General features: G+C 46.8%; 2 protein-coding genes across 3 annotated transcripts; both read left to right on the forward strand.

Moving 5' to 3' along the window:
- The first annotated feature begins 14,909 nt into the window (after positions 1-14,909).
- CCDC116 (coiled-coil domain containing 116) lies at positions 14,910-32,615 on the forward strand. Of its 2 annotated transcripts, XM_075898276.2 has the most exons (6): positions 14,910-15,201; positions 15,553-15,668; positions 15,765-15,907; positions 20,910-21,509; positions 27,226-28,020; positions 31,623-32,615. In XM_075898276.2, the coding sequence occupies exons 3-6, from the start codon at positions 15,848-15,850 to the stop codon at positions 32,613-32,615; spliced, it is 2,448 nt and encodes an 815-aa protein (XP_075754391.2). In that variant the 5' UTR covers positions 14,910-15,201; positions 15,553-15,668; positions 15,765-15,847. The 2 variants fall into 2 exon arrangements, with proteins under 2 accessions (XP_075754391.2, XP_075754390.2); XM_075898275.2 differs by lacking the exon at positions 15,553-15,668 and having other exon boundaries at positions 14,913-15,201; positions 15,736-15,907.
- Positions 32,616-37,159: 4,544 nt separating this feature from the next.
- Positions 37,160-42,222, forward strand: SDF2L1 (stromal cell derived factor 2 like 1). Its single transcript, XM_075898277.2, has 3 exons — positions 37,160-37,402; positions 40,081-40,277; positions 41,532-42,222. Exons 1-3 carry the CDS (start codon positions 37,243-37,245, stop codon positions 41,808-41,810), a joined length of 636 nt encoding a protein of 211 aa, XP_075754392.1. The 5' UTR covers positions 37,160-37,242; the 3' UTR covers positions 41,811-42,222.
- The last annotated feature ends 28,857 nt before the right edge of the window (positions 42,223-71,079 follow it).

Raw genomic sequence — 71,079 nt, forward strand, 5'->3', positions numbered from 1 at the left:
TTCCTCTGCCCGGCAGCTCTGCGGGATCCCTGTCCCTGTGGCCAGCTGCTGCAGGCAGAGGCCAGTTGGAGCCGGCCGAAGAGGAGGAGAAGGTGGATTCTAGGACCCAGGTGAGCGAGCCCCGGGGACGCTGCTGCGCTCCGGGAGCCCGGCATGTATAGAGGGGAGGAGGGGCAGAGAGGCTGCTTTTGTCTGTTCGGCAGCCTGTTGCTCAGGGGAGGGGGCAGCCTGTTGCTGGCAGGGGGGTGGGAGGGGCAGCGGGCGTGGGGAGGCACATTTCCTCTGCCCGGCAGCTCTGCGGGACCCCAGTCGGAGCCGGCCCGAGGAGGATCCTAGGACCCAGGTGAGCGAGCCCCGGGAATGCTGCTGCGCATGTGCGGGAGTTGCCTCACCTCGTTCGTATCTAGGGATCCGACATAAGTCGGATCCATGTAAGTCGGGGACTGCCTGTATACTCATGACTGGTATAAAAAAAACCTGGAAATAGACAGATAGGTGAAAATCCCTTCTCTTCCAGACAGCATGCCCACATCACACATCATAGAAAGAGATGACTTCCTTTTTTTTTTTCAAATCTGCTGATGAAATTAAATTTGTAGCTGTAGATATTGGTCCAGTCACATAAGGTGATTTCTTTGGTTTTCCCAGTATAAAATAAATCACAATATTTTTTTACTACCAGATACCATTTGGTTCTTGGATGGCCTGGATAGCCACTGCCAAGTCCTGATTTCTACCTACCTTTGTCTGTTTGCAGCTCTGAGCTCCAGTGTTGATCTAGAGCTGAAATCCAATCAGATCTTGATCAGGAAGTACCTAAACTTCCTGTCCTGGGATGGGGAGGAACAGTGGGTGGAATAGATAAGTCATATGGAGGAAACTTAACTTAGACCACAAGCTGCTATTTAGTTTTTCATTAGACTTATCCCTTATTATGCTGTGTGTAAAACACTTTCTCTAGGCTTTTAACTGCTTTTTTCCCCCTTATTGCAGAGAAAAAAAGTTTAATAAAGTTGTGTAAACAGTAACAAAAATGCTGAGTAAGAAATATCAATGTTCTCGAGTTGGAATGGAGAGGACCAAGTTTCACCAATATTTAGCGATCCTCATCTCAGTTGTTAGGATTGTCCCTAAGGCTATGGCTACACTGTAGCTTTCTTCCGGAAAAGCTTATGCTTATGTGGAATATTGCCGTGCTTCATTTGCATAATTAATTAGCAGCTGCTTTTGCGCAAGAAGCTTTTGTGCAAAAGTGGCTGCTAATTAATTATAAAAATGAAGCACGGCGATATTCCATGCCGCGCTTTGTTTGCATAAGCTTTTCTGGAACAAGGCTACAGTGTAGCCGTAGCCTCAATGTTCACACTACCACTGTACTCTTCCTGAACAGGCCAGAAGAAAAGAAGTAGAAAAGCTAAATACAGTAGCTGGTGTTGGACTAGAGAGAGGCTAACCAAAGCACCCCCATTGTTGTATGAGGGATCCTGTAAAATTGCCTATATTTAGACAAATCAGTGGCTGGCGCTGGGGGGGAAGTGGAAAAGTGATATGGTAAAGATATAGAGGTAGATATTACCATATCCGAAGTAAAAGCCAAACTTGAACAGCTTAATGGGAGTAAATCGGGGGGCCCAGATAATCTTCATCCAAGAATATTAAAGGAACTGGCACATGAACTTGCAAGTCCATTACCAAAAATTTTTAATAAATCTCTAAACTCAGGGGTTGTACCATTTGACTGGAGAATTGCTAATATAGTTCCGATTTTTAAGAAAGGGAAAAAAAAGCGACCCGGGTAACTATAGGCCTGTTAGTTTGACATCTGTAGTATGTAAGATCCTGGAAAAAATTTTGAAGGAGAAAGTAGTTAGAGACATTGAGGCTAATGGCAATTGGGACAAATTACAACATGGTTTTACAAAAGGTAGATCATGCCAAACCAACCTGATCTCCTTTTTTGAGAAAGTAACAGATTTTTTATATAAAGGAAATGCAGTGGATCTAATCTACCTCGACTTTAGTAAGGCATTTGATACAGTACCACATGGGGAATTATTTGTTAAATTGGAAAAGATAGGGATTAATATGAAAGTGTAGGGATAACATATTAATGTATTGAAAATGATTCCTCCAAATGGAAGTGACTCCCCATAATTTGTTCCCCACAACTGAAAGTGTTTAGATTTATTATTAATTCTTCTTCTTATTATTATTATTATTATTTGTTAAGATTGTTAAATGTTTAGATTTATTATTATTATTGCCCCTTTAGAATATAATGTATTAGGTCATGTAACTTAGAACTGTTAAGAATATAATCAAGGGGCTGCTTGAAATTGACATTGCAGAAATACATTGTAACAATGCATTGGCAAGGCACTAACTCTGCTATGGGAGCCAAGCCCTGTAATTGACTAAGGGCATTGTTACATAATTGACGCCCATTCAGAGAATGTTTTAAGCAATACCACCCAGGAACTTTTGTAACTACAACTTTTATTATTATACAAAATACTGTATGGGAAACATTAATTAGGGAATGTATGTAAGAGAGAGAGAGAGTGCTTGGACGATGAATGAATGGTTCTGAGAGGTGCCAGCCTGAGAATACAGCAACAAAGGGCTGAAGAAGGCGTCAGGTGCCAGTGCAACCAAAAGGTGTCAAGTGGAGAAAACCAAGTACTGGAGGTCCACCCGATGAGATCACTGATGAGCACCTGGCAGCCACCCTGGAGACATCAGCATGATGCAGCAATTTCCATAGACTGGCTTAGGAAAAAATTCCTATAAGAACTGGACTAAAAAACTATGGAATCAGAGTCCAAGGTTCTGCTGCCAGCCTACCAGGAGCTTCAGATGCGCATCTGATCAGGACTTCGCTCCCCACTACCATCACTTGTGTACAGAATACCTGGCCAGTATTCTGTCACAAGCAACTTCCAGGCTGGTAACTATAACAAATACACAGAACCTGAATGAATGTATGAATGAATGTTTATATGTATATGGGTTAAGTAGTTAAACAATGTTGTTTGCTTCTATCTTTTCTTTATTTTTTTATTATCTTTACAATAAATGTGGCTTTTTGCCTTATCCCCCTCATAAGATCCTGCTTGCTTTTATTTGGTATAACAAAAGTTGAGAGGTGGATAAGCAATTGGTTAAAGAGGAGACTACAGCGGGTCATATTGAAAGGTGAACTGTCGGGTTGGAGGAAGGTTACTAGCAGAGTTCCTCAGGGATCAGTTTTGGGGCCAATTTTATTTAATCTTTTTATTGCTGATCTTGGCATCAAAAGTGGAAGTGTCCTAATAAAATTTGCGGATGACATAAAGTTGGGAGCTATTGCCAATTCAGAAAAGGATCGGGATATCATATAGGAAGATCTGGATGATCTTGTAAATTGGAGTGATAGCAATAGGATGAAATTTAATAGTGAGAAGTGTAAGGTTATGCATTTAGGGATTAATAACAAGAATTTTAGTTATAAGCTGGGGACACTTCAGTTGGAAGTAACGGAGGAGGAGAAGGACCTCGGAGTCCTGGTTGATTATAGAATGACTATGAGCCGCCATTGTGACATGGCCATGAAAAAGGCTAATACGATCTTGGGATGTATTAGGCGAGGTATTTCCAGTAGGGATAAGGAGGTGTTAGTGCCATTATACAAGGCATTGGTGAGACCCCATTTGGAATACTGTGTGCAGTTCTGGTCTCCCATGTTTAAGAAGGATGAATTCAAACTGGAACAGGTACAAAGAAGGGCCACTAGGATGATCCGAGGAATGGAAAACCTGTCTTATGAAAGGAGACTCGAGGAGCTTGGCTTGTTTACCTTAACCAAAAGAAGGCTGAGGCGGGACATGATTGCACTTTTTAAATATATTAGAGGGATAAATACCAGGGAGGGAGATGAATTATTTAAGCTTAATACCAATGTGGACACAAGAACAAATGGATATAAGCTGTCTAGTAGGAAGTTTAGACTTGAGATTAGACAAAGGTTTCTAACCATTAGAGGAGTGAGGTTCTGGAACGGCCTTCCAAGGGAAGTACTGGGGGCAAAAGATCTATCTGGTTTCAAGATTAAACTAGATGGGTTTATGAAGGGGATGGTTTGATGAGATAACATGATCTTGGTAACTAATTGACCATTCATTATCAGTGGGAAATAGGTCACTGGAGGGATGATAGAAGTTACTATAGAGAACTTTCTGGGTGTCTGGCTGATGAGTCTTGCCCACATGCTCAGGGTTTAGCTGATCGCCATATTTGGGGTCGGGAAGGAATTTTCCTCCAGGGTAGATTGGCAGAGGCCCTGGAAGTTTTTTGCCTTCCTCTGTAGCATGGGGTACAGATCACAGCTGGAGGATTCTCTGCATCTTGGGGTCTTCAAAGTATTTGAAGGCTTCGATATCTGAGATATAAGTGAGAGGATTATTCTGGGAGGGGTGGGTGAGATTCTGTGGCCTGCACTGTGCAGGGGGTCAGACTAGATGATCATAATGGTCCCTTCTGACCTTAAAGTCTATGAGTCTAAGTGGCAGAGCTCTAGGGATTAGGGCTGGCACCTGGGGGGAGGGGGGGCTCTTAGGGCTGGGACTTTTGTTGCACCAGTAATATATTATTTACATATCTGCATATTCATTATTTGCTGTGCTGATCAGAAGTTGCACCACACCACCTGGGAACAGCTGTCTTAGCAGCATGAGAGCATGTGTGTGGCTTACACGAATGCCACTGAGCACATCATTATCACCATGAAGGAGTCCAGCAGCTGTCCCCCATGCCCGCTTCTTCCCAAGTCCCCCCAGCACCCGTCCCTGTCCCGCCCCCCAGCTTCTACTCCTAGCCCCCCCAGGGCCACCAAGAGCCCCGCACACAAAGCAGATGCCACTCTCTGCTCCATCCCTGAGCCCCTCCTTCCCTCTCTTCCCCCTCCTCTCCTTCCTGGGTTCTTTCTCCCGTCCCTCCCCAGTTCTAGATTCCCCAATTAAAAATCAGAGAGTGTATTATTTCAAACAAAAAGTCTGGTTTATTTGGTCTTCAAGGAGAGTGGGAAAGGGAGGGCTGGGGGAGGAAAGGCACACAGAGGCAATGCAGAGGCTCCTTGTGGTGAGGCCCAGGGAAGAGACTCACAGTTGGTCTTGCCTTAAACTCTCCCTCAGGACCTCTGGATGCCCACAACCTTCTGATGGGCTTGCCATATGGCAGTGGAGCACAGCTGCCAGAAGCCCTTTGCAAGCTGCTTGGCCTCTGCCCTCCACCTTGGCAGGAAAGTCTCCCCTTTTTTCGCAAAGATTGTGGAGGACAGCAGAGGCCACCACCACCACCTGGGTGATGTTCTCATTGCCAAGGCCCAAATGGGTAAGGAGACACTGGAACTTCCCTCTGAGGCAGCCAGAGGCGCTCTCTACCATGATATGACATCTGCTCAGTCTGGCGTTGAACCATTTGTTGGTGGGTCTAGGTGTCCTTTGTAGAGCTTCATGAGCCAGGGGAGCAAAGGATAGGCTGTGTCATCCACAATGCACATAGCCATGTCCCTGTCCCCAACCTTGATGGTGCGGTTGGAGGGAAAAAGTACCGGCGTGCACTCTCTGGAAGAGGCTAAAGCTCCTAAAGATGTGGGCATTGTGTGCCTTCCCCAACCACCCAATGTTAATGTCCATGAAGCAGCCTCAATGATCCATGAGGGCCTGCAGGACCATAGAAATATACCCATCGGGAGCCCGGATGGGGATGTGGATGCCATCAATGCTCCCCCCCTCACACACACACACACAGTTGAGGAAGCCCAATGTTGGAGTCCATGTCACTCAGAATGGCATTGATGGCCCTCACCACCTATAGAATCACAGGGTTGCCAGAGTCCTTGGGAGTTCCCCGAGCCCAAGCCCCTTCCCACAACAGGAACAACCCCAACTACCCCATCCCTGGCAGGACTTTGTGAAGGCAGGACTGAAAAATCTTCTGAGAGGGAGAATCCACAACCCCCCTTCCCTAGGGAAGCCATTGCAGTGCTTCTCCACCCTTCTAGGACAACAATAAGAGAGTCATACCTGCATGATCACAGCACCAATGGTCTATCTCCCCATGCCAAACTGGTTCCTCACAGAGCAGTAGCTATCTGGTGTAGTGAGCTTCCAAAGTGTAATGGCGATGGGCTTCTGGAGGGGGATGGCAGGTCACATGCAGGTGTCCTATTGCTGGAAGGCAGGGTGAGCCACTCACAGAGATCCAGGAAGGTGGCCTTCTGCATGTGGAAGTTCTGGAACCATTGCTGGTCGTCCCACCACTCCATGACAGTCCAGTCCCACCAACCAATACTGGTCTGTCGTCGCCTGAAGCGACATTGCACAGTGTGTGTGGTGGGAGATGGGATGTGAGGGACTGTGGTGCATTACGAGCACTTGGGTTTGGGTAAGAAGGCTCCCCATGCCAGGCTGGTCATCATCCTCAAGCAGTGCCACAAGGGCAGCCTGCATAAACTGCACTAGGAACTGCAGCAGCAGGTCCTGCTCCATGGTAGAAGGACGGTGGTGATTGCCAGGGCAATCAGAACACGCGGTGTGGTGTTTGCTGTTCCTCAAGGAGGTAGGCAATGGAGAAGAGTCTGAGACATGACTGTAGTGAGGGGCCCCTTTAAGAACAAGCCTCAGATAGGCTCAGGCAACAGCTCCAGGAAGTGACTGCTGTCCTGGTGCCCTGCCCCGAGTGCTTCTCGGGAGTCTTAAATGCGATTCAGGCTCCAATCAGTGTGGATGCGTTATATCGAAATAGTTATTTCAGTGCTATTTTGATGGGCATTTGTAGTGTGGATGTGTTATTTCAAAATAGTTATTTTGGGAATTATAATTATGAAATCACTTATTTTGAAATACTGTAACGCTGTAGTGTAGATGTGATCTAAGGTGGTAACAGGAGTCTGTCTTTTCTTCCTCCTTCCCTCATAACCTGCCCTCTGTTTTTGCCCACAGGTATCCCTTGAAACTTCTCCCCTCCTCATGACCACTTGGCTTGGCTATTCTTTATTTCTCCATGCAGCTGATTCACCCAACAACATAATATTCCATTAGTACAGAAAGGGTTAGGCTCCCCAAGCTGAGAACAGTACTAGTAGCAATGGGAATACACAAGCTCTCTTTCCTGTAAGGATATAATCCTTCATGCAACCAGGGCCGGCTTTAGGAAGTGAGGGGCCCAATTTGAACAATTTCAACAGGGCCCCGCAGCAATTTTGGTTGATCAAAAAAAAGGCACACAAAAAATCCCCCGCCAACACACACACACTCCCTCCCGCGGTGCAGGAAAACCCTGCACTAAACTCACACCTCCTGCGGCGCAGGCAGCCAACGCACTCCTCCCCCGGGGCTGACATGCCCTCCCACAGCGCGCCTGCCCAGCACACTTCCGGGTTCAGGGCACGGGGCCCCTTTAGGCACAGAGCCCGATTCAGGGGAATCGGGCGAATTGGCCAAAGGCCGGCCCTGCATGCAACCAGAGCATGTAAGGACCTAATCCTACATACAACCAGAGCAATCATGTCTTTGAATACAATGGGCCCAAGTTGCCTTTGACTTATAAACTCATAGGCTACGTCTAGACTGGCATGATTTTCCAGAAATGCTTTTAACGGAAAAGTTTTCCGTTAAAAGCATTTGTGGAAAAGAGCATCTAGATTGGCACAGATGCTTTTCTGCAAAAGCACTTTTTGCGGAAAAGCGTCCATGGCCAATCTAGATGCGCTTTTGCACAAAAAAGCCCCGATTGCCATTTTTGTGATCGGGGCTTTTTTGCACAAAACAAATCTGAGCTGTCAACACTGGCCCTTTTGCACAAAAGTTTTGCGCAAAAGGGACTTTTGCCCAAACAGGAGCAGCATAGTATTTCCGCAAAAAGCACTGATTTCTTACAGTAGGAAGTCAGTGCTTTTGCAGAAATTCAAGCGGCCAGTGTAGACAGCTGGCAAGTTTTTCCGGAAAAGCGTCTGATTTTCTGGAAAAACTGGCCAGTCTAGACAAAGCCATTTATGTGTACCACCTTCACTTTTGGCCCAAAAGCAGAAGTGCTGTGTAAGATGGTATAATGTACAGACTCCCTTTCATTCCGTCAGGCTACCTTAGCCTAACATTCACACACTCTGCTAAGGTATAGAGGAGGCACCTTGTTGAACTTAGATGCTGAGGAGCTGGAAGAAAGTAAATTTTAGAACCTTCCACCTCACTTTAAACGATACTTTCTAGCTTCTTACAGATTCTCAGTATGTAAATTACAATGAATGTCCTCAAACATTTCGTAGAATGGGAGTAAGTAGATCTAGGGGAAGTGTAGCCTAACTTTCACCATCTTACACACTATATATGAATTTGACCGTTTGTGTACACATCTGCTGATGGAGATCTGGAAAAGTCTCCTCTCTCCAACTGAGCTGAGAAATCTCAGTGAGAAAAGCTGTATTTCCTATGAGCTAACATTTTCTCCTCTGAAAATAAAAGCAAGTTCTGAGTCTGGTTTGTGATCAGGACAAACAGAGGTCTCAGAGGCATAAAATAACAGGAGACAACCAGTAGTTCACAAGAGAGGAAGGATGGTCCAGTAGTTAGGACTAGGACTTAGAGTTCTGGGTAAAGTCTCCTGCATTGCCACAGACTTCCTATGTGGCATTGAACAAGTTCTTTAACTTCTCTGTGCCTCATTTCCTGTCTGCACCTGGGTGTTGAGAGACTAATGATTGTGAGGTATTCACATACTCCAACTGGATTCCAAATCTGTCCAAGAAAATCTAATTGCACTACTCTTTCCAACTTTGTTTTGGGAAAATTTCACAAAGATTCATGTACAGTTTTCTTGTTTATTTATGTGTTATTGCTGTGAGCTCTGATTGTTGCTAGCTTACCATCCAATAACTAAATTGTCTGCATAACAATATTGTAACAAATTGCAAACAATCTGCAAACTAACATTCCTGTAATGAAAAAAATTGTGACTCAATGCAAACAACAAATATGCTCAAGAATTTTGTGACGTGTTTGGATGACTCACCAGCTGTGGGAGAGGGGGCGTGAATTCACTGCAGAAATAATTCTTTTTTAATTATTTGCCCACTTCCACCTGACATGCAACAGAACAGTTTTAATTTCTTCCAGTAGATGGCAGTGTTGCACTTACACTACTGTCTTCCAAGAAACACTTCAAGAGCTCCAACTCAATAATTTAACTAATTCTCCTTATTTCCTTATGGAAATCCAGATGTTTTGGTATAAACATATAAATGAATAAAATCCCTTGGCTTTCCATATATTTCTTTAACCAGACACTATTGTATCAAAACCTACTGTGTCTAAAGTTACCATTATTTATAGATATTGTTTCTACAGACTTTTCTTTTGCTTGCTGTGGTTGTCCTTGCAGACACCTCAGCTATCCTGCTATGGAGCTGGAGCTGCATCTGGGCAGTCTACGGCTATTGCAGCTTGTGCTGCACCTCATGCAGCAGTTTCTGCAGGCTGTCTCCCAGGCCCTGCAGGAACACAACCTCCAGCTCCTCTTGGAGACCCTTGGCTCTCTGTAGGCACAGCTCATGCTGCTGGATCCTGCCTTTCCTCTCCTGCACACCATGCACTGCCGCTTCTGGTGTCTGGCGCCGAGGCAGACTGGTGGGAATGGAACGGTGCAGCAATCAGCAATAGCTCCAGAATTTTTGGATGAGGAAAGACATCTTTCTGAAGCTCTGTGAGTGGCTTCCCCCTGTCCTCAGGTGATGGGACACTCACATGAAACTCGCCATCCCCTCCAAAAGCAGGTCACCACAGCCATGTGGAAGCTCACCAGGCCGGAGAGCTACCAAACCATTGGGAACCAATTTGGCGAGGGGAGATTGACCGTTGGGGCCCTGCAGGTGTGGCAGTCTCAGGATACTGTCCCAGGAGGGGGGTGGACTGCTGGAGTGGGGTTCCTTAGGGAAAGTGGTGGTGGAGGTGCAAGCCCCGACCCCAGGAGGTTTTTCTGTCATGCCCTCAGAAAGCCCTGCCAGGGGATGGGGTAAGTGGGCGGGGGGTTGCTCCTGGAGTGTGGTGGGGAGACGGGGAGGTTTGGATCTCAGGACCTCCCGAGGGCTCTGGCCACCTTGTGATTCTCTGTTTGTTTGGCTTCTTCTCCAGGTAGTGCAGGGCATCAACACCATCTTGCTGCACAGGGTCATCCACTTTGGCAATATAGACGCCATCGTCACCAGCTTTGCCAACATGGGCTTCCCCAACTACGGAAGGGCTATTGATGGCACCCACATTCCCATCCAGGCACCCAACCACCAGGCATCTGTCTTCATCAACCAGAAGGGATACTTCTCAGTGATGCTGAAGGCCATCACAGACCACAGGGGCCAGTTTACAGACATCTATATCAGGAGGCCCGTGCCTTCCACAAGCCCCATGTGTTCCATAAGCTGCACTCCAGAACTTTTTTCCCCTTTTTCAGGGTCAGGGATGTGGACATGCCCATGGTGGGTGATGTGACCTGCCCTCTCTTGCCCTGGTTCATGAAGCCGTACACCAGCCACCTTGACTCGGCCACCTAGGGAACAGTTCAACACCAGGCTCAGCAGGGACCACATGGTCAGTGAGGGCACCGTCAGGTGTCTGAAAGCGCAGTTCAGATGCCTCCTCACCCAGCTATATGTTGGAGAGTGGAACATCCCATGGTGGCTGCATGCTGAGTGCTCCAAAATATTTGAGAGTGGAAGCAGAAGACATTCCTGCCAGGGTATGGGGCAGAGGCTGATTGCATTGGCAGGGCCTTCAAGCAGCCATGCACAGCTGCCATCTGGCAGGCCCATCAGGAGTTATGTGCATCCATGAGGCCCCGAGAGAGAGTCCACTGTCCCCTGGTTCTCCCCACTGGGGGCCTGTGCATCTCCCCTCCCTGCCTTTCCTCCAACACCCCTCCCTTCCCCCACTCCTCTGCAAATACAATAAAAAGACAGTTTTTTTGGAAAAAATAAACTCTGTATTTTTATTTGGGGTCAAAGTAACTGGGGAGGGACTGGGGAAAGAACCTGAGAGAGTGGAGGACAGGGGGAAGAGGGAGGAGAGGGAATGAGAACCTTGTAGGGGGAAGGAGCAGTGAGGAGATGCTCAGGGCTGGGAGTGGTACCTGGCACTGGTGCTCCCCCTCCCATAGGTACGGGGGCCTCAGTGGCCACAGTGGAGAGTATTGTGGGAGGAGTGGGAGTGGGAGCTGGCATTTGCATCATGCTGGCAATGAGGGATTGCACGGCTGCACACATGGTGTGGCCCTGATTCAGCATCTCCCGCCAGGTGTCTTGACGCAGCTGGATGTCTTCCTGCAGTCTTCAGTGGATGGCCTGCTCCAGAGATCAGAGTGCCATGAGGTGCTTCCTCTGGAATTCATCCATGGGTCTCCAGCATCTGCAGGTCCTCAGATTTGGGAGGCTGCCTCAGATGGTGTTGACTGCCCCCCTCTTGCAGCTGCTCCAGCTATGGAGAATAAAGAGATAGTCAGTCATCTCTGCCGCTACTCCTACTGGCTACCTGCTGGTCATTCCCGCCAGCCGCTCTGCTGGCCGCAATGGGTCTGGCTCTGCAGGGATAAAAGACTAATCCGCTGGGGGCAGGGCTTGTCACTATATCCCGGGCTCCAGCCCTGCTGCTCCGGCAGCTGGGCAGTGTGGTCCCTGCTGCTCCAGCCAGTCCCGGAATCTGGTAGCTGGGTAGCACAGTGGCCACACTCCCAGCACCCAGCACAACCCCAAACCCCTGTTCTGAATCCCCCACAATCCAATCACCTTCCCTAAACCCCCCACACTCTACAACCCATTGTCCTGACCCCTACACTCTCCACACCAGTACACTGAGCCCTCCAGCCCCGTGTCCTGACTCCTGGACCCCCCACCCCACCCTCAACCCCCATAGCTCCCAACCTCTGCCTTGATTCCTGCATCCCCACAACACAATCCCTCGCCCTGACTCCTGCATCCCATCACATTCCGCTCTGTGCTGAGCCTCCTGTAGCCCTGAGTCCCTTGCCTTGAACAGTGTTCCGGAATAAGGACTTATGCCCGAGTGGGAGCAGCGTAGCTTTTCCGGAATAGCGGCTGATTTTGTACTGAAGAGTGTCGTTGCTTTTCCGGAAATTCAAGGGCCAGTGTAGACAGCTCGCAGCTTATTCCGGAAAAGCGGCTGATTTTCCGGAATAAGTGGCCCAGTGTAGACACAGCCAATATGTGTACGGGAACCATGATAGGTTGTCATTGTGATGGTGTATGGAAACTGGGGGTCATTTTAGGATATTATGAATACCAATATTGTAAAATTTCAATGAATTGTGCCATACACACCATGTAATGTATCTGCAAGCATGTTATAATTTGCCAAGTATGATGCTCTTGTTCATATGTTTCTATCACCTTTGTATTATAAGTTATAGATATGTGTATATATCTGTGCTTCAAACTTGGGCTATGCTTCTAGGTGATGCCCCCAGCCAATTTGGCATCAGCACTGCCTACCCTGCTTGATGGCCCATAAAAGAACCCATCGAAAGAGTAAAGGGCTACACTTTATGATGCAGGAAGGCATGCAGAGGCATGCCTATGAACAGAACTCTACGGCTTTCAAGTCATGTGTTGGGCAGCTTGTGTTTAGAACAGAGGAAATACAAGCTGCCCTGCAAAAGACTATAAAAGGCAGCTGCATCTCCTCCATTTTTTCTTTAGTCCAGCTTCTTGTCTGTAATCCTGCTCTTTACGTGGGGAGATTAACCTTTCTACAAAGGAAGCTCTGAACAAAGGACTGAATGACCCCTCCAAGCTGTGGATGTATTCCAAAAGTCCTTTCAAACCAGAAAACTCACCAATACTGCTAAGAACCTGATATATGGACTTTGAAGTCTTTGTATGTATGTGATTGTTTTACCATTTATACCTCTCTTCTTGTTCTTTTTTTCCCCTTTATAATAAACCTTTAACTTTATAGGCTAAAATATTGGCTGGCAATCTGGTATTTTGGGTAAGATCCAAACCAATACTGACCTAGCAATATAGCTAACACTTTGGTGTCAGAAGAACATTCTGTATATGTAACAAGTTTTCAAAATAACTTCTCACTATACGGGGCCTCTGTGCTAACAGGTGGTGGTTCACCCAGGACAGGTGGATTAGTGCCTCCACCTACTCTTCTTTGCATTTCCTCATCTTTCCTCCACTGAGGCTCTAATTCAGTGCTGTTCTTAAGCCTGTATGAGTGGTTATACCGCAACACCAGAGGCAAGTTGCTCCTTAAATAGCTTTCTTTTTTCCCCTGCCTATTCCTCCATGACTCACTGGTTTTTGTTTTTTATGTTTGGGGTTTGGGTTTTTTTGGGGGGGGGGAGGGGGGGCTGGTGAGTATTTACATAGGAGGTAGGTCAGGCCCCTGACTACTTCCTTCTCTCCTCTTTTCTGAACCCCCCACGATCTCCCATCTTGATTGTCTTTTCAGTCTTTACCTGGCTCCTTCACCTTTTTTTCTTCTCTCTCTACATGCTGGGAATATCCTAGCTTGTGATAGGACTGTGACATCAGAGACAGGTCCCCCTATTTCTACCTTCCATTTCTCTTCTCAATCTTCCTTGTTTTTCTCTCTCCTCCTTTCTATAGAATTGTCATATCAGAAGAAGTCACAATCCAGAACAGCTCATGACTGAATGGTGGCATGACAACTAGAGGCCACCAACTCATTTCTCATATCCACCTAATCTTTGCTCTTTAATGGGACTGCTCCAAAGGAGGCCAAGTGTCACAGTATGTTTTGCAATAAAGGCAGCTGTCTACAAGGATGGTGTCCTTTCACATAGGCATCCACAACAAATATATATGTCTTAGAGTGTGTCTAGACATAACGTCGACAGAACTCAGCAGTTTTGTCGATGGCTGTAAACCTCATTCAACGAGGAATAACGCCTTTTGTCAACAGAGTTCTGTCGACAGAAGGCGTTATTGCATCTAAACTGTCATGTTGACAAAGCGGCTTGCTTTGTGGACAGAACTGGATGTAGTCTAGATGCTCTTTGTCAACAGAAGCTTTGTTGACAGTATCAGTCGACAAAACTTCTGTCGACAAAAGCCTGTCGTCTAGACATACCCTTAAAGACCAACATGAGGACTTAATCTGGTAATGACTTTTGGTCCCTAACAAATCAAACCTAATTTGAAATAGTGTCCAAGGGGTGAAAGGCTCCATATTCTCTGAACCATCAACTTTCCTCAGCCTAGCTTCCATGTCTGAGATGGTGGGGCCCAATGATTTCAACTGAAGCTGCAAACAGACCTTATATAATTTATATTTGAACATATTTGTGACACTGTAACTCCATATTCTTCACAGTGATATTATTTTGATATGATTATGGCATAATTATGATGCCTTGGGTACAAATGGATCATGTGAGATATGTATCTGTACTTCAAATGTAGTAATGCTTTCTAGACAAGATACTTCCAGTCTAGATAGCTGGTTGGGAAGGGCTTATTAGGGCAAGGAGCCATTAAGGAAAACAAAAACCATTAGGAGAATTTTATCTCCCATCTGGTGAGCCTTCCTGAGACTACTCCAGACAGCTTGTAAGTAATGGCTGCTATAACTCCACAAGGTGTGTCAGAGGGTTCAGTGGTGCTCCAGTTCCAGGTGGCATCCTGAAGAGACATTGTCACTATATTTAAAAACTTTTAATGCACAACTAATTGTATGCAGAATATTATTTATGATTTCTGCAGAATAATAAAGGGAGGTGATTCTTAGAATCAATAAAATGAAAGCATGGAACTGCTTTTTCATCAGCCAGGTCATGCTATGCAAATGAATGGAATCCTCCATGGAAATGCATAGAAACCACTATGCAAATGTATGGAATTTTTTGTACAAATAAATAGAATCTCCTACACAACAATCACCGGGGAAGACTTGTTGGAAGAGAGGGTGAGGGTTCTGATGTGCTTAGCTCATCTGTTTTCCATCTGAATTCTTCAAGTCAGGTTTCTCCCTTATGGCTTCAAGGTCTTGTCCACTGAAGGTCTCATCTGCTAACTTCTGAATTAGGCAATTTCCATATTGAAATCTTACAGCACTGAAACAAATAATAAGAAATCGAAGTCTTGGATGCCACAGACTCTAATTGCCTAATTAAGCCTTCACAAAAGCAGCTGTAAGTATTAAATACAACTGCAAGGAGTAAATTTATTTGCCAGAAGCTGGGAATGAGTGACGGGATGAATCACTTGATGATTCCTTGTTCTGTTCATTCACTCTTGGGCACCTGGCATTGGCCACTAGACAAGATGGACCTTTGACCTGACCCGGTACACCCATTCTTACATTTTTATCAGGAGGTTAGAAATGACGTATAGCAATTAGACATTTGGTGGTATTTTAAATATGCTATCATGGGCTAAATTCTGCTCTCATTTACATGGAGGTAAATCCAGAATGGCTCCAGTTTATTCTGACCTTGTGACTAATTCATCTGATCTAGAAATCTGCTTGGATTTCCTTTTAGAATTTTCTTTTAGACTGAAGTATTTCTAAGGCTTTTGGATGAGATGAGCATGTGGATGGAGATTGCAGAGGATCTTTGACAGATGGTGTGAAATCCTGGCCCCACTGCAGACTATGGTAAAACTGCCACTTATTTAAATATGGTCAAGATTTCACCAGTGCTGTGTATCTCTATTCCCTCAAGAGCTCTTCTGTGTGGGAAAATCTTTCCAGAGTGCTGTGCAGCTTCAGCAGAATGAGGAGGTAAAGGGAGCTGCAGGCAAGAGAGGACAGAGAGTCGCTGTCCTTTCAGCACCATGGAAGGCCACTGCTACTCAGGCTATTTGGCAGATGATGAAGATCTTCAAGGAGCTCAGGTAGGAAAGAGAAAATGCCCCCTTAGTTTGCATTTTTAGGGATTCATCCAGCCATCTGTGCACACTGGGATCAGGATTTAATTATTTAAACTAATAACACTGCAGACAGAAGTAACTGGATGCCCTGGGACTGCAACACTTTCCTACCTGGAGTCACCCCAATAATCAACCTTTCATTTCTAATTCAAAGGAAAGATTTCTGGTCCCACCTGTTCATCCTATATATCCATTTTCACTCCACAGATTTCATTTCCCCCATCCTAATACTTCCAACTCTCTTTCATACACATCCCTTGCTCTCATACACCTCACCAGCTCACATACACAGCATCCTTACTACATCACACCTGCAAATCATCCTTCTTCACCAGTTTCCTCACTCTTCTCACTCCCACCAGCACTTGCACTGCCCACTCTCACACACCTTATCCCAGTGGTACTCACAGTTATATGACTTAGGAGCCACATTTGCAACCACCATTAACCAGAAGAGTTACATGTCACAATACTTCAGTTGAGGCCTAATCAGCATAAAGTAGAGTTGTACCTCAGTGCCTCCCAGCATACCTCATCTTCACCCCCCTATTTACACCAGTACTATATACACATGCTCCTGGCATCCTTCCCCCCCATTCTGCACCCACCAGCATGAGCTTGATTGACCTTTGCACTTGGCATATATCAATTGTAACTACTGAGATCAGTGAAGTTGGAGTGTTGTGAAAAGGCTGCAAAGGAAGAAGGATCAGGCATGCTATATTTTGCTAATGATATTTCTGTTCAGCTTGCTGTCGGTAAAACGTGATTTGGTGGGGGAAGGCGCATGAAGTGGAAGGAGAGAAATGGCAAGTAGCCTTTGTAAAGAACAGGCTGGTTATTACAGCTCATTACAATCTCTATATTAATGCTTCCCCAGCTGAGTGATATGGTTTCCTCTTCTAGACTTACACAAACTTTCACAAGCCCAGTTAATGCACCTGATTCAATACTTAGTCCTTCTACACCTGCAACCAGTGTCAGGGTCACATTCAAAGTTGTTCAACAGAAATAATGTTTAACCTTCTTTCCTTGCAAAGTGAATATTAGAATCACAAAAATTAGAGCTGGCAAAGGACACTGTCACGCACTGTGGTATAAGTGCTTGACAGTGTCACAGTACAGCATTACACAGCAGCATTATTTTGAAATAACAGCCGGTATTCCAAAATAACAATGTGAGCATCTACACAGCAATTCTGTTATTTCAAAATTAATTCAAAATAATGGATGGTTTATTCTGATTTCTGTAAATCTCATTCCACAAGGAGTAACATCTATTCCAAAACAGCTATTTCAGAATAATAGGCATGCGCACGGGGTGTGCCTGGTGTGCCCAGGCACACCCTAATGTTTCACAGGGCCGCCCTGGTGCGCTGGAGAACGGATGCTGTGCAGGGTTTGCCACACATGGGATGGAAGAATCCCAAGCATAGTTACAAGCTGGGGACCAACCAGTTAAGCAGTAGTTCTGCAGAAAAGGGCTTGGGGGTTACAGTGGATGAGAAGCTGGATATAAGTCAACAGTGTGCCCTTGTAGCCAAGAAGGCTAATGGCTTCTTAGGTTGCATTAAGAGGAGCATTGCCAGCAGATCCAGAGATGTCATTATTCCCCTTTTATCGGCTTTGGTGAGGCCACATCTGTAGTATTGTGTCCAGTTCTGGGCCACCCACTACAAAAAGGATGTGGATGCATTGGAGAGGGTCCAGCGGAGGGCAACCAAAATGATTAGGGGGCTGGAGCATATGACTTATGAGGAGAGGCTGAGGGACTTGGGTCTGTTTAGTCTGCAGAAGCGAAGAGTGAGGGGGGATTTGATAGTAGCCTTCAAATTCCTGAAGGGAGGTTCCAAAGAGGATGGAGAGAGGCTGTTCTCAGTAGTGACAGATGACAGAACATGGAGCGATGGTCTCAAGTTGTGGTGGGAGAGGTCCAGGTTGGATATTAGGAAAAACTATTTCACTAAGAGGGTGGTGAAGCACTGGAATGGGTTACCTAGGGAAGTAGTGGAGTCTCCATCCCTAAAGGTGTTTAAGTCTCGGCTTGACAGAGCCCTGGTTGGGTTGATTTAGTTGAGATTGGTCCTGCCTAGAGCAGGGGGCTGGACTTGATGACCTCCTGAGGTCTCTTCCAGTTCTATGATTCTATGACATGTGTGGTTAAAACCAGAGGGTCTTAGGACCCCACGGAAACAGGTGGCAGGGAGCAGAATCGTCACCCCGCCTCCCCAGCAAGCGAGGTAAGTTTAAACCCCAGGCGGGAAGGTGGGGAGGGGGGTGTGCCCGCCCCCGGGCAGGGGATGGGAGCAGCGCGGCTGGGCTTGGGGTGGGAGGGGGGACTGGGGTCGGGAGCAGCACGGCTGGGCTCGGGGCAGGGGGTCGGGCTCGGGGCGGAGGGGAGGCCTGGGGTCGGGGTCAGGAGCAGCACGGCTGGGCTTGGAGTGGGGAGGCGGGGGTGGGAGCAGCATGGCTGGGCCTGAGGCGGGGGGGAGTCGGGGGCAGCACGGCTGGGCTTGGGGTGTTGGGGGGGTCGGGCTCGGGGCAGGGAGCAGCACGGCTGGGCTCGGGATGGGAGGGGCCCAGGGACGGGGGCAATGCGGCTGGCCTGGGGTGGGGAGGGGAAGGGTCGGGGGCAATGCGGCTGGCCCCCGCTCCCTCAGAGCTGCTTCCCATCCCCCCTTCCTCCCAGCCCCCCTCTTCCTCCCTGCCAACCCTGCGTTCCTCAACCCCCCTCCAGCTCTGCTTCCTGCTCCCCCTTCTTCCTGGCAGCTCCCCCCTCCCCACTAGAGGCTCCCAGTGCCGATTGTACCCCACCTTCCAGTCATTCCCCCTGCCACTGCCAGGCTTCAGTGTGGCACCCAGCCAGAAAACCAGAAAATACCAGACATTGCATGTGTCGGGTATTTTCTGGATTTTTTTTTTACCAGACAGAAGCCCCAAAAACCGGACTGTCTGGTAGAAAACTGGACACCTGGCAACCCTATGAGTCAGACCCGGAGCAGGCACCAAGTGATGGGGACTGCCGGAACTTTGGGAACCAGAGACTGCGGGGTGGGGGTTTGTGGCCCAAAAGGAGGCTGAGAAACCTAAGAAAGACAGAGTAGGAGGAGCACCAGAAGGGTGACAGTCAGGGTGACCCTAGAACTCTGTTACAGACCAGCTGGCAGCTGCTGGAGGAGGAGGGAAAAATAGGGGGAAAGAGTCAGAGAGGAAGGGGCTTGTGCTGAGGGGAGGAGGGCAGGCCAGGAGAAGAAAGGGAAAGGCACCAAGGGACAGAGTGGAGGAGAGACAGAAATGCCAGGGGGCCAAGTGGAGACAATGAGGAAAAGGGCAGGAGGGGACATGTCAGTGAGAGGGGGGACAGGATGATGTTAGGAGAGGAGAGGATAAGAGTTTTGGGGGGCTAGAGGAGAGAAGGGGAAGTACCGGGAGAAGGCTTGAAAGAAGGGGTGGGCATGAGGAAGGCAGGGATGGAGCAAGGCATGTGTGAGGGCATGGGGGACTGAGTGGAATGGGGGCAGAGGATGGTGAGGGGGTGGGCATCAGGGAAAAAGAGGGCAAAGGGGGCACGGGCAGTGAGGGAAGGGGGAGGCATCAGGAGGGTACAAGGCTAAGGGAAGGTGCAGGTGCCAGGGGATTCTGGAGGTGAAACAGAAGGGCAGACACCTGCAGGGGAGGGACCAGCACCAGAGGAGAGAGGCAGGGCAGGTGTGTAGTGGGAGGTGTTAGGAGAGGGGATGAGGAGGGGTAGCTCACATGATCAGAGTGGGCACAGGGGGGAGGGAAGGGCTGGTGGAGGGGGAGCAGGTCTCAGGAAGGCTAAGGGCAATGAGAAGGGCAGGAGTCAGGACAGCAGAGGTGGGTGAGGTGTTGGAGGGGGGTCAGCAGGCACCAGGGGAGCTGATGGAGCAAGGGGAGGAGATGTGGCAGCAGAGGGAAAGGGTAGAGGTTTCTAAGATACTTATTAATAACTTGGGTGCCACAGTGGCACATCCAAACAAGCCACAAACTTAGTACTGGTGCACAACACAACATTTATTGTGCTCATGGGAGGAAACTCTTAGAGGGGATTCTTCCCCCAGCCTCTCCAACCCCGAGTTAATGTCACACACATTGGGTTAAAGGAATTGCAGGGTAGTTGCAGAGTGTTGGTGAGGGCCAAACTAATCCCTATTGGTAAGAGGATGGTGAGAAAAGTCCTTGGGGAGGGGCGGGTGTCACATGACACCTTTTATTTGGTCATGTGTCCATATTGCCTCAAAAGTATTATCCCCAGAGGCATAGCTAATGGGGGTCAGGTGGTGTGGCTAATGGGGGTCAAAGTACATTTTAAAAAAAATCTTTGGGTGCACACCCTAATGAAATGTGCTGCGCATGCCTATGTTCAGAATAGCTGTAGTGTGGATGCTCCACTATTGCTATTTCAAAATAGTTCCTTCCCCAGGCCATTCAAATCACACCCCAGTTATTCTTGGTGCTCTAAATTGAGCTAGCATGTCTGCATTAGGGAAACCTGCTTTGGACTAATTTTGAGGCTTCCCTGTAGTGTAGACATGCTATTTCAAAATAAGCTATTTCAGAGTATTTTTTCCAGAATAGCTTATTTTGGAATAAATAGCACTGTAGACAGACCCAGTGTGAGCTGAACTAAACCACTGTGCTTCAGTTTCCTCATTTATAAAATGGGAGTAATAAAACATTCCTCTTTCATGAGATATTGTGCAGTTACCTTCACTAATTCTTGCAAAATCTAGTTATCATAGAAAAAAAACCACCAGAATAACGCAAAGAATTTTAAAGCCTTTGTCCTGAATATGCAGGATTATTCTAAAATATAATTTCTCTTGCTTTATTATGAAATTACAATAGCAACTCTACACTTAAGGCTGTAAAAGCCAGTGAAAAACTAGACTATCTCAAGCTTTCAACTCTGACTAATGACACTCCCTGCTTTGTTTACTTACAGAGAGACAAATTCTCAACCAAGCCAACTGTCGCCCAAGTGAGAAATACCTATGACTGGAAAGCCCTCCTGAGAGCAGCTTCTCCCTGTGGATGCCAGAATCCAGCTGTATCATCAGATGTTTTATCTTTTAGAGCATTTCAGAGTGACAATGGGGAGAAAAAAGGGAATCAGGATGATCCCTTCTCTAATTTCCATGGAGCTGCACAGGAGTTCTCCAACTTTGTGGACTTTTTGGTTGACATGGATGCACTGGACAGCCTCCAGGAAATCATGGAAGAGGCAATCCATAAAATAAAGGAAGCAATGGTTGAGGATGAAGAGGGCTTATTTGATTTCAAAGATGTCAGTTCTAGACCAGAAAGTGAGTCTTTGGCCTTCTCCTGTGGAAAGCAATGTGATTGTTTCAGCTCATATCATTATCCATCCATATCCAGCTCAGAGGAAGAATGCACAGAATGTTTAAGAAGCAAGACTGGGCATAGACTAAGAGGTAAATCTAAACATCAGGATCAATGCATGCTGGATAAGTTTGTAGCCCAAATCCCAAAGAAAGAGATGAGGAGCAGGACAGAGGAAGTGTCTGGGATATTCCATACAAAGGTATTTCTACACTTCTCTTTTAGTTTTAGAACTATTTTTCATAAGATTAAAATAGGAAGGAAAATACTCCCAAATTTTATTTGGCACTGTAACAGAGTCAGAACTCACTGTTGCAGCACCTCCTGCTGGTCACTCAAGGAATTGGCTCTCCTGCCTCAGAATGCCTTCTGCTTGCCCTTAGTTACCTGTCTCGTGCTCTGGTTCAGGACCCAGGTCCCTTCCTGCCCTCAGTGCCTTTTCCTTCCAGTTCTGCCCTACTGCAATGCCTCTGCACTCTGTGGCCCTCTCCTCCCAGGGAACACCAACCCCCTATATCCATCTTGCCTCAGTGACCTACTGCCAGTTTTCATCTAGCCCCTGCCACAGGGCCAAACTGCACTCTGAAATGACCATTCATCATTGGAAGGGGGAGGAGGTCTTGCTGCTTTTTGCTGCCCTAACTGCCTCCCTGCAGCCCTGGTACCCTCAGGCTTTGAGAGCAAGGCCTCAGTCTGGGAGGTTGCATGGCCAGCACACTCCCCACCCCATCTCAGTCTACCTTTTTCCCCAGTATTATTCTGTCTCAAGAAGCCTCTGCAGTCTCCATGGCAGCCAGGTCCCTCCTCCTCCACAGCTGGCAGAAGAGTATGTTTTCTTCCTCTCCAGGAGCCCCTATTTATACAGCCCCAGCTGGGCCCAAATTAACTGCTATACAGGCAGTCCCCGAGTTACGAGATCCGCAGTTACGAACGGGGCTTTTCTCGCCCCGGAGGATGGGAGCGGCGGGACGCCCAGATGTGCCACGGTCCGCCGCCCCCGTCCTCCGGGGCGAGAAAAGCTGCTCCCCATCTCCCTGGTCTGCAGGGAGACGGGGAGCAAAGCCTTGGAGCACACCCGCAGCGGGACAGCCCGGGCGTGCTTGAGTTGTCCCCCTGCGGGCGTGCTCCGTGGCTTTGCTCCCCGTCTCCCGACCAGAAGACCAGGGAGATGGGGAGCAAAGCCTCGGAGCACGCCAGCAGTGGGACAGCCGTGGCGCGCCTGGACTGTCCCGCTGCCCGCGTGCTCTGCGGCTTTGCTCCGCGTCTCCCAGGTCAGCAGACCAGGGAGACGAAGCAAAGCCGTGGAGGACTTGGGCGGTCCTGCCACCCCCGTCTCCCTGATCTGCTGGGGGGGGGGTGCAGCTAGTGATCCCCTCCCCCAGCAGACCAGGCTTTTCTTGCCTACCCCTGGGGTAGAGCAGCTGGGGGCTGCCGGGTTGGTCCCGCAGCGCCACTCCGGACCAACCCAGCAGCACCCCAGCTGCCCTGCTCCAGGCGTCCTGATTCAGCCGCTGCTGGTCAGTTTCAGCAGCAGCTGAATCAGGACGCCTGGGGCAGAGCAGCTGGGGTGCTGCTGGGTTGCTCCAGTAGCGCCGAGGAGCCGCGCTACTGGAGCAACCCAGGAGCACCCCAGCTGCTCTGCCCCAGGCGTCCCCAAGTCAGCCTGCTGAAACTGACCAGCGGCTGACTACAGGAAGCCCGAGGCCGAGTTGCTCTGCCCCAGGCTTCCTAGAATCAGCCGCTGATCAGTTTCAGCAGCAGCTGACTTGGGGACGCCTGGGTTTCTTAAGTTGAATCTATATGTAAGTCAGAACTGGCGTCCAGATTCAGCCGCGGTTGAAACTGATCAGTTTCAGCAGCGGCTGACGCCAGTTCCGACTTACATACAGATTCAACTTAAGAACAAACCTACAGTCCCTATCTTGTACGTAACCCGGGGACTGCCTGTATGCCATAATTGCTTGCTCCACAGTCCCCGCCCTCTCCCAGAAATCAATTTAATCTTTGTTAGGGCCAGTGTAGGCCAGACACTCCATCACAGACACTACTTTTATAGCATCATAGACATACACAGGGCACAAAATCCAGCCTTTACCACAAAGTGCCTCACTGGCAGGGGAAGAGATAAGGATCTGTGCCTACTACTGGCTTAACACAAGAGACATTCTGCAAGAGCATGATGAAATGGCTCAGGAGAGGCAGCATCCAGGCATATACCTCCTCGGCTATGTCTACACTGCAGACTTTTTGTACAAGAACTGTTTTGCACAAGAGTTCTTGTGCACAAGGTCTTACGGAAGAGCGCATCCACACTGCCATATGCTTTTCCGCAAGAGATGTGCTTTTGCGCAAGAGCATCCATGGTAGTATGGATGCTCTGTTGCACAATAAAGCTCTTAATGGCCATTTTAGCCATAGGGCTTTCTTGTGCAAGAAACCCCTGTTGCCCGTCCACACTGCCTTCTTGCGCAAGAGCTCTTGTGCAAGAGGGCTTATTCCTTGTGGGGAGGGAATAACTCTTGCGCAAGAAGCCCTTTTCTGATGCTTTACTGTAAATTTACTTGCGCAAGAATATGCATGCATGGCTGTTCATGCGCAAAAAGCCTGCAGTGTAGACATAGCTCACAGGTAGCACATGCCAAACAGCATAACAGCATGTATGCTTGCCAGCTGGGGACTTAGCCATGCCACCTAGTCAGCAGACCATTTCCTATAAGACCTATGATGGCCTTGCCTGTGCAGATGAACTCTCCAACCCTAGTGCTCTATGGTGTACTAGCTTCTTTGCAGGGCTGGGAGGTAGGAGGCTTCTTATGCCCTGTTCCCCTAACCATCTACTAGGTTACTCATGTAGTACAGCATTGGATTTAGCTCCAAAAAAAGAATTCATGGAGCATGTTTCCCCTTGTTTGAAGGGCACTGCATTATTCAAGCATAATATGGTGGTGAGGTAAGACTGGCACAGCCAGCTCTGAAATTAAAAGAATTAAAAGTGTAAAAGAATCCAACTATTATAAAGGCCATGAATCTGCACCAAACCAGAAGATACAGTGAAACCTGGTTTATGTAATCAGCCAAGGAACCATGGCAGATAAAAGATCTAAGAAATAAAGTTACAAAATTTTAATAGAAGCTTCAGAAATATTTTACAGTAACTGCTTGAAGCGATGGGGCTATTGAGGATGGATGAATTCTGGGTTCTGTTCCAGATTTTCAGAGGAGTGTAATCCTACATGCCCTAGTCCCACCAAAACCTAACCCTAGTCCCCAGTTCTTTTCCCAGTTACAGGCTCCATCACCCATCTTTAATTCTTCATGCTAGTCGTTCTCCTCCATGCCACAGTGCCATGTCTCATTCCCAGTCCACTTCCCCTCAGCTCCTCAACAGCATCACCCACAACACTACCCCAGCCTTGGCTCCTCACCTCTCTATATTCCAGTCTGGCTATCTCCTCGCTGCCTGAGTGACAGCGAGGGGACCACAAGAGAGGGAGTCTCCCTGCTACCAGTTTCTAGGTCGAGAATTACAGCAGCCCCTGATTCCTATGAGGTGCAACTGTCAGGAGAGTCCTGCTCAGTTTCTGCACCTCTGTGCACGCCCACTGCAAATGGACTGTTGTAGAATTTAGCTGTCAGACACTAGCAAGGCACTGCTTCACTCAGGCAAACTGGGTCTTTCAAAGGCTCATAACTTGGCCAACTTTGGGTTTATTTTATGGGGAAAGCATAAGGCATGTCCCTGACACAAAGGTGACTCCCTTCCCTCCTGCCACCCTGCAGCCAACTTGAAGTTCCTTCCACAAAGCTGTGATAGAACTTAATGAAACAGTTGTATTAATTTTCTAGTATCAGCAAAACAGCACATTTTTTCCTAATCTCCTTCTGAGAAATGGCTGAAACTTTTTTGTTGAAATGTTCTAAAAACTATTCATCCTGAAACAGACATCAGCTATGGAAAATTTCAGCCTGAATGGTTAAAGTTTGGCAAAATTATAAACTGCTGACAATAGGGTCTTATAATAGAAAATGTTGAGCAACTTACCCCACTCTGGCTTTTCAGCTCCCGGTTTGAGTAAGCACAATGTATATTGCTTCATGTCATCACAGAAGGCTCCCTTGTTCTGGCCTGGGCTGTACAGACCTGGAAAAGACAGTGATTTGCATTTCAGATGTGGGCTGCTACTCATCTCTTGAGTTGATTTGAGGCCCTTTTGTGTGCTCTACACTGCTGTAGAACTGCAGCATTTTCCTGCATGGGTTTTCCATTACTTTTCCCTTCACTACAGGATGTACTTTGAGTAGTCTCAAAGAAGCTAATTGGTACAATACACTGGAAAATGGATATGTACATTGAAAATAGGCTAAGAAAATGCTGTTTGGATCTGGATCTGATTTATTCTAAAGGTTCATATGTGGGCAGCATTGCTAGCCCAATAATTCAGAAACCATGAATCATGTACCTAAAAATCACAGATAATTAATTTAGGATTCTTTTTATTTGCCTTCTGGTTTCTGAGCCTTTATTTAGGTCACATTTTCAGGCTTTTCTCAACAACCATGATGCTACAAAATGACTTATTTAAAAATATAAAATCTCAGGTTCTCTAGAATTCACTAGTTGACTAGTGGAGCTTGGGTTTCAAACATAATACAATTTTTTCAAGATTTGTGATAAATCTACAAAAGCTGGCAACAGAATTTGAGGCCAAATGAAAGCTGCCCAATTCAGGCTTGGGTTTTATTTTTATTTTACAGGTTGAACCTCCTCGGTCCATCTTTCTCTGATCCAGCAACATTTGTGGTCCAGCATGATTTTACTTAGCTGGATGTCCACTTATCATGAGTGTGGTCCATGTTCCAGTGGTCCTGTAAGGATTGTTTACAGACACCAGTCCTGGCTCTTAGGCTGCATCTATACTGAAGGCTTCTTGCTCAAGAAGCTTTTTGCGGAAGAGATCTTCCACAAAAACTTCTTGTGCAAAAGCGTGTCCACTCTCCAAAAGCACATCAGAAAAGCGATGTGCTTTTGCACAAGAGAGCATCCAGATTGCATGGATGCTCTCTCACAAGAAAGCTCTGATCGCCATTAACAGAATGGCCACCAGGGCAACTGTGCTTCTTTTGATAGCCTGTTTTTGCGCAAAAACCCCGTTTCCCATCCACACACCTTTTTGCACAAGAACTCTTGCACAAAAAGGAGTTATTCCTCGTAGAAAGAGGAATACCTACACCGGAAAAAATCCTCTGTTCTGTTGATTCACTGAAAATATTCTTACGCAAAAACGCGCTTGAGGTGTGGATGTTCTGTAGGTTTTTGCGCAAAAACCCTGTAGTGTAGACATAGCCTCAGTGTTCTGTGCTGTTCTTTAGCTCTAGTTTACCCCTAAATGTCTTCTAAAACCATAGTAAGTAGTGTGTGTGTGGGTAATATTGCTAGACAATATTGACTTTCAGTGGTTCAGCAAATTCTCTGGTTCAGCAATGGTCAGTTAATTTAGCATTCTAAAGGTCCCAAGGGTGCCAGACTAAAGAAGTTCAGCCTGTACTGCAATCTTGCAATTTTAGGTCTATGTGCTGGATGACTCATGAGAGCAACTGTTCTTATCCTGTTTGGTGCCATTTCATGGGAATGTTCTCAGAATAGTTGTGTGCATCCAAACAGAAAATACGTCCTTCTGGTTTTGGATCCATCCCAGAACCAATATTTGAAAAGGACCAGTTCAGACCAACTTCAGACTTGAATACATTTCCCAGGGGTTCAGGTTCCAGGACCCCTCTCTCACATCTGACATAGGATTTGTCCATTGAAACTTACCTCATTTCCTTCCTTTGCTACAAATTCTGAATGCTTCTTTATGCTTTTATCCATTACACTTATTTACTCCTTTCAGATCATAACCTTCTTTTTGTTCTTACAGAGTGTTACAGAAAAATCAGCTGATTATTATTTTCGCCAAGAACACTTTCACATTTGGGCACAACTGGCAGAGTCTTCTGTTGGCCTCCATGAACGAGCTGCATCAGATTTTTTCTCTAAGACCAAGAAGAAAGATAGATCTCAGCTTGAAGGAGACTCATCTTTTGATATTAAACACATTGAAAAAGAAATCACAAAAGTCCTGAAACAACCAACTCCATCTGCTACTGCTCTCTATTATCCTGATGAGGAACTATTTGATTTCTTAGAAGAAAATAAATTATTCTCTGCTCTTCAAGATATTGTAAACCAAGCCATTCTAGAAATATTGGATGCAACTAAGAAAGATGGATCCCCTTTATTTAGCATGGGTGATTACTCTGGCATTACTGGCGATTCCCAACCTCTGCCTGGAAATATTGATGAGTCAACTCAAACAGTTTCAGAAAATGCAAAGGAGGAGGAGGAAAGTACAAAAGAGGGAAAGGAACTCATGTCAGAGACAAGAGAATCTACAGAAAAATCAAAACATCATAAGTCCAAGCCCAAATCACCAGTTGAGAAACTTCCATCCAAACCAAAGTATGTGCCACCCCCACTTCCTAAATCCAAGCCGAGGGCACCATCTGAGCCACCTCCACCCAAGCCAAAATATGTACCACCCCCACTCCCTAAATCCAAACCAAGGCCACCAGCTGAGAAACCTCCACCCAAACCAAAATATGTGCCACCCCCACTTCCTAAACCTAAGTCAAAGAAACCACCAATAGTAGATGAGGAACTTCAATTTTCCCAGGTACCTTTGCTTTTTTAGTTCAAACAAAATTATTTATGATCATATATCTGGAATACTTGAATACTGTTATTAGTCCATTGTGCTTGGTGCTATTTTTACCTACTTCATAGTGTATAAGCTCTATTTAAGAATCAGAAAGAAAATTAACTATTTTTGCCTAATTTCATATGCATTTGAATAGTGTGAACTCAAAATTCAGATTCAGTCATTGTAGGATCGTGTTCAATTTAGGAGCATTCACAGTGGTCATTATGAAATCCTCTCATTGCAACTACACTGGAGTATAGCTGTATGAACATCTGATTTTTTTAGTTTGTTGCTAGTTCTGAAAACCTGAAAAAAAATAAATGACTTGGTGGCATCCTGAAACCAAATCCTGATGGAATGAAAAAGAAACATTTTAAAGTCTGAATTGAAAAAACTCTTTATTCAACCCAAAACTAAACATTTCACTTAGATTTTCACTTAGATTTTGGGAATAACTTCTTTTTTTAAATAAAAGCAAGGGAAATTGGAAAACAAAGGGATGGATTCATAAGAGGACTTTGGAGCCACTTGTAAAATTGAGGAAATAGTGTTGGTGATGCCTCCATCTCTTTAACCCTATATCCTGATACTCAGAGCACTCATTCGGGATGTGAAGACTCAGTTTCCAATGCCCACTCTGAAGCAAGGCGTTTGCTCAATGAGATCATAACCAGCACCAGGGGAAACGGTGGGAGGCTGCACCAATGTAAAGAAAAGAGTTGACTTGTGGTGATGATTGTGGTGGCTTTTACTAGAATGTTGGGTTTAATATTAATTGGCTAATTTTCCAGTAGGAACGTAATAAACTAGGGCCCCAATTCTACAAGAAACTGAATGTGGGCAGGCTCACATGACAGAGCTCACATGACAGAGCTCGGTTGGTAGAGCTGCATACTACTGGGCACATCTCCAGGTGGCAGGTAGGAGGGGGCCTCTTTTCAGAGGTTTGCTGCAAAATAAGTGCTCTTTGTCATGCAACTATGCAGCCGCGGACTAGCAGTGGCAACATTACCAAGTTGTGATGGGACATTGGGTGGTATCCGATGCTCTGACTAAAAGTCACAAGTGCCCAATGCTGGTGTTGTGACATGGCGAGTGCAACCCGCCATTAAATGAGGCTGTCCTATCCCTTCACTCTGTTGGTTGAGGGTCTGGTATACTTGGGTCCCTGGTTTACTTTGGATAATCTGATTGGTGAATGAACCAGGATTGATCACCAGCATCCAAGGAATAGTGACTCTTTACATCACCCCAGGGAAGAGAACCCTGACAGAAAATTCTCCACTGCCTTGTGGGTAGGTTCGGGAGATCCAAAGGCTATGGGAGTAAACTCAGAAAGATAATCGGGACATCCCCATACTCCCTCACTTGGGCCAAAACTTTGAAAGGTCTCAATTTTCTGGGTCCTAGTGGTGCCTGTGCCCTCCCCCTTCCCCTCCCACACACACACACACACACACACACAGTCTGGCACCTGAAGCAGCCGCCTCAGTTCACCTCATGGTAAGGCCAACCCTGATTAGAGCTAAGAAATGGTATTCATATCTTATGATATTTGTTGTGATTTCATAAATTTTCCTATTCCACATCAGGACAAAAGTGAGATCTTTCACACTCTTTCCCTTGGTCTCTCACAGAAAACTGTTCCCAGCAACAAAGTGAGAAATCCCAGCCTCACCTCAGATCAGCCAATATTCTGTGAATAGGGCATTCATTTGTGATGTGGGTGACCTAGATTCAAGTCCCTGGTCAGACCAGGATTTGTACTTGTATCTTCCACACCCAAGGTGAGTACCCTGACCACAGATTATTCAGGGGGTGAGTTTTTCTCAATATCTTCAGGTAGAATTGTTGGTATAAATCAAATATGCACTGGAGCAGCAACTTGAACTTCAGTCTCCTACATATCAAGTGAGTGCCCTGACCACAAGGATATAATGAATTTGGTCTCTTTTACTCTCTGGTTTTGACTGAAAATTCCATCCTGGATTTGCAGATTTTTTCCTAGCAGAAGTTTTGCTGAACTGAGATGCTCTATTGAAAAGTTTCTGTTTTGACAAACGGGCATTTTGTTATGAAAAATGGTTTTGTCTGAAAATTCCCAACAAACGTTAAACCTAATAGCCTCCAACCCTTCCACCCAGACTCCCTCTCTTCTCTTCTAATTTACCCCAGGCAGATTTCCACCAACCAGATTCAAAACTTATTTTACTGTGAATCCATATTTACATTAAGTTCCCTGCAAGCTATGTGCTTCTGTGGTCACTCAGTACAGTTTCAATTGCTGCCCAGCTGATTAGCAGAGCATCCCAGCTCGATTTTTTGTTTCTACTGGTGGTATATATTCACACGTGCATCATCAGTGCACATAAAAATGTATTCTGCACATATATAGAAAAAATCTGTACAGAGATGGAAAAGAATAGAGGAAATATAGATGGTAGGTACTTCAAACATCAGTGTTTTAAGGAAGTGTACATATACCAATAACATTTGGGAACCAGTGGACTAGACTTCAGCTGGACCAAGATTTGGCTATTAATTAGATTAATATTTATATACCATGCTGAAGTTAGAATGTCCAAACCTTTCTATACTTAAGTTTATTAATGTTTATTTACAGATAATTTTACTCAGTTCCCCTTTCTCTTCCTCATATTCTCTCCTACATACACTGAAAACCCATTAACATATGAGTCTGAGCTGAACCTGGAGTCCATTATATTTTAAATAAGGTCAAATAAATTTGTCTTTCCCTACCATAAAGAGCTTTTATGTCACATTCTTACAACAATTAGAAAATATAAAAGGGTTTGTTAAGTAAAAAGAGACTGGGAGTGGAAAAAGAGAATGAAGGCCCTCCCTAACATATAGTAAAATAACAGAACCAAACATATGAACACTTTGACAAACTTTGGTGCAAATGTTTGTTTCATCTTAAATCCAAGTGATGGGCTTATCACAGCAATATTACCTCAGAGCAGCAGCTGGGATGATATGCTCTGAAAATATTTTCTGATGTACATATGTAAAGGAAAGTGTCTTGAGAAGATAGGTAGATTCATGAAGGTTACAACAAGTCATATTTTTAAAGGTGCCCTTGCTCCCACTGAAATTGATGGGAGGAACGAACCTAAACTCTTGTGAAAATCTCACTAGATGCCCAACTGCACCTTTAAAAGCCTAAATACCTAAATACCATTGTGATCCACAATGTTGCATCCCCACTTTCAAATAACAAAAATAAAATAAAATAAAAACAGCAATCAAACCAAAATTTGGATGATTCCCTTCACATGCACAGCTTATAGGCTAAATGCTCTTTGCAGTTATCTTGCCAAACTAATACCATTTATTTCAATTTACACCTAACAGAGAGAGCAGAATTTGGCCCAACGGTCAAATTAGTATAAATCAAGAACAGCTCATGGCAAACCATGGAGATATTCTTGGTTGCAAAGTTGTGCCTCAGATGTTTGAAATAATGTTAACTTGCTAAATTTTACATTTAAAATGTTGGTATTAAATTGACTTTTTAACGAATAACCTTTTTTTACTGTTTTGCCTACTGACAGATTTTGTATAAAGATCAATCAGGTGGACGCATGAAAGGCAAGCTTTACAGAAGACAAGAGGAGATTGTTAACTTTCTTGTGGAAAATGCAGCCAAACATGTATTGTACAAATATAACTATGAGAAGTCACTGTCAGAAAAACTTGGGTTTATATCAGTTCCTGTAACCAAAGTACTCCTGGAGATAATGTTTGGCTTTAAAAAATTAAAAGGCAGTGGCATAAGATTATCATCACAGATAGACTGGGCCGAAGTATATCAACAGGTACATGCAAAAAGACCTGCTAAACCTAAAAAACCTGGTTTAAAGAGTGGTGACAAAAAAATCACTCATTCTAAACCAAAAATTATTACTGGCAAAGTAAAATTAATTAAGAAACCCACTGAACAAATCACTTCTCTGCCCAAAATAACTGAAATAGTTCCTCTAAAATTCCCTGATGATTTCCCACAAAGTAGAGAGGATTCACAAGGTCAAGATTCTGTTGAATCTTTAAGACAAAGGTCATCTTCTAGCAAGTCTATTATTCCTGCTGATAGTCAGAGAAAATTGTCTGTTGTTTTGCTGGACACTGAAGGCCAGAATTCTACAGAATCTCCTAGGCAATCCTTGTCTTCTCAAAGGGCTAGCATCACAAGTGAGAGCAACATAAAATCACCAACTGCTTTACCAGACACTGAAGTCCAGAATTCTGTAGAACGTCTATGGGAAGCCTCATCTTCTAGAAGGGCTAGTGTCACCAGGGAGAGCAGCCGAAAATCGTCAACTGTTTTACTGGAATCTGAAGGACAGAATTCTGTAGAAACTGTATGGCAAGCCTCATCTTCTCGAAGGACTAGCATAACTGAAGGGAGCAACAGAAAATCAACTATTTTACCAGACACTGAAGGCCAGAATTCTGTAGAGTCTCCAAAGCAATCCTCATTGTCTCAAAGGACTAGCATCACGGGAGAGAGCAGCCAAAAATCATCAACTGTTCTCCCCAAAATTTGAAATCCTATCAGTTGAAAATTAAACAAATATATTTGTAGTTTATTGTCAAATTTCTTCTGCTTATTTACATGTATTGCTAACACAATACCTATTTTAGGTCCCTACTCCACAAATTACATGTCAGGCAGTTATACATTTCCAAAAATTCTTTGCAACCTACCCTTTCTTTTCACTACTTGTAGCTGTCCTTGAGTGATTAGTTCCTATTACAGTTATTACTATTGTTTATTATTTGTAGTGCTGCTGTGCTTAGAGCCGCCACTCAGGGATCCAATATGCCAAACAAAGTGAAATAATAAAATAACTCAATCTGGAGAGGCATAATTACAAACAGTTTATCAATGTAGGAGAAAAGAAGTGGCAAAATAGAATAGTTGTAATGAGCCATAGAAGAGTTGGGGGGAGGATAATTTCTTTCTCTCCACTGTAATATCATTGATTTCAGTGGAAAAACTCCTTATTTACACGCACTGATCTCTACAAGCCTTGGGACTGGTCCTGTGCAAAGTCAGACTCAGGCCCTGAATGTCTTGCCTCAAATTAGCGGCAATCTGAAGACTAGAATGCAATGTTTGGACATACATCCTCCATACCCAAGCACTTATATATGATGAGTCTAGCTAAATCAGTACAGTCTGGTGTATAGATTAAACCTAAGTGCTGCCTGCCATTTTAGCTTTGTTCTCAATTACTGCTGTTGTCATGCACACTAAACATAACGCTCAAAGCTTGTTTCACAAAAAAACCCTCAAGTAAAGTACAGTTGCCGTGTGTCAGAATACTCTTCTTAAGATACACCCCCTTAATCGCTTGGATACCAGTCCTGCAGCTCTAATCTACAACTGATTCCTACTGAAAAGTTCATTAGGGCCTGATTTTCATGGATGCTTAGCTGTGTTCTCTGCAGTACAGCTTCACAAGTGATCAATCAGCCCTGCCCAGTAAGTGAGCTCTGTGCACTAGGCCCTGAGCCTCTGATTAATCACATGTGAAGCTGTGCTGCAGTGAAGCTTAGCAGGAGCACTGGTGCTCAGTAGCCATGTGAGTAGGAATCTGAATGGTTAATGGGTTAACCAGTAAGCATCACGCTTTCCAGCTAATGCTTCCCAGTTATGGTTAATTAGTAGGAGCTGGAGTAGCGCCTTGCTCAGTGTGGGCAAGCAGTTGCTCAAGCTCAGAAGGGCCCACTGTGCTGCAGGTAAGGGCACTCTAGACCTGCTGGAGCAGTCCCCACCCATCATGAGCTCAGCCTGCCCAGAACAGTGCACCATGGGCAGGGGCATTCCAGCCCAGTCAGAGTAGTCCCCACTTGCAGCAGGCCTGGCCAGAGCAACCCCACTCCCAACCCTATTGAAGGGGTTAACCAGTTAAACAGAACATAACATAACAGGAATTTACATCCCTAGTTGTGAGTACTTAGTATCTCTAAAAATCAAGACCACAACCTAAGGACTGTAAGATTAAGGCTACATCTACACTGCAGGCTTCTTGTGCAAGAACTGTTTTGTGAAAGGTCTTGCACAAGAGCACGTCCACACGACCATGGGCTTTTGCGCAAGAGATGTGCTTTTGCACAAGAGCATCCATGGCAGTGTGGACGCTGTCTTGCGCAAGTAAGCTCTGATGGCCATTTTTAGCCATAGCGGTTTCTTGTGCAAGAAATCCCTGTTGCCCCTCCACACTGCCTTCTTGCGCAAGAGGTCTTATTCCTCATGGGGAGAGGAATAACTCTTGTGCAAGAAGCCTTCTTTTCTGGTGCTTTAATATAAATTTACTTGCACAAGAACACGCATGCAGTGTAGATGCTCAGCAAGTTTTTGCGCAAGAATGGCCGTCCTTGCGCAAAAAGCTTGCAGTGTAGATGTAGCCTAAGTGAGTAAGAGCTAAAGACATTCTAGCTGTTGGCTGAATTGTGGTTAGTTTCACTGATTTCGCTTCATGTGCATGAAGAGAAATTATAATTCTGCCCTCCAAGAGGCACATCTCTATTGCACCCCATCATATAATTTCAAGGGAGAGTTTATCTGCAGCTCACAGCAGCCTGCTAAATCCAACAATAGCTCTTATAGCAATAACGTGGTTGTTAATTGCCATAGTTGTTTGGCACTGATGGGGTTTTTTGTTGGCAACTGTTCTAACCCAATTATGTTTCTAAAGTACAACTGAAAAGCACTGTAAAAAGCACCACATAAACTGCACTAAATGCACTGGGAACTAGTGACCTCCCAGAAAGACAAACAGGTGCCAGCTAAAGCCCCATATTATTGATTTTACATGGCTAACATAGCAACCACAGACATCTGTTTTGTCCTGTTTAAAAAGCAGTAACAAAAGCGATCTGTTGTCTTAGAAGAAGAGAAGAGCCTTCAAGAAGAAATAAAAATAAGGTATTCAAATGTCAAACTGCACCATATTCATTTGCATTCTACTGGATCAGATACAATCAACAAGCAATAGAAAAGGATTTTCTGATTAACAAAAATGGACATAGTGCAGAATGTGGGGGTACCATTGTGGTTCAGGGAGATTTAGGACTGAAGTTTAATTTAATCCAGTCTATTTAAAAAGGCATGAACAAAAAGTGTGGGACACTGCTCTACAAGTATAATAGGTTAATATAGGCAAGTCAAATAACAAATCTTTGAGTGAATGATTGAGTTTCATCATGTAGGGGGGAAGCAAAGGGCTTGGTAGATTCAGAGCTGGTGGAAAATGGAGTCTAATGAGTATCTCATGATGTTCTCACTAGCCCAGAGTGGTGATGTGCTACCCAAACTATCCAAGATAATTCAAAGTAGAGTCCCACTTTTATGCTGTTGCATCTTTGTTGCTTGGCGACTTTGTTCTGACCCAAGAAAATTATATTGCTTTCATAAGAGCATTACATTGGGTAGCTTGGCATCCTCACACCATGCTTCCAGTCATGAATGTAGTATATTATACAGGCCCTATATCCAATGTCAAATGCATACTTAAGACAGTCCACGTAGTTCTCTGAGGCTACGTCTACATTGGCATGATCTTGCGCAAATACTCTTTAACGTGAGAGTTCTTGCGTTAAAGTATTTGCACAAGAGAGCATCTACACTGGCATGTGCCTTTGCGCAAGAGCATCCGTGCCAGTGTAGACACTCTCTTGCACATGAAAGCTCCAATGGCCATTTTAACCATCGGGCTTTCTTGCGCAAGAAATTCATATTGCCTGTCTACACTGGCCTCTTGTGCAAGAACAGTTGCACAACAGGGCTTACTCCTGAGCAGGAGCATCATAGTTCTTCTGCAAGAAGCACTGATTTCACACATTAGAACATCAGTGTTCTTGCGCAAGAACTCGTGGCCAGTGTAGACAGGCAACATATTTTCATGCCAATGTAGACACAGCCTCAGGCTGTGTCTAGACTGGCCAGTTTTTTCGGAAAATCAGCCACTTTTCCGGAAAAACTTGCCAGCTGTCTACACTGGCTGCTTGAATTTCCGCAAAAGCAGGGACGAGCTCATGTAAGATTGTCAGTGTTCTTGCGGAAATAATATGCTGCTCTCATTCAGGCAAAAGTCCTTTTGCGCAAAAGGGCCAGTGTAAACAGCTCAGCTTTGTTTTCCGCATAAAAGCCCCGATTGCGAAAAAGGCAATTGGAGCTTTTTTGTGGAATAGCACGTCTAGATTAGCACGGACACTTTTCCGCAAAAAGTGCTTTTGCGGAAAAGCGTCTGTGCCAATCTAGACGCTCTGTTCCGAAAATGCTTTTAACGGAAAACTTTTCCATTAAAAGCATTTCCGGAAAATCATGCCAATCTAGACGCAACCTCAGTGTCATCTCCTACCCTGTTACTCCTGTAGATAAAGTGACGAGTAACACTATTTGTGACTTAAAATTAAACCAACCCTTAGCAGAACATGTCTATTATCCTCAAAAAAAAGGAGGGATTTTTTTAGTTTGGTGTTGGGGGCTTTGTTTGAAAACTTTTTAAGTTTTTCCATCCTGAGGGCTTAATTTTGTTTTTTTGGAAAGGCAGAAATTCTCAGTGGATTAAAAAAAATAGATCAAGTCTGCGCATGGTGTTGCATCACTGCATATTGACGTCCCACTGCAATGGAAGGCAGTCAGGGCAGGCTGAAGCATGTTGTGCTTTGCTTGATGTGTGGGTGCCAGAAGGAGCTAGCTGAGCGCAGGGCTGATGGATGCAGCTGGGCCTCTTGCCGCTGCCAGTCCCTACAGCAGTGACTGTCCATGAGGCAGCCCCGCACATCGAAGGCCCAACCACCTGCTAGTTGCCACCTGCCCTACACGCGCCCCACTGACTAATGCCCTTGGTCTCCGAATTTTAGTTTCCCTTTGGGTCAGCTCCCTGCGCGGTGCCACGCCGCCTCTTCTGATTGGTTGCCTGGGCATCCTCCGCTGCCCAATGGGCTCCCCCTTCGTGTACGCTGTGTGCGGCCCGAGCAGGTGGCGCCCCAATGCGGCGGCGAAGTCGGAAGAGAGGCGGGCGGGGATTGGCAGGCTGCGGCGCTGGCATCGTGCGATTGGCCAAGATGCGGAAGCGGCAAGCGGGCTGCCGGTCGGTTGCGGAAGCGGCTGGGGCGGTTAGTTGCGCGCGCGCGGGCGGGCGGGCGCCGGGCTGAGGAGCGATGCGGCGCCGCTGTCTCCTGCTGCTCCTGGCGCTGCTGTGCCAGTCGGGCCGCGGCAAGGAGCCGGTGCCGGGCGCTGTGACCTGCGGGTCGGTGCTGAAGCTGCTGAACACCCGGCACAACGTGCGGCTGCACTCGCACGAGGTCAAGTACGGATCAGGTGAGGGCCGGGGGGGGGGGGGCAGGTAGGCCGGACTGAGGAAGGTGGGAGCGCGGGAGAGCTGGGAGGCGATGTCTGGAGGGGGGTGTGCTCTGTGACGACAGCAGGAGGGGGGGTTGGCTCTGTGACGACAGCGGGAGGGGGGGTTGGCTCTGTGACGACAGCGGGAGGGGGGTGACGTGACCCCGGGCGCTGCACTCAGCTGCCCTGGGGAGCCCGGCTCGGGCACTGCCTGCGGGACTGGTGGGCTGGCAGCTCCCTGCAGCGGGCGGGGAAGGCAGCTGCTGCGGGGCGCGGCTGGAGCCCAGAGGGGAGGCGCTGCCCGTCTCGACGAGGGTAGCAACGGTGCCAGTGCGACTGCCTGAGCCGGGGGGGCTGCCCTCATCTGTAAGCACGAGGCTTTCGCGGGGCGGGGAGGGTGGCTCCCGAAGAAACCTGGCGCTGTTAGGCGAGCGCCGCTGAGTGGGCTCCCGCGAGGGCGAAGGAAGAGGGTGAAAGGAAGGGCAGCTCCCACGGTTAGTGCCTCTGCCGCAGAAGCCCTGTAGGAGGGAGAGAAAATGCAAAACTGGCCTTTTAGTTATCCCCGGATTTCATTTTCCATACAGAGGGCATGTCAGCAGCCAAGTCCTCACATACCGCAGGCTTGTCACTGAGCTTCACATCTTCCTTAGCAGTAAGTCTGCAGGACTGAGCCATTCAGAACAGTTCGGGGACGTCCACAAGGACGTCTGGAGCCTTCATTAAAACTGCTTGATTTAATGAACACGCTTCTGTTTCTTCAGAACCCCATAGTCTATGGTGCAGAGCACCTGCCTCTCCCACTGAAATCAGTGCAGGGAATGGTGAGGCACAACACTAGTGTTTCCTGTAAACTGTGCATTTGGGGTCCCAAGACAGATGCAGATATTGCCCAGCTTGATTAATGGCTACGGTTTGTTTTTCCACTGGTGGTGCATATTTGCACAGGCCTTGGTACACACATAGAAATATATTTCGCACATGGATTTAAAAGATTAGAGAAAATATTGCACAGAACTTTTGAAAATCATGGCATCCCTGGATAATATTCTTATGTATGTTAGTTTCTCTTTGCTCCTCAGATGTTCAGAATTTTTTTTTTCTGGTTTTAGATCACAGGTGAGATTTAGAGATGTTAGTGTATAGTCATTTAAATGATTAACCAATAAGACTGATAAGCTTGTTCTTATAGATTAATCTAAATAACTACATGCACACTTCTTCATTGCTACCTCTATCAAAGGTAGTAGGGGAAGGCAGGTGAGAGCCAGTTCTCTGGGGGAGTCAGCTTACAAGCCGGCTCCCCATGAGCGCTAGATCTCACGGAGGTACCTCTCCATGACCCTGCACTGCTGCCTCTCTGTTAGCAGTGAGGAGGGTGAGAGCTGGCTTCCCACTTGTATCCACTCTCACAGAATTGCCTGCCCTCCCCCACACACACTGCTGCCTCTCTGTGGTTATGTCTAGACTGCATCCCTCTGTCTGCGGAGGGATGCAGATTAGGCAGGTTGACATTGCAAATGAGGCAGGGATTTAAATATCCCGTGTCTAATCTGCATAAAAATGGCCACCGTGTTTTGCCAACTCAGCACTTTGTCAACTCAGCACTTTGTCGGCAAAAAGCTGCAGTCTAGAAAGGGATCTGTCAAGAAAGAAAGCCTTTTTCGATAGATCCCTTATGCCTCCTGCAAGTTTATGCTGCACTTTAAAGTGCTACACACTCCTTACAGGGTGGGAGAAAACATCACGCACGCTCCCTCACCCCCAAGCCCTGATTGGCCTGGGGGCGGGAGGAGCACGAAAAGTTTCCTCTGCCCTCCCCCCCACCCCACGAGGAGCACACAGCACTTCAAAGTGCCATGTGCCCATGCAAGGCGTGGGCAGGGTGAATAAAGCTTCGTGCAGCTCTCCCACCCCCAGGCCCTGATTGGCCTGGGGGTGGGGATAGTGTGCAAAGCCTCCTCCCACCCTGCAAGGAGTGTATTGCACTTTGAAGTGTCATGTGCTCCTCGCAGGATGGGGGTAGGGCGGGAGGAGGTTTCTGGTGCTTCCTCCCTGCCCCCAGGCCAATCAGGGCCTGGGAGCAGGGAAGCTGCATGAAACTTCTTTGGCCCTGCCCCAGCCCTGCGAGGAGCATGCAGCACTTCAAAGTGCCACATGCTCCTCACAGGATGGGAGGAGGTTTTGAGCACTCCCCAGTCCCTGATTGGCCTGGAGGCAGGGGGAGCGCCCTGAAGCCTCCTCTCACCCTGCAAGGAACATGCAGCAGGGCGCAGTGTGTGCCTAGTGGGAAGGGGGAGCAAAGGGGCTCCCCCACTCCCAGACCAATCATGGTCTGTGGGTGGGATAGCCCAGAAGGATCCTGGCCCCGCCCCTTCGAGTTTAGGCCCCACTCCTTCCAGGCCAAGGACACTTCAAAAATTTTTCACATGGCCCCAGCCAAAAATTATTGCCCACCCCTGATCTAGAAGTTATACTCATGAGAGAAGTGTTGTCAAAATAGGGTAAGAAAGGAAATTAGTTTGGTAACCTTCCTTTGCTAGTCCCGTCCAATTATAAATCTGAACAGATTGATGCTCTTTATCAATAAATTATTTGTGATTCCCTGAAGTGGTGACAGGTGGGTTAGGTCAACTGCCATTTAAATTATTTTGAAACAGGAAGTGGACAGCAGTCAGTGACTGGAGTTGAAGTTTCAGATGATGCTAACAGTTACTGGCGGATTCGAGGGAAAAATGATGACATTTGCCAACGAGGAACACCGGTGAAGTGTGGGCAAGCAATACGACTTACGCATGTGAACACAGGAAAAAATTTACATACTCATCACTTCCAATCACCACTGTCCAACAATCAGGTAAGATGGTGAGTTGTGCCTTCAAAGCTTGTGCTTTATTCATTTCTCTTGTATGTGAAAAAGTGTCTACAATAGTCTCCATCCTAATTTGGAGCAGTTATTTGGTAAAGTGACCAGCATGATACTAAACATGGTCTAGTGGTTTGGAGGTTAGCCAGGAACCTATGAGACCCATTCTGTCTCAGGCTCTATATGTGACCTTGGGCAAACTCTAAGGGTATATCTTCATAGCAGCTGGATGGGTGCTTTCCAGTGCTGGTAGACACACATTAATTCAGCTCAAAAAATAACAATGTGGCTGCAGTTGTTTAGGCTACCTGTTCAAACGTGTACACAGGGGCCACACAGAATTGTATTCAGACAGCTAGCTGAAGCCACCACTTACCCCCATCCATAGCCATGTTTCAGATTTTAGTGCACAAACTCAAGTAGAGGTACCAGCTGCTGTATAGACAGACTCTCTCTATATCCTCATTTTACTGTCAGCCCACCCTATCAAATGAACCTTTTGCTTCTACAGTCACGCTTGGACATTTAATCTTTGTACTTCTCTGAAGATCAGTGTTTCCCTTACTTAATCCCCCCAGCTCTTCCCTTCATCTTTCAGCAAGTACTTCTGCAAAACTGAAAATACTTAGAAATTTCTTATTTAGCTGTTTTGTGTTTCCACAAGTACTCAATGGAGTCTTCCTACCTGAGGTTGCATAGTACAAAGAATAGGACACTATATTGGGATACATGATACCTGAGTTCTGTTTCTGACATGTTCAAACCTCCTATGTGACCATGGCAAGTCACATGGCCTCCCACATTTTGTTTTCTCTACATAGATTCTAAGTTCTTTGAGAATGGTCTGTCTCTTTACTGTGTGTTTGTACAGTTCATCGCACAAAGGAATTCAGATCTTGGTTGGGATCTGTAGGTGATACTGCAATATAAATAGTAATAAAATAAATGACTGAGGTTTTATAAGAGTGATCAAAATACCTTACAGAAGCCATTCTATCGTGCTGAGAAAAAGGAAGGTAAGCCCTGTGTCTGAAGAATATTTTGTCCCATTTCTTCTGTTTTATTTTTGTTCATAATACTTTTATTTTTGGCAGTTTACCTTTGGAGTATACTGGTGGCAAATTATCTCATCTGGGTTAGATCTTTTGCCATTCTGATTTCCCATCTACCTTTGTTTTTACAATCTCTGCTGCCTCAGTAGTTGATGTTTTAAGTATCATTGATGTTCCTTTATTTCTGATTCAGGAAGTAAGTGCCTTTGGTGATGATGGTGAAGGAGATGACTTGGATATATGGACTGTACAGTGCAGTGGGACACACTGGGAGCGGGAGGATGCAGTGCGTTTCAAGCACATAGGAACGGATGTATTCCTTTCAATAACGGGAGAACAATATGGCCACCCAATCAGAGGCCAACGGGAAGTTCATGGCATGTCTTCTCCTAATCATCACAACTACTGGATGGCAATGGAAGGAGTTTTCATTAAACCTACCATGGACCCTGCAAAACACGATGAGCTATGAATGGCGAAAGGACTTTAATATAACTGTTAATTGAAGTGCGGGGAGGTGGAGCTGCTGTTCCTTGGTCTCTTGTAAATACTGTCTTGTTTGTGTCACTGTACTCTCTGTACTACGGAAGGGCATTAGGATATTCTAGGAATGCCACACTTCTGTGGGGAACTGCAATTTCCTGGATCACCTATTGAAACTTGATGGCAAAGTACTGTTTGTATTTTCTAATTTAATTGGTGGAAAGAGCTTGTTTTATTAACTTTCACTGTAATTCTCTCTGCTTATTACTTTCTTCCCTACTATCCAAACTAAAAGGAAGTAACAAATATGAAGTAAAGCACCTCTCTGATCAATCCAAAATATAATGCAAATTTATTATTTTGTATTCCTTGTGCAGTTATGATTAAAATTTTGGAAACTAGTCTCTGCTGTTTAGTGAAAGACCATAACATAATTAAATGATAAGATGGATTAGATCTAGAATGGAGAAAATATTTCTCAAACATAGCATCGTACAGATGTGGTAGACTCAACAATGCATTCTTCCTGGGGAAAAAATAGTTGCAGTTCACTTGAAAATTGCTTCTAATGTTTATAATGGGTTTCATGGTATGCTGTATTTACAGTTAGAGATATCCTATTGGAAAATGTAAATATTATGTACGTTGGGATAGAGACATGATTTTTCACTCTATATGTATGTGGTGTTTTATGGGTTTTTTAAGTATTTGCATTTTGGTCTTGGTGGTGCTACTGCTACTTAAATAGTAAGATTGTTCTAAAAACTGTTACAAAACATTACTATTTATAGAAATATGTTCATTAAACAAATTTCTGTATATAGTCTAATAGAACAATTGCATTTTAACTTTAACTTTTTCATTTTATTAAGTTAAATATATTTATATATTCACACCTCACTTTGAAAAACCAGATGAATTAAGAATAGGGCCCCTTGAGTGCAGCATATGTCCATGTTTGGGGATGGTCAAAGTATACAAATTGTCTCATGGTCTGCCAGTGGATTACCCTTTTGGGCCGCATGCTGAAGGTTGCCAATCCCTGTACTTGAGATATGTAGTCTAGATAAAATTACTACAAGGTGGGTGCACAACTAGTTCAATCACTGGACTCAAACTAGTCATAAATGATTCCCTGTTAGACTGAGGGATGTATGTAGGAATCCTGCAGGAGTCAGTTCTGAGTTTAATATTCTATATTTTCACTGATAACTTGGGTAACAAAGTGGAAAGTAAGCTTATAAAAAATCATGGATGACACACAGCTGGAAGTGATTGCAAGTACTTTGGAGGACAGGATTAGAATTCAAAACAACTTTGGCAAATGTGAGGATCAGTCTGAATTCAACAACAGGAAATTCAGTAAAGATAAGTGCAAAAACAGAAAAATCAAATTCCCAGCTACAAAATGGGGAATGACTGGTTAGGTGGCAGTGCTGCTGAAAAGGACATGAGAGTTATAGTGAATCACATATTGAAGATGAGTCAACACTGAAGGTTAATAGTCCAGGATTTATTATCAGGAGTGTTGTAAGTCAGACACAGGAGCTAATTGTTCTGCTCTACTCAGAACTAGAGCAGCTTCATCTAGACTACTGTGTCCAATTCTGAGTGCCATACTTGTGAAAAGATTTGGAAAAATTGAAGGTAGAAGAGCAACACAAATTTTAAAAGGTTTTGAAAATTTGATCTATGAGGAAAGGTTAAAAATGGCGTAATTAGTCTTGAAAAGAAGACTGACGGGACCTGATAATCATCTTCAGCTATATTAAGAACTTATGAAGAGGAATATCATCAACTGTTCTCCTTGTCTCTGGAGGTAGGACAAGTATAATGGGCTTAGTCTGCAGCAAGGGAGACCTAGGCTAGATATTAGGAAAAACTTAATAAGGGTAATTAAACTGGATTAAAGTAATTAATCTGGAATAGGTTTACAAGGGATGTGGAATCCCCATCACAGAAAGTTTGTAAGAACTTTCAGGAATGGCTTAGGTATACTTGGTCCCACCTCTTCAGGGGTCTGGTGGACTTGATAATTTATTGAGGTTTCTTCAAGTCCTTCGTGTCTACAATTGAGTACTGATTAGGGATGTCAATGTGTACTCAGTTAACCAATAAACCTTAGTTTATTGGTTAATCCAGACTACTACATGCATTTCCCATCCCCTTTGCTGCTTCAGACTCCCAACGGACAGGGATTGCTGCAACCATGATGCTGCCTGTCTTACAGAGAGGGGTTCACCGGGAGTGGGATCAGGAGACCACTGGCTGCTGGCCCCGCCCCCAGTGATTATCAATGAGTCACATAACCACTAAAATTTTATGCGGTTACACAACTATTCAGTTACACGCTATGTAATATCCCTAGTATTGATCAGGAACTCTGTGACAGTGAAAAGTCATTTAATTTCTCTGAGTCTTTTTCTCCTCAGTCACAGTGGAGTATGAGAAAGATTAAGTAACATTTGTGAAAAAATTTTAAGATACAAATCACTATACAAGTTGCTTGCTCTAGATGATTCATATAAAAATTGCTCAGCATAGCAGGGTGGATGAAAGGTTACAAAATTAGAAGCACTTGTCTCCTTGAATAGACTGTTTAATTACACTTGGAATAACTGGTCTATCCATTACTGAAGCAGGAAGTTGGTTTGGACTATTAGGTTTGTTCCTTATGTTGCTATTGTCACAACAGTGAAGAAATCGGGAGCTATATCACTACTTGGCTCAAACAGCCCATTGCAGTTTAAAATGGTGAGGAGTGCTTTCTACAGAAACTAAGCCACTCCGCACTGGACAGGGAAAAATGGAAGGAAATAGTGAAGGAGGCATTGGACACTAACGGGCATTGAGCCCATGGTTGTTGATGATGAGTGCTTACTAAACTGTGATCATTTATGTGCTGTTGAGCCTCATAAGAGTGGCTTCAATTTTTTCCTTTAAGAGTTAGAATTGTTTGAAATTAGTCTGCACAAAAATTCTTCTGTTGCTTAGCCTCTTTGCTGCATTTATCTGCTTTTCCTACTTAAAAAAAAAAGAGGTGAGACTTTTCTACTGTTGCTGTAGATATTCACTAAACAGTGCTACTCAGAAGTTGCAAGTACTTAAGCTGGAGATTGTGGGTGCACAGATATTTTTACTTAGAGTATGTCTGCACTTGCACCCTCTTTCGAGAGAGGGATGCAAATGAAGACATTGGAAATTGCAATGAAGCTGGGATTTAAATATCCCACGCTTTATTTGCATAATTGCATTATGGCGCTATTTCGAAGTAGCGTTATTTTGAAATAACAGACGCTGTTAAGACGCAGTTATTTCAAAAGAAATCCCTTCTCTCGAAATAACTGTTAAACCTCATTGTATGAGGAATAAGGGTTATTTCGAGAGAAGGGTTTTTTCTTGAAATAACCGTGTCTTAACAGCATCTTTTATTTTGAAATAACGCCAAAACACGAGTATGCAAATGAAGCACAAAATATTTAAATCCCGGCTTCATTTTCCATTTCGAATGTCTTCATTTGCATCCTTCTCTCGAAAGAGGGTGCAAGGGTAGACATACCCTAACTTTTTATTTTAGACATTATCAGTTAACTAATAGTCAAACATTTTAGCAAATGTATAAGAACTAGTAGCTAGCTGCCACTTAAGTCAAATGTGTCTTTCAGCTGATCCTTCAGCCTGACCCCCATTAGCCACACACCCTGACCCCTATTAGCCACGCCTCTGGAGGTAATACTTTTGGGGCAATATGGACACATGGCCAGAAATAAAAGGTGTCATGTGACACACACACACACACCCCCAAAGGACTTTTCCCACCATCCTCTTACCAATAGGGATTAGTTTGGCCTGCACCAACCCTCTCCCCCCATGCACCTATTCTGCAATTCCTTTAACCCAATGTGTGTGACATTAACTCGGGGGGGTGGAGAAGCTAGGGGAAGTGTCCCTTCTAAGAGTTTCCTCCCATGAGAACAATAAATTTTGTGTTGTGCACCAGTACTGAGTTTGTGGCTTGTTTGGATGTGCCACTGTGGTGCCCAAGTTATTAATAAGTATCTTAGAAACCTCTACCCTTTCCCTCAGTTGCCCCATCTCCTCCCCTTGCTCCATCAGCTCCTCTGGTGCCTGCTGACCCCCGCAATCCCTCACCCCCCTCTGCTGTCCTGACTCCTGCCCTTCTAACTGCCCTCAGCCTTCCTGAGACCTGCCCCCCTCCACCAGCCCTTCTCTCCCCCCCCCCCCCCGTGCCCACTCCTCGGCTACGACTACGCTGGCATGATTTTTCGAAAATGCTTTTAACAGAAAAGTTTTCCATTAAAAGCATTTTCGGAAAAGCGCGCCTAGATTGGCAGGATGCTTTTCCGCAAAAGCACTTTTTGCGGAAAAGCGTCTGTGGCCAATCTAGACGCACTTTTCCGCAAAAAAGCCCCGATCACCATTTTCGCGATCTGGGATTTTTTGCGGAAAACAGTACTGTGCTGTCTACACTGGCCCTTTTGCACAAAAGTCTTTCGGAAAAAAGACTTTGCCCGAAGAGGAGCAGCATAGTATTTCCAGAAAAGCACTGACAATCTTACATGAGATCATCAGTGCTTTTCTGGAAATTCAAGTGGCCAGTGTAGATGATTTTACAGAAAAACTTGCCAGTCTAGACACAGCCTACCAGTAGCCCCACTCTGATCATATGAGCTACCCCTCCTCATCCCTTCTCCTAATACCTCCCACTGCACACCTGCCCTGCCTCTCTCCACTGGTGCTGGTCCCTCCCCTGCAGGTGTCTGCCCTTCTGTTTCACGCCCAGAATCTCCTGGCACCTGCACCTTCCCTTACCCCTGAACCCTCCAGGTGCCTCCCCCTTCCCTCACTGCCCCTGCACTCTTTGCCCTCTTTTTCCCTGATGCCCACCCCCTCACCACCCTCTGCCCCCATTCCTCTCATTCCCCTGTGCCCTTACACATGCCTTGCTCCATCCCTGCCTTCCTCATGCCCACCCCTTCTTTCAAGACTTCTCCCGGCATCTCCCCTTCTCCCCTGTAGCCCCCAAAGCCCTTCCCCTCTCCTCTCCTAGCATCATCCTGTCCCCCCCTCTCACTGACACATCCCCTCCTGCCCTTTTCCTCATTGTCTCCACTTGGCCCCCTGGCATTTTGTCTCTCCTCCACCTTGTCTCTTGGTACCTTCTCCTTTTTTCCCCCTCCCCTTCCGCACAAGCCCCTTCCTGTCTCCCCTCCCCCCTCTGCACAAGCCCCTTCCCCACTCCCCTACCTTCTGCCTTCCACTTTGTGGGGCCAGAGTCTGTGCTTGGGCCCCGGGCTCTGAACCTGGAGCCAGGTCACGTGACACAACTTGCCTCCAAGGAGTTTAAAGTCCTGGGCCGAGCCATTACTGAGAGCCGCGCATGGCAGGGATGGGACAGGGGTGAGGGGGACACTCCGGGGGCGGGGTGGGAGGATGCACGGGGGCACCGGCAGGGAGGGTCTGGGTCCCGCTCCAGACAGAGCTGGGGGAGAGACCCAGTTCCACATATTGCTGGAGCAGGGCCCTGGCTCTGAGAATTAACTCGCTGCCCATAGAGCCCAGCACACTTCAGGTGCGGGACCCCATTCGGGGGAATTGGGCAAATCAGCCTAAGGCTGGCCCTGCCAGCAGAGACTGGGAGCTGGCTATGTGATGCCTCCCGCTACACAATGTGAGCTGAGGCAGCCGGGCCAGGCGGCAGGAGCAGCCACTTTAAAAGTCAGATTGTTCTTCTGTGACTGGCTCTGCAGGGGTGTTGGGGGGAGATGTGATTGGAGCGGGGGCTCCCGATGCTGAGGATGCCTGCCTCAGGGGGAGAGGGAGTGCACTAGGATGGGGGGCCACTAAGGGGGTCTGGCTCTGAGGCAGGGGTGCATTGGGATGGCAAACACTGCAGGGGGGCCTAGGTCTGAGGCACGGGTGAGTGCATTGGGATGGGGAGACTGGGGGACCTGGCTCAGAGGAAGGGGTGGGTGCACTGGTGGTTAGTGTGTGGCCCCAATCTGGAGGGAGTGGTGCAACTTTTGCTTAACAACTTCAGCTCCCCCAACCTTTTTTGGTTTTGTGTTTTTTATTTTTTGCTCAATAACTTTGGTATCCCCCTCCCCTTTTTTTAGCCCCCTCAACAACATTTTTTCCCAGTGTTGTTCTTTTTTTGGGCAGGGAGCAGTGTTTGGTATTTTTTGTTAAACCATCTAGCAACCTCATATAAGCTATATGAATATAAACTATAAACACATTTAGGCTTGAAATTAAATGAAAATTTCTAGTTATCAGAGGAGTGAAGTTCTAGAGCAGCCTTCCAAGGGGGACAACAGAGACAAAATCCTAACTGTCTTCAACACTGAGTTTGATAAATATATTGTGGCAAAGTCTGGGCTAAGCCCCGTGGGTCCTGTGCTTCCTGGCAGGGTGTTTGTGTGCCTCAGAGGCTCGCAGTATCCCTAATACTGCCACAAAGGCAAGGGTACGCTGCTACCAGAGCCTTTTTTCCATTATTGGCCAGTCCAGTGTCCTTTTTCCCACTCCCTACTAGGCCTTTTAGCCAGAGGGGAGGGTTGAGGGGAACCTGGTCCCACCCACTTGCTCCAGGTTCCAGCCCAGAGCTTGGCCCTTGCCCCCTGAGCAACAGCCCCTCCCTGGGCCACTTCCCCAACCCTTCTGCGGTACCTGATGCTGTAGAGCAAACTTTGATGTCAGCTGTCTCATGTGTGTTCCCTGGCACTAAGCTACTCATTTCTCCTCTAGTTCCCTCCCTTTTCTCCTTCCCCCTTAGCCTTGCCTGGGGTGTGTTTCTATAGTGTGCCATCCACTTTAAGTGGCTGCAGGTGTTCCAATTAGCCTTCCCTTCAGGCTGATGCCAGATAGGCTTCAGCTGTGGCTAGCTGGGCCACAGTCTTTACCAGTCTACTCAGGGAACATAAAACCCACATACCCTGCTCTCAGGGGCTACATCTAGACTGGCATGATTTTCTGGAAATGCTTTTAATGGAAAAGTTTTCCGTTAAAAGCATTTTCGGAACAGAGCATCTAAAAGCACTTTTTGCGGAAAAGCATCTGTGTCAATCTATACACGCTTTTCCACAAAAAAGTCCTGATCGCCATTTTCGCCATCGGGGCTTTTTTTGCGGAAAACAAATCTGGGCTGTCTACACTGGCCCTTTTGCGCAAAAGTATTTCCACAAGAACACTGACAATCTTAAATGAGATCGTCAGTGCTTTTGCGGAAATTCAAGCAGCCAGTGTAGACAGCTGGCAAGTTTTTCCGGAAAAGTGGCTGATTTTCTGGAAAAATTGGCCAGTCTAGACACAGCCAGGTTGTGGCATTTTCCCCTGCACCCTCCTTCCTTTTTGGGTGGTAGTGTCTGTGAGGGGGGGGCTGCTGCTTTTGTGGTAGGAGGGCCCTGGCTACCATTACATTCTGGGCTAGGCCCCCTTTTTCCACCTGTCTTTTTGCTGGCAGCTTTCCCCACCCTCCTTTGCCTCAGCTAGTTGCTGAGGATGCTGTGTGCAGGGGCATGGGAGGGGGTGGGTCTCTGCTGCCCTGCCTTTGGGTGGGGGGAGGCCCTCCCTTCCATTTTCTTGGGGGCCTATTTTGGTCCCCTCTTTCTTCTTCACCTTGGCAGGCTTGAACTCCATTCTTGCTGCTTTCTTTGAGGCAGAGGAGGTAAGGGGGCTGCTTTAGGGCAACCCCTGGGGTTCTCTTTCCCCACAGTCTGCCCTGGGTTGGGAGGGAGACTAAGGGGCTTTCATCAAGATCCCTGGGTGGGAGCTGGTGTGGGTTTTGTGGGGTGCTGGGGACAAAGGGTGGTTCACCTTCCCCTGCCCCTGCTTTTTGCTGCTGCTCCCTCCCAAACCCCAGTTGCTATAGGGGCCTTTTCCATTTTGGGCCCCAGTACTTGCCTCCCTGCCCCTCCTCTGCTGAGCTCTGCAACAGGTGTTGCTGGCCTCTACTCAGGCACCTGTGGTCTCACGGGTTCTCTTCCCCTAGCCGTGTCTAGCTCCCTCCCAACCCCAAGCAGGCATCTCCTCACTGCCTGCCTCCCTTCCATTGGTTGTCCCATCCATCCTCTTGTGTGCCCCTGCCCCCCCTTCTTGTGTTTGGCACCTGAGCTTCCCCCTCTTTTTAGTTACTCCTCACACACACACAGCTCCACTTGTCCCCATGTTCTTTAAATAATAATTTACCCCGCATCTCCCCAGTGCAGCCGGAGGAGCCGCTCTTTCCAACCTGTACTGGGAGCTGTATGCCTTACTCCTTTTTCCCTTTCACCTTTCTGAATTGTCGCCCTCCACCCCACTTCCAGCCTAGTGGGGGGGGAGCAGTGAACCTCCTTCCTCCCCTCCCTCTCCTTCTTCCTCCTTGTTCCCTCCCCTGCTGTTTTTGGTTCTCCCCTAATTGTTTGTTTTTGTCTTTCCCTCCCTATCCATGACCACAATGGAGGGGTTGTCCAGCAACACCCCCGCCGACTCTTCCCCACCCCTCCCTAAAAACAACAACCCCTCTGAGGCTGCCGAGCCCCCCATCACTACGGTAAAGGGGGCGGACATGAATGAGGACCTCGGGGCCTCGAACACTTCTGCTGCAGCGCCTCCAGTCACCTCTGAAGAACCTCCCCTGAAAGGTAGGAAGAGCCGGGGGAGCAAGAAGGGCAAGAGCCCTGCCTGGAAGGCAAAACCTCCTGAGGTGAGGGCTCACTCCCCGGCCATGACCCATCTGCTGGCCCCGGCCCCCCCTCCTTCCCACTCCCCTGTTCCTTCCACCAGCTCTGGGGGTGACAGTGTGCCGGCCCCCAGAGTGTATGCCCAGGTAGCCACCCCACCTGCTGCCTCCCAAGCCACCTCCTGACATCCCATCTCTGATGGCTGCAGCCCCTTTCCCACCCTTACCAGGAGGCACAGGGTCCGTTGTCTCCTGGTGGCATCCTCACCCCACATGGAGACCTATGTGCGGGCGTTGGCACGTGTAGTGGGGCCCGCGGCCATGATGGCGGCCTCTAGGATGTTCGGAAAGGTGGTATTCTTCCTGGCGTCTGAGGCCGCCGCCCAGGAGCAGTGGAAAGGGGTTTGGAGGTGGGGGGGGAGTCCACGTTCCCCTTGAGCCTTTGGAGGACCTGGGCGTATGGGTGGTTTTGTCCTCCTTTCCTCCCCAATGCCACCCTACTGCCTTTCCAAAAAAGAGCATCTAGATTGGCACGGATGCTTTTCCGCAAAAAAGCCCCGTTCGCCATTTTTGCGATCGGGGTTTTTTTGTGCAAAACAAATCTGAGCTGTCTACACTGGCCCTTTTGTGTAAAAGCTTTGCACAAAAGGGACTTTTGCCCGAACGGGAGCAGCATAGTATTTCCGCAAGAAGCACTGATTTCAGACAATAGAAAGTCAGTGTTCTTGCGGAAATTCAAGCGGCCCATGTAGACAGCTGGGAAGTTTTTCTGCAAAAGCAGCTGCTTTTGTGGAAAAACTTGCCAGTGTAGACACAGCCAAGGTGTTTGAGGCCCCGATGCCAGACGCGCTGAAGGGCGAGATGTGTGCTTTCTTGGAAGACATCCGTGGCTCCAAGAAGAAAGTTGCTCTTACCCTTCAGCTCTGGGGAGATTTTCATCTCATCTTGCAAACAGTAAGGGCCCTCTTGGGGGAGGGTAAAGGGACCGGGCGGCAGGAGGCTATGTCTTACCAACGGGTCCGCAGCTTCTGTGACACCCTACTCACTTTTGGTACAGTCACAGTTTGCTGTGGGGCCCAATGGGGACTGCTAGCACTCCTGCTGGCAGGGATCTTCCCCAGCCCTCTCGATGCCGCTGATCATCTTTACCACTCTGAACACCTGGGGCTGCGGGTTGGGTCTCCACAGGAATCAGGTACTCTCCTTCCTTCAGGAGTCGGGGGTACTCTGTCGTATTCCTACAGGAGACCCACACAGCTCCAGCCACCGAGGCTAGCTGGCAGCTGGACTCGGGGGACAGGGTTTATTTCAGCCACCTGTCAGCCTGTCAAGCCAGGGTGACTACTCTGTTCTCCCCGAACCTGCAGCCAGAGGTGCCGGGGACTACCGAGGTTGCCTGCTGCATCTCCGGGTTTGGATGGAGGGGCTGATACTAAATCTTGTCAACATCTTCGCCCCAACGTCCAACCTGGAGAGGCTCTGCTTCTATCAGCAGGTGTCTGCCTTCCTCGGCTCTCTGGATCCTTGTGAGTGCCTGGTCTTGGGCAGGGACTTCAACTGCACCCTTGAGGAATGGGACTGTACGGCGCTCAATCAGTGCCCGGCCGCTGCGGACGTCCTCAGGGAGGTATCAGACCATCATTCTCTGGTGGACGTCTGGTGAGACCTCCACCTGGGCGAGGAAACGGTCTTTACCTACATCCACGTGATTGGTCATCGGTCTTTCCACTCCCAGATGGACTGCATTTATCTGTGTCGTCATCATCTCTTCCTGACCCACTCCTCCAGCATTCAGCCTGCCCCTTTCTCGGACCACCACTTGGTGGCCGTGACAGCCTCTCTTACTTTGGAGAGGTTGGGGCCGGCCTATTGGCATTTCAATAACAGCCTGTTGGAGGACGTGGGTTTCATAGCATCCTTCTGGGAGTTCTGGCTGGCCTGGCGAGGGCGGCGGTGCACCTTTCCCTTGGTGCGGCAGTGGTGGGATGTGGGGAAGGTGTGAACGCGGCTCTTCTGCTGCGACTACGCTGGGGGGGCCAGCCGGTGGAGGGATGCAGCGATAGAGCAGTTGGAACGGGAGGTTTTAGAGCTAGAGAAGTGGTTGGCCACGGGCTGCAAAGATCCACCCCTCTGCAGAGCATACTGGGAGAAGCAGGAGGAACTCTGGACCCTCTAGGACTTTCGGGACCCGGGGTGCCTTTGTTCATTCTCGCATCCATCTCCTTTGAGAGATGGATCGAGGCTCCTGTTTCTTCTATGCCCCGGAGAAAAAGAGGGGGGCTAAAAACACATCATCTGCCTTCTGGCAGAGGATGGCATCCCCCTCATGGATCCGGTGGAGATGCGTAAGAGGGCTCATGCCTTGTACGCCTCTCTCTTCTCCCTGGATCCAACCAACACCGACGCCCACAGGGTTCTCTGGAACGAACTCCCGACGGTCAGCTCAGGCAACTGAGACCGGCTAGAGCTGCTTCTCTCTCTGGCCGAGTTCTTGGAAGCCCTCCGTCTCATGCCCACCAATAAATCCTCAGGCATGAACGGGCTGACTGTGGAGTTCTACCGTGTGTTCTGGGATATTTTCAGCCTGGACCTTGCTAGCGTCTGGGCCAAGTCTTTGGAGAGTGGGGTCCTCCCTTTATCGTGCAGGCGAGCCGTGCTCGCCTTCCTACCCAAGAAGCGGGAACTCCGCAATCTGAGGAATTGGCGTCCCGTCTCACTCCTCAGCACAGACTATAAAATTGTCACCAAAGCCATCTTCCTAAGGCTGAAGTCTGTGCTGTGGACGTGGTCCATCCCGACCAGACCTACACCAACCTGGGCCGAACCATCTTTGACAACCTTTTTCTGGCCTGGGATCTCTTAGAGCTTGGGTGTAGGAACAGTCTGTCATTCGCCTTCCTGTCCTTGAGAAGGCGTTCAACAGGATGGACCACAGGTACCTCTTGGACACCCTGTGGGCCTTTGGCTTCAGACCCCATTTTGTGGGGTTTCTCCAGGAGCTGTATGCCTCCACAGAATGCTTGGTCAAGCTCAACTGGACCCTGACAACACCAGTCAGCTTCGGGCGGGGAGTATGTCAAGGCTGTCTGCTGTCGGGCCAGCTCTATGTTCTGGCCATGGAGCCCTTCCTCCGTCTCCTCCGCAAGAGGTTGACAGGGTTGGTGCTACGTGAGCTGGAGATGAGGCTGGTCCTGTTGGTGTATGTTGATGACGTGCTCCTTGTAGTCCAGGACCCAGGCGACCTGGTGAGGGTGGAGGCCTACCAAGCCATCTACTCAGCGGCCTCCTCCACCCAGGTCAACAGGTCAAGAGTTCTGGCCTTGTGATAAGGGCTGGGTGGCAGGTGGGCTCCCTCCCACCCGCGCTTCAGGCCATCAGGTGGAGCACGGGTCCACTGCTCTATCTTGTATTTTTCTCTCTGCCAGGCATCCCTCTCTGCCGGAGAACTGGCAAGGTTTAGAGTTCAGGGTGGTTGAGCAGTTACAGAGATGGACAGGACTGCTCCAGTGCCTCTCCCTGCGCGAGAGGGCACTGGTACTTAACCAATTGGTCCTGTCCATGCTCTGGCACTGTCTCAACACCCTGGTCCTGCCCCCGGGTTTCCTGGCCCGTATCTAGCAGCTCATGCTGCGGTTCTTCTGGCCAGGACTGCATTGAGTCTCTGCAGGAGTTCTCCATCTCCCCCTGGAGGAGGGAGGGCAGGGCCTGATGTGTTTGTGCACGCGGGTTCATGTCCTCCGCCTCCAGGCCCTGCAGAGACTCCTATTTGATGCAGGTAGTCTGGTGTGGAGCACGCTTGTGCACTCTTTCATTTGCTACTTCCGAAGGCTCCGATATGACCGGCAGCTCCTTTATTTGAGAGATCTTCCGCGAGACCTCTCCGGGAGGCCAGCCTTCCACCGGGACCTCCTCCAGACCTGGAAAATGTGTGTGGTGACCACGTCCTTGGAAGCCACCAGGGGGGCAGATTTCCTTGTGGAGCCCCTGCTACACACTCCCCATCTATGTGTGCAGGCGGCAGAGTCTCCCTTGGTGTGCCAGAGCTTGGTCCTGGCAAAAGTCTGGACCTCCTGGACTATGACCGGGGAGACTGGGTGGATCCTCGAGTGCTCACCCAGTGCATGGGGCTCGTCACCCTATGTACTCCCCAGCGCATACTTCAGGAGGCGAAGGATGCTTTGCCGCCCACTGCTCAGGGTTATCTCAAGAAGGTCCTGCGAGAGGGTGCACCCCTCCCCCCCTTCCCTGCCAATCTCTTCTTCGGCCGCCAGCCCAGCATACCTTCCCAATTGCCTCCCCCTCATCACCCAAGCCGGCTGCAACTTCTGAACCGCGCCAAAGAGTCACCTGTACACGCTTGTGTTTCACACTCTCCACTTCCCCACCCTCATGTTCCACTCAGACACCAAGTGGCAGGACCTCCTACCATCAATAGAGGGTGGGGAATCTCGGTGGGCCATCCTCTATTCGACCTTGGTTCTGTGGTCCACCGGGGACATCAGTTGGAGAATCCTGCACGGCGCTGTGAGCACAGGTGTGTACTTGGCACGGGTGACCCCCATTCCTGACACTTGCCTCTTCTGTGGCATGAGGGAGATCCTGGCCCACATCTACTTTGAGTGCGCCAGGTTTCAGCTCCTCCAGAACCTCCTGTTGAGGTTCTGGCTACACTTTTTCCCCTACACACACTTGTTAATTTACACACACCTCGTCCATGACCCCACAACGTTGCGGACCTCCTGGTCAATCTCCTCCTGGCTGTGGCCAAATTGGCAATCTATAAGACCAGGGAGAAGAGGTTGGCTGCAGGAGGGGCCTGTGACTGTGGGGCCTATTTCCATTCACGTATCTGGGCAGAGTTCCAATGGGCGGCACCCACTGGTTCACTCAAGACCTTCAAGGGGCAGTAGGTGCTGTTCAGGATTCTCTGCTTAATATCCCCATCTGGTTCCCTTGTGTTAGCCCTTTGACCCTCACACCCATCCCTGTTTTTTTTTATTATTTGTCCCAAGTAATTAATTGGTTTTCTGGGCTCTGTGGACCCTCCCTGCAGCCTGGGACACTAAATAGTTGTCCCAGACACCTAGGGAACTATTTGGTATCTGCAGCATCCTGCTCTCAGAGTGCTGCACTTCTTCTGCACCCCTCCCCTCCTCTCTTCTTCCTTCTTGGGAGGGGGTGTCTGTGAAGGGGGGCTGCTGCTTTTGTGGCAGGTGGGTCCTGGCTACCCTTACATTCTGGGCCAGGCCCCTTTCTTTCACCTGCCTTTTTGCAGGCAGCTTCCACCTCCACCTCCACCCCACCCTCCGCCTCAGCTAGTTGCTGAGGGTGCTGGGTGAGGGTGCTGGGTGCAGGCTACCCTCCCATTTTCTTGGGGATCTACTTTGCCCCCCCTTTCTTCAACTCAGCAGGCCTGACCTCCACCATTCCTGCTGCTGTTGCTCGCCCTGAAGCAGAGTAGGTAAGGGGGCTGCTTTAGAGCATCCCCTGGGGTTCTCTATCCCATCAGCCTACCCTGTGCTGGGGGTGAGAGTAAGGGGCCCTTTCCATCAGGGTTCCCAGGTGGGGGGTAGTGCAGCTCTTTTGGGGATGTTGGGGGCAGGGGTGGTTTACCTCCCCCTGGTTCATCTGTTCATCTGCCCTTGCACTTCTGCTGCTACTTCCACCCCAGACCCAGCCCTAGCCGCTGTAGGGGCCTTTCCATTCTCAGCCCCACTGCTTGCCTCCTTGCCTTTCTTTGCTCTTCTGGGTCCTGCAGCAGGAGCTGTGGGTCTGCTACTCAAGTGCCTGTGGGCACACAAGTTCCCTTCCCCAGCCATGTCTCCTCCCTCTCCTCTTCCCCCCCCCCCCAACTCCCCGCCCTGGAGCAGGCATCTCTGCCTGCCTTCCCTCTCCACTGCTTGTCCTATCCACCCTCTTGTTTGCCCATAGTCTCCCTTTCTTTTGTTGGGCGCTTGAGCTTCCCCCTCCTTTTTCGTTACCCTTCTCACACACACAGCTTCACTTGTCCCCATGTTTTTTCATTATTTGTCCAATGTAATCAGTTGATTTTCTAGGATCTGTGGACCCTCCCCATAGGCTGGGGGGAGGTCCTTTGGATGTGGGAGGGCTAACACCCGGCCATCTCCCAGACATGAAATAGTCCCCACGTATCTGCCTTCCATGAGGCCTCGGTAGCTCCCTGCTCTCAGGCTGCCACAATAAGAAGGAGATGGTAAAATAAAACTGCCTAAAATGGCAAGTAGCAGATCTGTGATTGCAAGCAGCATATATCTCCAGTGGTTTTGGGACACTAGAGGGGAATTATGACACAGAATTCTTTCCCAGGTTTTCTAGGATGCTGTGTCTTCTCTACATGGTCAGAATCTAATTGCCATATATGGGGTCAGGAAGGAATTTTCCCCTGGATCAGATTGGCAGAAACCTGAAGGTGTGGGTGCCTTTCTCTGCACCATGGGCCACAGGACATTTGCAGGTTTAAACTAATGCCAGCAGTGGACTCTCTGTAAAGTCAAGTCTTTTTAAAATCACACGAGGACTTCATTAACTCAGCCAGACCGGGTCTACACTGGGGCATTAGTATGAAATTAGCCCCCCCCCCCCAGGTCAATTTTGTAAGCAATGAGTTCATACCATCAAGCCTATCTATTATTATGGAAGAAGGGGCTGTGGAATTTAAACTCTGTTGTCCTGCTTTTCATGAGGAATAACACTATTCCCAAACTTGGAAGTCCAAAATAATGTTAGTGCTGCTAATTCAAATGAATTGGCTTCCAGTAGGCTTACCATAGCTCCCCAGAGTGCTTTTTGGGGCTCTGAGTCCAAGGTAGTGCATCCATGTTAACAGAGCCTTCCTCAAACTACATTCAATTCTTCCCCATAGTGAGAACACGCAACTTCAAATTTGTAAAATTGGGTGCCCAGATGTCAAATTTAGTAAACTTGAAATAATCTCCCAGTGTAGACATGGCTCCAGAGATTAGGAATCTTATTACAGGAGTAGGTGGTTGAAATTCTGTGCTCTGCAATGTGCAAAAGATCAAAGTGAATGATTGGGAGGGTCTCTTCTGACCATAAAATCCACCAGTCTAAATGTCATGAGGAAATAATATGAGAAGGCAATGGCAAAGCAGAAGACGAAAAGCAAATTCCAGATGGTTCCTGGAATTGTGTGTTCCAGGAATGGCAGCAGAGCTCTGTAGTGGACTATTCATCCTTTTGGAGCTTCCTTTCTTACACAGTTCTCTCAGAGATGTGTTTGTTCAGTGTTGTGCCTGCTGCAGTTTCGTTTTGGTTTGCTTCAATTCCTGGCACATATGACAGATTATGAATCACTGGCAGCTGTTTAATCTGCCCCTGGTTGTGGGGAACATGAACTGTACCTCTTAAGTCATAATACATTTTTTATTGCTGAAGCTTGGACACCCAGGCAGTTACATACTATATTTATTTTGAAATAACATGCACAGCCCAATAAACCCCTGCTCTGACCATCATTTGTGGCTCTTCTCATAGGCCACCCTGCTAGACTGGAGAGTGCAAGAATGAGGATTGGACTGTGAACTTTACATTCCCCTAGGTTCACAAGGAGATGGGGGGGACAGAACTTCATACTAAAATGTATTTAAAACCCAAATGTAGTAACTGTTTTATTTTATCTTTTAACGTTGTGGCAAATTGTTATCAGGGTAAATAAGCAGCACTCCTCGCTACTGGAGACATGGACGCTTGGCAGTTCCAATCACGGTCACTAGCTAGCGCTCCTCTTCTTTCTGTTTGGAGCTGTTACTGTCACGCCCCTGAGCAATGAAAGGCTCGCTTGTGCGTAGGATTTCATGGGACTGTTGCAGATTTGGCAACCCAGAAACATTTCAACATCGTGGCTTGGACTGTCTACAAATTTATACTCTTCGGGGGAAAACAAATAACATAATTTCCCTTGCTTTACAACTTCCACGGGCAAAGAGATCACCACTACGGTAATACCTCTAGCACAGCCGTGTCTTGCTTGTTAGGTGAGCTAGTCTCGACCAAATAATATGCTGCGCGGCTATTTAAAAGAAAAGTTTTAAAACATTAGTGCATCCTGTAAAGCAATGAATTGAGCATTTCAGTTCTGTCTTCCCACAGAACCCATAAAGCTCAGCCAAAACTGGAGTATTTGCTTAAAGCAGACACATTTAAAGCACTTACCCTTATATTAAAAAGTAAATCGGTTTCTAATTTTAGTTGGGGGAATGCACAAAGGAGTTAGGTAGAAATATGCTGGAAGGCCTAATCTTAAATAGACAAGAAAAAGGCTCTTGTTATTCCAATGTAAATCGTCTGCATTTGGGATCTCCCAGAAACAAAGAGCTGAAATCATAATCTGTCTCTGGCCACCGCCGGAGAGAGGACATCGATCCATGGTCATACTTACATATATGCTCCTTTTCCCTAGCTGCACTTAGCCGCACTTTCCGAGATCTCGAGCTCCCAGCCCCTGCAATATAACTCTTCACTCTCCGGCCATCCATCCTGGGCGTTCGCGCCCCCTCGGAAGCCGAGTGCGAAACGGTCCGTCTGTATGTAGCAAGGCAACCGGCCTGCCTCTGCGTTCCGCTTTGTGCTGCCATTCCCCTTGGCAGCCTTCGTGACCCGCAGCCTTGCGGGCCTGGGAGCGGTGCCTGCTGTGTTGAGTTGGCGTTGGTTTCGTGCCGGTCAGGGCTAGCGAGGACGCGGCCATGCAGATGGGAAGTGCAAACTCTCCCATAATCCAGGCTGCAGGCTGACTCCCCACCTCGCACCCGCCCTATGGCGCGCGCTGCTCTCGTGCAGTGGGGAAGGGGGCTGCGTGTCATTTGGCAGAGACCCTTCTCCTCTGCATCCCTTCTGCATCCCTTCTCCTCTGCATCCCTTCTGCATCCCTTCTCCTCTGTATCCCTTCTCCTCTGCATCCCTTCTCCTCTGCATCCCTTCTGCATCCCTTCTCCTCTGCATCCCTTCTGCATCCCTTCTCCTCTGTATCCCTTCTCCTCTGCATCCCTTCTCCTCTGCATCCCTTCTGCATCCCTTCTCCTCTGCATCCCTTCTGCATCCCTTCTCCTCTGCATCCCTTCTGCATCCCTTCTCCTCTGCATCCCTTCTCGTCTGCATCCTGTGGCCGCGGCTCCTTCTCAAGCTGCTCCCACGATCTACCCTTGTCTATTGGAAGCGGCTGGGATCCTGGCCCCCTACCCTGACCAACGCGGCCGCGGCCCTCCGCTCCTCCCAGCTCCTCTCTTTGGCACAAGCCGGGCTGCTGCTACATGACGTCTCTTTATTCAGCCTCCGCCCGTGGTCACGTCAAAACACTGGGATGGGGGAGGGGAGACAAAGGGTCCTGATCCTGACAGATGTGCCGGGACACTGGCATGTGTGGGGCTCCTCGCCCTCCTTGCACTCCCCGCGGTGGGTGTGAGCTTTTTCCGGCCCCACGAAAATTACAGGCTTTAACCGCTTTTCGGTCATGGAAGTTCTTTTCCCTTAACCCTGCTCTGTAGAGGAGCCGCGAGGCTGCGCTGTTAAGAGAAGATTCAGCTCCGGGAGGCTGCTGCTGCAAGATGTGGGGGCTGGGATGCTCCAGCGTACAGTTATCTGTGTGGAGAACTCCCATCCTACTCCGAGCTCCTTGGGAGACCTAGATCTTCCTTCTAGCCAGTGAGCACCAACCAGTCAATCGGGATCTCCTGGTAGATCTTGGAGCCTCTCACTCCTGATCCTGACTGGTTTGGCCAAGAGGCTATCAAGAGCCAGCACTTAACTGCCCCTCCCCCTGGGCAGCCTCCTGCCCTTTGCTTTGGAACTGTCCCTTTAGGAGCCTCTGCTTGCTGTGCAGGAGAGGGGAGGGAGAAGAGGGGCACTGATGTCAAGGTGCCCCCTCCCAGCCTGTATCCTGTCTCCACAGAGCAGAGAGGGACACAACAGGTCTTGGGATGGAGTTTTCTGGCTGCTTTTGGGAGTGGTGCAGGAACAGGGCAGGGGTGAGCCTGTCTTAGCCCCACTGCACCACCACCCAGGAGCCACCTGAGGTCTGCAGGGCCCAGCTGGAGCCCACATCCTGAAACCCTGCCCTAGTCATAAACCCTCTTACACTCCAAGGCCCAGTCCTAGCCCTGAGCACCCCTGCGTCCAAACACCTTCCCAGAGCCTGCACCTAGAACCTTCTCAAGCACCCCAACAGCCTGCCCCAAGATCAGCTCAGAGCCCTTCTCGCTCTCCAAATCTCTTAATCCAAGACCAGAGCTTGCCCCCTCCTCCTCAACCCTCTGCCCTAGCCTGGTGAAAGTGAATGAGGATGGTCAAGAGAGGGAGGATGCAGGGGGCGGGAGGGAGGTGCGGCAAGGGTATTTATATTTGAGGTAGATCTTGGATTACACTTAAATTCAAAAGGTGATCTCATGCCTACCACTGATCTAGGCAGTCCCCTGAGGATGATTTCCCAGGGCTTTGGGAAGCCTGGTCAAAGTGCTCCCTGGGGCTGCAAGACAGCAGGAAAAGACAGACGGTGAGTATGTGCACACTAGTGAGGTGTCCCTCAGCAGCAGTACTTTGCATTGTCCTTTGTAGGGCATTGCGGGGCATTTCCTGAAAGCCAGTAACAAGGGATGTACATCTATGCTGATCCTGCCTAATTACATCAATCCTGACTTTGCACTGCTTATGGAGGTGGAGTTCCCAAAGCAGTGTAGAGGCAGCAGAGAGAGAAAAATTTAGGTAGTCACTTCCACAGCTAGGGCGATGCAATCAGGCCTGTCAACACAGTGGGCTAAGGAGGCAGTTGCTCTGGGGCCCAGTGATTCTAAATGTCCCAGGGCTCTTGGCCTCCACTGCTGCTACTACAGCAGTCGCAGGACCCCTGGGCTCTTTAAATCACCATTGGAGCCCCAAGTGGCCTGCTCTGGGTGACACTGACGGGCTGGCAAAAGGAGGTGCAGTGCAATCTGGGTGGCACTGAGAGCTGGCTGACTCTAATCTCACCATTCTACCAAAGTTCCTGATCCTTCCAGGAGCATGGAGCCATGCCCCCCTTACAAAGAATCCTAGGGCTGGAAGAGACCTCAGGAGGTCATCAAATCCAGCCCCCTGCTCTAGGCAGGACCAATCCCAAATGAATCATCCCCGCCAGGGCTTTGTCAAGCCGAGACTTAAACACCTCTAGGGATGGAGATTCCACCCCCTCCCTAGGTAACCCATTCCAGTACTTCACCACCCTCCCAGTGAAATAGTTTTTCCTAATATCCAACCTAGACCACCCCTACTGTAACTTACCACAGGCCCAGCAATTCTGTTGGTCCTCCTGGATGCAAGCTAGCTTATATTAACATGACCCATTAGTGTAGATAAGTCTCAGAGCTATGTTAGTCTGTGACTTTAAAACCAACAAGTAGTCCTGTGGCACCTTAGAGACTAACAACAATATATAGAATCATGAGCAGGCCATAGGTTTTATTCAAGAGGTGTAAGTGTTCTGTATAGGATATACAGGAAACTCTTGCCATTCATGAACACAGAGATCTGTGGTTCCTAGCCCCCAGGATGAGCTGCTCTCCAAACTCTGAGCTGACTGCAGCTGTCAGGAGCTGCAGGGAATTCACTGTGGCTCTTGGCAGCTGCAGTGAGTTCTTCACAGGGGCTGAGAAGCACAGTGAACTCACCAATGGGGCCAGGAGCAATGGTTATTTCCCTACAGCTCCCAGCTCTGGCCCCCACTCCTGCAGGCCCACACACAAGACCCACAAATATGCGGAACTGCAAATAGTGATTTCATAAATCACGAAGGTCTTCTGTATGGTGATTGGGTACTTATCTGCAGTGCTATGGCCCACAAATTACATGCCAAGCAAGTATTCATGAAAATGTGTACTACTGCACTGTAGCTTGTAACACAAATTAATCTTTAATTAGGGCTAACTACAAGGCACTAATACTTGATAGGTGATAGGTTTAAAAAATGCTTAACATTTACAGCTGAAGTGTCTGAAATATATAAACCTACAGCTTTATGTCTGAAATATAGTTAACTTAGCCACTATTAAGCCTTGGGACTTGTGTTAAGTTAGCTATATTATAAAGATATAAACTAGCGTAAGTAAAATAATAAATCTGTTGAACCTGTAGTTGTTTACATGCTGATACTTTGAAAAATTACTGCTGAGTTTGGAGGATAATGTCCGAGAGATGAGTAAACATCACAAGATGAGTGCTAGTAGCTAGGGTGAAATATTAGAGACTTTAGTAAGCTAACCACATGTTACTATGGTGATAAGATGATGATGTAAATGTTAATGGTATAGGTTATCAAATGAGGAGTCCCTGATAATATCAGTGCGACCCTGCTATTAATGAGCTTTGGTGGGCATATGTGTAACTTATTATAAATAGGGCCTGGCAGATGGCTAGAGGTCACCACTGCCTGGAGGTCATTCTTTCCTGACCCTTAATAGGAGCTGGCCACCTGCACTATTTTTAAGGATTCCATATGGAGATGTGAGTATGAAAGAATTGAAAATACTGGTGCTGGATGCTTTAGGGTTTTTTCCTCTAACCATTGCAAATCATGTGGCAATTATTGGAAAACCCCAATTAATGTGTGGTAAGACTTTTAACAAAGATTGTTGGCTTGCACATGCCAAGTCTCAAGCAATGATGCTAGAATACATGGTGCTGTTAGCCCTAATGCTTTAAATATTGGAGCAGCTGTGGAGATCACTCTTTTCTCTAATTCTAGAATTTAAAGCTTTATCAATATTAGTCAATATCATAACCAATAAAAGCCACACTACATTGTATGTATTGGTCTTGTGATATATTTCATAGTTATGGAATAAAGCAACTTCAACTGCTAATCCATCTACGCTGGTGCTATTGATAACATTCCATATAGAATCATAGAACTGGAAGAGACCTCAGGAGGTCATTAAGTCCAGCCACCTGCCCAAGGCAGGACCAATCCCAACTGATTCATCCCGGCCAGGGCTTTGTCAAGTTGAGACTTAAAAACCTCTAGGGATGGAGATTCCACCACCTCCCTAGATAACCCATCCCAGTACTTCACCACCCTCCTTGTGAAACAGTTTTTCCTAGTATCCAACCTAGACCTCCCACACTGCAACTTAAGACCATTGCTCCTTGTTTTGCCTTCTGTCACTACTGAGAACAGCCTTTCTCAATCCTCTTTGGAACCTCCCTTCAGGAAGTTGAAGGCTGCTATCAAATCCCTCCTCACTCTTCGCTCTGCAGACTAAAGAAATCCAAGTCCCTCAGACTCTCCTCATAGGTCATGTGCTCCAGCCCCCTAATCATTTTGGTTGCCCTCCACTGGACCCTCTCCAATGTGTCCGCATCCTTTCTGTAGTGGGGGGCCCAGAACTGGACACAATACTCCAGATGTGGCCTCACCAGAGCCAAATAAAGGGGAATAATCACTTCTCTGGATCTGCTGGCAACGCTCCTCCTAATGCAACCTAATATGCCATTAGCCTTCTTGGCTACAAGGGCACACTGTTGACTCATATCCAGCTTCTCATCCACTATAATCCCCAGGTACTTTTCTGCAGAACTGTTACTTAGCCAGTCAGTCCACAGCCTGTAACAATGCTTGCGATTCTTCCGTTGCAAGTGCAAGACTCTACACTTGTCCTTGTTGAATGTCATCAGATTTCTTTTGGCCCAATCCTCTAATCTGTCTAGGTCACTCTGGACCTTATCCCTACCCTCCAGCATATCTACCTCTCCCCCAGCTTAGTGTCATCCACAAACTTGCTGAGGGTGCAATCCATCCCCTCATCCAGGTCATTAATAAAGATGTTGAATAAAACCAGCCCTAGGACCGATCCTTGGGGTACTCTGCTAGAAACCGACATTGAGCGATTGATCACTACCCGTTGGGCCCAACAGTCTAGCCAACTTTCTATCCATTTTTCAGTCCATTTATCCATTCCATACTTCCTTACCTTGCTGGCAGGAATATTGCATATTGAATATCTCTGAGCAGTATCAAACAACCATCATTTATTTGTATACCCTTTTGTCACCACAGTGTATCCTCCCCTCCTTCAGATGTGGTTTTGGAACTCCAAACTGAAGCATTCTTTCCTTGATTAGTGACCTCTTTAAAGCTATCTCAATGCCTGCCATGCTTATTGTTTGCTGAGACTCCCCCATCTATCTGTTTCTATCTATTGGTTGCCTTTTATCTTATTCTTAAATTTTAAACTCCATGTGGTAGAGACAGCTTTCTTGAACCATATATATATAACACCTACCATCGATGATGACCTAGGGCACAGTTAAGTTTGTAGGCACTATGGTATTACAAATAAATAGTAAAATGTGAACTCTCATAGCCATGCAGGGCTAGAAACAATGCTATATTATGATTAATGTTATGGTAGCACATAGAGCTCTAAGAATAGACACAGGAATTAGAATTACAACACTCCCGGGCTTCCAATCTAGCACCTAGCTTGCTAGCTGCTGCTTCATATGCTGAGGGCTCTGCTGCCACTCCTAAGTACCAAGGTCCTCTGCTGTCAGCCATGCATGCCCCAGCTGCCAATCCCGCACCCTGGGACTTTTCTTCTGGTCTCAGCGGGGGCGGGGAGGGGAGAAGTAAAGGGGTGGATTTCAGCACACACACCCTCTTAAAAATATTCTCATGTCACTGGCCCTAAATCCCATTGTACTAGGAGCCACATAAACTTATAGCAAAAAGTTGGTCTAGCACCAAAAAGCTTACAATCTGTGTATAAAATAAGAAATCATAGATAGATACAATGAACAGATTCAGGGAATGTATGATAACAGACATTTATACCATTAAGGAATGGTCACCTATCCTATCATTGACTTCTAGCTCCAGAATGTACTGAGTTATATTGTGTAGAAAAGCCATTGAAAAAACCCATCCTTTTTAAAATCCTCAATAGCCCTGTACAATTGTCTTCATTCTAATTAATGCACCAGACATCCCTTAGAGAAGTATATAAAATGTTTTAGAATTTTTTAAAAATTAGTAAAATAGTTCTTTCTGTAATGTGTCACATACAGAATAATGGTGTGATGTGGTCCAGAGGCTTTATTGACACTTGTTTTGGGATGATCCATGTAACTCTCTATAGCTTCACTTGTGCATAACATGCAAATCTCAAACTCAATACTACAAAATTACATATTCTTTATACATGTGTAAATATAATGACAGGGATTAGTGTAATATTAACATTGCCCAGCTAAAATAAAATTTGGGAACTATGGAAGTAAGGATGCTATAGCACCCTTAACTCAGTGCAGATCCATTAGCAGTGTATCTTCCTGTCCGTCTTACTAACGTGGCAATTTTAATATATTACTTTACTAGCCAATGTGTGCCATTAATGGAATAGGGGTGGAAAGGAAGTATTGTTTATTTGGAAAGAATACTATTGCCATTAAACAGACATGATGCTGTCTTGTGTCTTAGCAATGAAATTTCATTGCTTTCATTTAAAAAAAATCTTTTTATTGTATATTGCAGGGAAAAACAACAGAGTCTCTAAACTCTCAGGGGAGAAAAACATTTTAATGTCCACTTTTTTCTCCAGCTCCTGATGCAAAGGCACTGCTTTGTGGCAGAATTTTTAATGTTAATGACTTGCTGAAACAGTCTCCCCTGTGCAAAAGCCTCAGAAGCAGCCCCCATGCCTGCCAGGCCTTTGCTCAGGGAAAACGTGCATTTATAATATCACAAGGGAACGTGACTTCCGTAGGCTTTAAAAAAAATCTGAGTGTCTTACTGAGCAAGTTCTGAAGGGATGTCTCAAAAGCTTATATTTTATTACCTCTTGGTGAGGAATCCTTAAATTATGAATTCTCAACCGGGGGTCATTACCACTACAGAAAGTGATCGGTGGGGAAGGCAGATTTGTAAATGCGGCCTTTCCTATATTGCCAAACAGGAAAAGAATTCAGCTAACTGGGAAGGGAAAGGTTGAGAACAGAAAAGGTTGAGAACCACTGCCTTAGATATGAGGCTTGAAACTTCAAAGTTAGTCTCTTCTACATTATTTATTTATTTATTTACAAAGGGGAAAGGCAGTGATCTAATATTTTTAATCGGAAAATATTCCCCTTCCTTCCCCTCACAGCTATAAAAGTATCAAAGGATTCTTTCTCATGCTATTAAAAAAATCATTTTTTCGGCAGAAGTCAAACCCTTAAAATATCAGACCAAAAGGTGAACCACAAAGATACTGGTGTGAAAACAAAGATTTCTGGTGGAAACTGCAGTGCAACCTAACTATATTAGTCACTATATTGCAAGTGTGTATGTGTGAATGAGAGAGAAAAGAAATCAGAACTGCCATTGGTTAGTCTCAGAAAGCTATGCTGTGCTGATTGAAACTGGTCAGCAAAAACTTCATACAGGGGCGGATATAGGGCAGGGCGAGTGGGGCGGCCGTCCCGGGCCCCGCGCTTCAAAAAGGCCCGCGCATGCGCATGGCGTCACTGCGTATGCATCGTGGCAAAGGGGGGGCCCCGCAGAATTATGCTGCCCGGGGCCCCGCAAAATGGTCATCTGCCCCTGACTTCATATATACATTAACTTCTCTGGAAGAATATGAGTTTACTTTCAGCTGTGACTCCCATTTGAATCAATTGTGTTTTGAGGATGGGGGTACAGGAAAAGGGACTGTGGGATTAAAGGGGGCATTGGCATGTGAGAAGGTGCGAGTGTGGTGGAAGGTAGCAGTGCATTGTGAAGGCAACAGGGCAAGAAATGTGCAAGTAAGGGTATGTCTACACTACAGTGTTATTTTGAAATATCTTATTTTGAAATAGTTATTTCGAAATAGCTTATGTCAAAATAACGCGTCTATTTCAAAATAACTTTGCTGTGTAAACATACCCTAAAGGATACTGCAGTCCTCCTCAGCCTGTCCCTTCAAGCCAGTTGTGCCGCTGCTTTTTCTTCATTCTTCCTTACATTACTCTTTGTGAAAATCCAGGAATATTCTATGCTCTATACTTAGTCTGTGCTTAGATTTCCATTAAAATTGAATTGGGGTGGAAAATCCTATACCAGCAGAAAGCAACTAGAAAGCTGAAGAAGATCCCTTGATTGGATAAAAAGCCACATGAAGCAACACTATTTAAGAATATTGCTGAGTGTAGCACTGTGCTATAGGATGTTTTTGAAGAAACAATGGAAAAAAACTCTTACCATCTCCATGCAATTATTACTTTCACCTTAATGCACGCGCAGGTTGTTCATCTTAGAATTTTCCTTACAAAAACAGAATTTCTCAGGGTCTAGCAATGGCTGGAAAAGACAATGGTAGGGTCACACACAGGGCTCTGGGGAACAGGACTGCTGCTTTTCTATCTCTGAATTGCTTGTTTCTTGCCTATAGCTATAGCTATTTGTGTGAGTCTTGAGGAAACAGCAAATTCTGACCCTAATAGTTATGTTTAAGATGTGGGCTCTATATGACGGTTTCTGAGAAGTAATCTATTAGGATTTTTTTAAGGTGATTCCAAGGGAAATTTGTGTTCAAGGAAGACCAGAAAAAGAGTCTCAGGATATATGCATTAGCTTTTATTTCCTACCTGTGCAGCTACCCAAATAGTAGTGATAAATAGGGGTGGATGATCTAGTGTAAATCAGCTGCTGACTTTTGACCTCCATATAATCTCAGACTGCCTAGAGCATGTAGATATTGTAGTTAAAATGTTTGCAGCTTCCCATGCTCAGCTGATGCTAGGACTCCTACAAGTAGGAGGAAAGATGGGAAATTGAGGAGTACCTAATGTAGATTAGGAGTACTTGTATGGGAAGAAGCCTTTCTCATGGCAGGAGAGTGATTGAACACGAATTCTGGAGTCAAAAGAGGCATATAGCACCAGGAGAGGGTCCTATCTCTCTTATAGGCAGCCTATTAGGTTCACAGACTCCCAAACCTTATAGAAAATGGGTACGCTAAACACCATGTTGTCCCCTTTCATGCAGATAACATGCCTTGTTTCCATTCAGTGGTTATACACAGTAACAATAGCTGTCGTGTTCCTGTAGCACTCTTGGCTGTAAGGAAGGTAATTTCCATGGATTAGGTCTAGCATAGTGCTGATGCTCTTCAATCTTGTGACTCTGGTCCAGTTCTGGTTTAAGGCATAAAATAATTCAGCTAGGCTGTGTCTAGACTGGCCACTTTTTCCGGAAAAGCAAATGCTTTTCTGGAAAAACTTGCCAGCTGTCTACACTGGCCGCTTGAATTTCCACAAAAGCACTGACGATCTCATGTAAGATTATCAGTGTTTTTGCGGAAATCCTATGCTGCTCCCATTCGGGCAAAAGTCTTTTTCCAAAAAACTTTTGCACAAATGGGCCAGTGTAGACAGCAGAGAGTTGTATTCCGCAAAAAAGCCCTGATCGCGAAAATGGCGATCGGGGCTTTTTTGCGCAAAAGCACGTCTAGATTGGCCACGGACACTTTTCCGCAAAAAGTGCTTTTGCGGAAAAGCGTCCTGCCAATCTAGACGCTCTTTTCCTAAAATGCTTTTAACGGAAAACTTTTCCGTTAAAAGCATTTCCGGAAAATCATGCCAGTCTAGACGTAGCCCTACAATTTAGGGTCACAGAACAAAGCCTGCATGATTCACACTGTATACGGGAGCTCTCCTATTGGTTCAGTTAGCAAGTTACATTGTCTAGGTAGACACAGCCATAAAATATCCAGGACAAATCATTTCCAGAAAATGGTGCAAGTGTCCAGCACCTAGCACAAGTGATCTCTGATTCCTGACTATTTTCGGAAGACTTCAAGCCTTAAAGTTTAAGGATTTAACATATCTTTTTTGGGGGGAGGGAGATATTCCTCCATGTTTCTAAACAGAGGATAAATCTATGCACTTCAACATACAGCAGGAAAATATAAAACATGGATAATGAGTTTATTCACGGGGTGGAAAGCCTGTTACTTATGCAGGTGTTTCTTCTTTTTTTCCCACCACTTACTCTAATTGGACCAGGACTCTGCACCAGGTATTTTATTTATTGCCCTATTCCCCACCACCATCCCCTCTACTGGGAGAGGAATCAAAGCAATCCTATTTTTGTTCCATATAAAAGACTCAAAATAGCATATTGTTTTGCTTGTGGAAAGTGTTTGGTGAAACACCAAATGGTAGCGAAAAACCTCTGTGTCTGATGCCTTTTCCCTCTCTAGCACCAACAGTATCTTACCAAAAAGAGAGTTCACAGAAAGAAAATCAGAGAATCAGTAAATTCTGTAATGGATACTTTTTGGAATTATTTCTAAATTGCTGAGCATCAATAGATTTCAAACTTGTTCTGCAGATCAAGGTAAGTTTATGTATTTGAGAGCTTCAGGCTAATTTTAGATAAAAGCCTGGGAAACAGAAAGCATGAAAATAGCCTGAGCAATAGTCACTGGAAAAAAGTTGCCTCCTGGTAGATACTACTTCCCCTCTATTTCCTATTGCATACGTGGTAATCAAAATAGCATTTCTTTACTCTATAAATTGGTTTTATTTAAAAAAAATATTTTGGGACACTGTTCCACTTCTTCTAACCTTCTATCCATCCTGGGAGAGGTATGCTGTATCAAACACTAACAGGAGACAAACTCAGTAGAATTGGAAGTTTAATGGGGTCTGATTTGAAACATCTTTGTCTCCATTAAAAAAAAGAAAAATTGGCTCCTTACCCCTCTCCTCCCTGAATCGCAAGTGCTCCCAAGAGAGGGCATGAAGAAGTTATTTTTAAACTGCCTCTCTTGGATTTACAATCCCTTCATCAGTTTCCCATTGGGTAAGACTACTGAAGCAACAGAACAGACACAGAAATACTGACAGAGTAGTCATTAAGAGCAATGTCTCTTCAAACAAAGGCCAGTAGCCTGAAGACTCACGGGAATCAGCATCAAGCTTTACTAACAATCATCTGGGTCAGTAGATACTATGATTTCTCATCCCTTGCATATATGTAAGGATAAGACTTATACTTCAAAAGGATCCCTTCAGCTCAAAGCTACTTCCTGGCAAATGATCCCATGCAGTTTCATGACTTCTGGGTCATGTTCTGTTCACAGTCAGGCCAGGTGAACTTGAGTTTTTGTTTCACCAAGCTACAAGATGATGTTAGGGAGAGAGTGAAAGAAACTTCCTCTCACATCCATGTTTTAGTATAAATATCATTGCCCAGACCTCACAGCACTTTTGCCATTTTTCAGGAAAATGCATCTGTTCATTCAAGCTTCCCCCAAGAAAGCACCATCTTCCTGCCAAGCAAGCCAGGAAGTGATTTCCATTGCCTAGCTTGAGACCTATCGTAAACATCCATTTCCAGTCATTTCCATTGCCCAGCTATTCCTGTCTTCAATAACCCTACTGCTGCATGGCAGGGTCTCATCATGGCATGCCTAGCCATCTATAAGGAGATGTGCTTTTACCACGTGCAAATCACCTACCTACCTTGATGGATTAGTTGCTCAGCTGGTTGTGACTTTAAAAACGGCTCCATAACTTATTCTAGCCATGAGTTAGAAATTGTTTAGCC

This window comes from Pelodiscus sinensis, chromosome Z, assembly GCF_052426305.1.
Source record: "Pelodiscus sinensis isolate ZL-2025 chromosome Z, ASM5242630v1, whole genome shotgun sequence".
Classification (NCBI taxonomy): Eukaryota; Metazoa; Chordata; order Testudines; family Trionychidae; genus Pelodiscus; species Pelodiscus sinensis.

What these genes read in the sequence shown, in the direction of transcription:
- CCDC116 (XM_075898276.2), top strand. Translation starts at nt 15,848, where the DNA reads ATGGAAGGCCACTGCTACTCAGGCTATTTGGCAGATGATGAAGATCTT. An exon ending in CTGGGATATTCCATACAAAG is followed by an intron (nt 21,510 to 27,225) that starts GTATTTCTACAC and finishes TTGTTCTTACAG; the next exon opens with AGTGTTACAGAAAAATCAGC. An exon ending in AGGAACTTCAATTTTCCCAG is followed by an intron (nt 28,021 to 31,622) that starts GTACCTTTGCTT and finishes GCCTACTGACAG; the next exon opens with ATTTTGTATAAAGATCAATC.
- SDF2L1 (XM_075898277.2), top strand. Translation starts at nt 37,243, where the DNA reads ATGCGGCGCCGCTGTCTCCTGCTGCTCCTGGCGCTGCTGTGCCAGTCG. An exon ending in CGAGGTCAAGTACGGATCAG is followed by an intron (nt 37,403 to 40,080) that starts GTGAGGGCCGGG and finishes ATTTTGAAACAG; the next exon opens with GAAGTGGACAGCAGTCAGTG. An exon ending in CACCACTGTCCAACAATCAG is followed by an intron (nt 40,278 to 41,531) that starts GTAAGATGGTGA and finishes TTTCTGATTCAG; the next exon opens with GAAGTAAGTGCCTTTGGTGA.